Source organism: Ammospiza caudacuta, chromosome 10 (genome assembly GCF_027887145.1).
Source record: "Ammospiza caudacuta isolate bAmmCau1 chromosome 10, bAmmCau1.pri, whole genome shotgun sequence".
Classification (NCBI taxonomy): Eukaryota; Metazoa; Chordata; class Aves; order Passeriformes; family Passerellidae; genus Ammospiza; species Ammospiza caudacuta.
The window spans coordinates 26,650,550-26,720,201 of NC_080602.1; the positions used below are offsets into that span (position 1 = coordinate 26,650,550).

The window sequence follows — 69,652 nt, forward strand, 5'->3', positions numbered from 1 at the left end:
CCACATCCATATTGTAAGGAAGGGATGAACCTTGTGCTGGGGCATGTCTGAGACAGCCAATTTTGAATCTTTAGCTTAAAATCACTCCTCTGGGTGGAGGAGCAGAGGGCCCATCAGCAGGCCCGTCTGAGGGAGCTGGGCACCAGGTAGGCTGGAGACAAATGAACTCATTATTCCTCAGCTCCTCTCCCCGCCTTTGAACACCACAGAATCCCTCCTCCTTAGTCACTATTTATACAGTTGCACACAGACTGTTTCTTAAGCATTCACATATTTTGTGAAGTCAGAAAACACTTTTAAGATGCAAAAACCCCGATGGTTTTAATGAGTTTAACAATAAACAGGCAGAGAGCAAAGTGTGCACAGTGCTGGGGTCAAACCCACACTGAATTTCCACTGGCCTCAGCTCAGAGGAGCTTCAAGCCTGTGCTTTCACTTCCAAACCACGCTGGGCTGATGAAAACAGAGTTTTTACTCATGCTTCACACACAATTGGGGAATTTTGGAGCGCTGGGGGTCACTCAGAGCTCCTTGCAGGGTGCTGGGTGCTGCTTTGGCTGAGTTTTTGTAGAGGAACCCTTCAGTTTAGGGTGCTGCTGGCACCCAGCACTGATCTGGCAGCAGAAAACTTTCTTCACATGCCTTTACATTGAAGTGAGGCAGCTTAATTGTTACTCAATGAAAACCCAAATCTGCAGCAGAGGAGCTGGGATTAAAGAGCTGGCAGGGAGAGACCCTTATGCAAGGGCAGGAAGATCATTCAGAAATACCCATAAAACACCAGACAAATCTTTAAATATTTATTAAAAACAAAGTTTGACTGTTAATTCCCCCTCACACATGACCCGTGAAAGAGATTGTAGAGATGGGGAAATGAAACCACAAAGGCAGTGAGGGATTTGCCTGAGGCCTGGGCCATAAATCAGGCTCTCAACTGGAGAGCAGCTCTTCCTGCTGCCTCCTCACTCCATCTCCTCTCCCCGAAAACCACACAGGGACGAGGCTGTGGCCATGTCCCCACCTGGGAGTGATGCTCAGCGAGGTGGCAGAGCTCAGAGATGAGCCCTGCAGCTACAGGGAGCACCAGGGAGTGCCTGGGATCCCTGATTTCTCCAAACCTTATCCTGCCATGATGAACAACCAGCCTTCTCCAGCTGTGGTGAAACAACTGGGACTTGTTGTCTCCAGCCTGGGAGTGCTTTCCTGCCCTTATCAATGAAAACACACCTGAAATTTACCCAGTATTCTGTGTTGTTAGTGGGGGAAATTATTTGTGTTGGCAGTTTTTTGTTTAAAAAGAGCGCTTAAGTCTCTTTTTGGAGTCTTTCTGATTTTACCCAGCTGTTCTGTGATTTTTCCTTTGGCTGGCTCAATCCCTACGTGTACAACCTGTGGACTAGGATCTGCCAGAGACAAATCCATTTTTCTCCATCCTCTTCTGCAAGATGGCTGAGCCTTACCCCCAGCACCCATGAGCAGCTGGACTCCCCAAACCCAAACCCAAACCCCCTGATCTCCCCAAAGCCCCTGATGTCCCCAGACCCCCTGATGTCCCCAGACCCCCTGATGTCCCCAGACCCCCGGTGCTGTGGCAGTGTCCTGTCCCCGCCGTGTCACCGCACAGACGGAGCCTCCCCGGCCAGCGCCGCTTCCTCCCGTGGGACTCTCCAGATAAGTCACTTGTGTATTAGAAGTTGTTTACCCCGTGCTCAAAGCAGGATGCTTCCCTTATCTGCAGGCAGAGCCAATTCCCCCCGTGCCTCCGTCACTGCTGGCTCTGCCTTATCTCCAGCCAGCCCCTGCCCCAGCGGGCCGGGCTCGCAGTGCCCCTCCAGCCTCTTCAAAGGCTCCAAATTGCTCTGTAATTTGAATCTTTAACAACACGTGGAGAAATCTCCCGGAGCTGGAGCTGGCCTGTGTCATGTCTGCGAGTGGCTTCATAAATACCACGCTGAGGAATTTGGGAATTTGGGTTTTCTCCTGTATGCGTGTCCATGAGGGATGCTTGTGTTCTAAAAAATGCATTTTCTGCTTTCCCCTGGTAAAACTGCTACAGATCTACTGTGCAGCTCCTTTTCCTCACCCTTCCACCCCTGTCCCGTAGCTCTGGCTCTTGTACCCTCACCCAGGGCAGGGCTTAGCCCCCATCCCTAATTCCCAAGCCTGAGGGCTCCAGTGGCTCCTCCTGGGCCACCACCATGGTCAAACCTCCATCCTCATCCTCCTGAGAGGCAGAAGCCACATGCAGAAAGGATAGGGAAAAAAAAGCTCGATGGAATGTATTTATCTGAAAACAATAGTGTGTCTGGATGGAAAAGGCAGCGTTTTACACCAATCATGTGGTTGTTATTAGTGTTTTCCAAAACACCCAGAGGTACCTTGTGTGTGACCTGAGGGCGGCCTGGCCTGTTCTGCTCAAAAAGCAGAAAGTGCATCCCTGCACCTCGCACTGCTCTGGTGTTCCAGCCCTGCACTGAGGCTGCCAGAGGAATTTCCCATTCCCCAAATCTGCAGTCACGGGGCTTGAGCTCAGCCCAAGGTGCTGCAGCAAATATTCATGGCTGTGTTTCTGCTCCCTTTGCAGCCCCGTGCCAAAGCAGGAGAGTGTCCTGGGTGGGCCTGGCAGCCCTGCCTGGCTCTGCTGCCACCGGGGCTTGGGATGCCCTTCCAGTGCCCAGCCAGGTGCTCTGGGATGACCCTGCCTGAGCAGGGATGCTGAGCCGATGTCCCCAGCCCTGTCCCTTCCAGGCTGAGCCGTTCTGTGGCTCTGGGCTCTGCGGGGACCCCGTGGGGACAATGCTGGTGGGCAACAGGGCACTGCCATGGCTCCACTCCATCCTTGAGCCAGGCACAGGGCTGCTGCAAGGAGGGATCGTTTGAAGCTGCTCCAGCCAGCCTGAGGGTTCATTTCCTCGGCTGAGGCAGCCCCAGAAACCCAAGATCCACTGATAGCCATTGAGCGAGGATTTCCATTTTTGGTGCGGGCTCAGACTTAAAATAGACAGTCTTGAGCGAGGAAGAAACTCTGTTGACAGAACATAGGGAACATTCCTCCAGTGTACTTTTGCAAAGGACTATCTCTGTCTTTAATCTCCGCGGCGTTTCCTGCAGGTCTCCCGGGCCCAGCTTCCCTCTCATTGTTCCTGGCGCTTTTGGAAATGACCTCAGGCGGTTTGCAGTGACTGGCGACCCACGGTCAGAATGACTAACCCAGTCTGTCTCCATCCCTTGGACATGTCCCATTGACTAAATAAATGACAGGCACTGACATGTGAATAGAAACAAAAACAGCCTGACAAGTGAAATCTTAACTCTTTGGAGCAAAGAGACGTCTGGACGGGCTCATCCTGCCCAGGGAATGGCTGCGAAAAGCCCTGACTGAGATAAAAACCATGAAAATGCAGCAAGGCTCCCCAGCGCTCGGGACACAGGCAGGCTGGGGAGACAAACGCCTCCAATATTACTTTTAATTGTTCAAAATTGGTTTGTGTAGCTTTTATCTCGGCACATCTTTAATTAAAAGCGCAGCTCGGTGTTTATGCGGCCGTTTGGGTGTCTGGGCTCAGCATGAATAATTCCACTGGACATAGCAGGGGCACTGAGGATGGGGCTGTCTCAGATCCCAGCCCCAAATCAGACTGGGGCTGTCTCAGATCCCAGCCCCAAATCAGACTGGGGCTGTCACAGATCCCAGCCCCAAATCAGACTGGGGCTGTCTCAGATCCCAGCCCCAAATCAGACTGGGGCTGTCTCAGATCCCAGCCCCATACCAGACCCACACTGAGCACCGGGGAGCCTGGAGATGCTTCCTGCCATTCCCATTCCCTCTCATGTACAGAACCACCCTTTGGAGGGGTGATCCTGGCTCCCCAAGCCTGCCCAGACCTGCCTGCTCTGTTTTTAGGGAATATATGGATTTATGCCCCTGTAAAAGCCACCAGTGCTGCTGCTGTCAGGTTTCAGGGACAGAGTTCCTCATTTTGCCCAGCTGCCTCCATCCCCATCCCAGCTAAGCAACACCAGAGTTTGGGAATGTGCCCCACCATCCCAGCATGAGCCATTTTTTATGCTGTCTTTTTTGGTGCTGTTTGTGCACCAAACTTGCTGTCTTTGAAATCTAACAATAGTTTTACCAATAAGAATAGAATTCGTGTTAATAAGCTACATTTGTGGAATTTTTTTTTGTTGGAAAACTAGGCAAGTATTCTCTTTAATATCATCAATTAAACACTGTAATTACAATAATTAATAATGCTGTTTAGCAGTTATTAGCACTGGGTGCCTTGTTAGGATGTCTGTGTTAGCTCAGGTTTAATAATGAGCTTCATATAAATCCAAAAAGAAGAAAATAATGATATGGGGAGTGGTTGCAGCACTGTGGTCTGAGGGCTTCTTGCTTTAATGTAAGCAACAAATAATTCCCTCTGGCTCTCAGCATTTGTGGATAAGGCCATAAAAAAGGAGAAAAAAAAAGAAAAAGAAGAAAGGAGGAAACCTCAGCTAATAAAAATGCCACCGTGGCTTTATGGCTGCACGAGGAGCGTTTGTTGCCTGGCTAATGATGATGGGAACAGCTCCTGTTGGGATGGCCAGTGTCCCTCTGTCCTCCTGCACCTGTTTGGAGAGCCCAGGGACAGGGTGGCACTGGGAGCTGGGTCACTGGCACTGCCATGGGCGCTGCCCTCTCTGGAGGTGGCTTTGGGAGGGGTTGGCAGCACTTGCAGCCAAAAACTTTGTCCTAACCTGGCTTTGGGAATTTATTAATTTATTTCCCTTGTCCTGAGCTGTGCTGACCAGCTGCTGTCCCTGCCACAGGGCTGGTGGAGCTCAGTGAAGAGAGGGAGGGTCCCATGAAAAGTGGGACAAGAGTTTCTGGGGTTTGGTTCCTGCAATCTCAGCTGAGCTCTCCACACTCCTGCTCTCTCATTGCTGGTCTCAGCTCACATCTGATCCCTGTTGAGTGTCAGAAATGCGTGTCCAGCTAGGCAAAACCCCAGTCCTGGCTCCAAGAGGATGGCAAGGGGTGTGCAGAGGGCACCCCAGGGTCCCTGTGCAGCAGGGGAGGTGCTGCTGGCACCGCTGGGGACGGAGCTGCTCTCCTGATCTCTGCCAGAGCCTGGGATGTCAGAGCCAGCTTTGCCTGGGCAGACTGGGGCTCTCAGCAGAACAGAAGGGCCCAGGGTGCCAGCTCAGAGAGGGGTTTTCTCATTCCATGGTGTGGCAATGGAATGGAGAGGATCCCCTGCAGACCTGGCTGGATCCAAGCCCGTGTGCCCTCCCAGCAAAGCCTGCTCCTGTGCTGGGTGTGGGAGCTGGGTGTTTGCTGCACAGACTGAGTCCTGGCGTCTGTTTAGGGGTGATTTGCTCTCAGCAGCACCCAGCGGTGCCAATGACTCCGGGGTGACCTCCTTTCCTCCCCAGTCCTGCTCTCTGTTGGAAAAGCAGCCCTGGAGGCCCTGCAGCCAGCTGCCAGCAGGGACACTCGCAACGCAGTTTCAGCACAAAAGGAGCTGGAGCTGTGGTACTTCAGCAATGAGTGCCTCTGGCTACCTTTGGTCTGGACTCACAACAGGGAAGCCAATATTCTCTTTTTCCCGTGATGATTTTCATGTCCCCATTTGGAGGTTGTGAGAAATCTGGGGAAGCATCAGCCCAGCGTGTGCTGATCCCACAGCCGTGTCCCAGCTTCAGAACCCTGCCTTTTTCAATTTTCCCTTGCTGCCTCTCCAGCCAGTGACTCAGTCCCTATTTCTATTCTCTTCCCACTTCTGTTCCTGCTCCTCCAAAGTTTTGGTCAGTGGCAGCAGCTTCTGCTGATGTCCTGTGGCCGCTGCTCTCGGAGTTATTATTGGAGATGCCTGTGCAATAACAGTGCTGCTCTGTGAGATGCTGCTGCAGCTCTGCAGAAAATATTTACAGAGCTGTGCTAAGCAGCTCTGTGCTGGAGTGACTGGCGTCTGCTCTGAGGCTGCCCAGACGCCACTCACTCCAGCAAAGAGCTGCTGCAACAGAACAAATTGCCCAGGGCAGCAGATCTTGGGCAGGGAGAAAAGCCAGCAGCCCAGTCTGTCTGTCTTTGTGTTTTCTAAGGGAGAAAAATTATCTTTTTACAAGCCTGCCCTAGTTGGCTCTGGCCAGCTCTTCCCAGAAAATGCCATCATAAATAGGAGAGCAAACTACTGCAGAAACGGACAGGTTGCCATTTAGGGCTGACCTTTCTCAGATCTGCTTTGGTGTCCTCCTCAACCTTCTTCTCCTCCAGCCCTGCTGTTTTTTTAGCTCCTGCTGCTAGCAGAGCACCACTGTTCACAACAAACCTCAATTAAGACCCATTTTGGACATAAACATATACATTTATATATACTCCCTTTGCTTTCTGGACCAGCTCCAAATAGAATAATCCTTTTTTTAATCCTATCCCCCTGGGGAACTTCCAGTTTTGTGTTTGCAAATTGTATGGGTAAACATGGAGAGGGGTAGATTTATTTTTTTTAAGGACACTGGGCTTGGCATGTTGCACAGTTTGTTGCTGGATCAGCGTGGTGGCAGCACACAGAGCTGTTTTTCTTACTCAAATAGTCCCTTTCCAGCTCAAAAATGACAATTCACCACAGCCAAGCCAACAAGAACGTCAAGGGCAGTTTCAGAACTGGGTGTTATCTGCCTGGAAAGGGCTCCAGAAAGGCAGACTGTCTCCACAAGCTGCTGAATAAGAGCTGATAGAAGGACAAACTGCTGGTGTTTGTTAGGGGGTGTGATTTCTGGATGTCCTCTGCTTGTAATTCCCTTCCCCTCTGAGCAGAGCAGCTGGTTCATGTGACAGAGCTGGGCTCCCGCAGCCAGGGCAGGACAGGAGGGGTTTGGGGGCTGCTGGTCCTTCCAAGGCTGGGGAGGGAAGGATTGAGGCTGGGGCAGATGGGCCAAACTCCCAAAGAGCCCTGCAGGCAGGGGCTGCACTCAGCATGGGCCTCTCTGGCCCCCTCAGCAGCATTTTCAGAGGTGCTCAAGGTGACTTTTCCTCCCCATCCCCTTCTCCATCTGACAGAACCCCAGAATGGTTTGTGTTGGAAGGGACCTTAAATCTCATCTTGTCTGGGCAGGGACACTTCCCCTATCCCAGGCTGCTCCCAGCCCCATCCAGCCTGGCCTTGGGCACTGCCAGGGATCCAGGGGCAGCCCCAGCTGCTCTGAGCACCTGTGCCAGGGCCTTACACCCTCACAGGGAGGAACTTCCTCCTAATATCCAACCCAACACTTCTCTCCAGCAGTTTTAATCAGTTCCCTGCTGTCCTGTCACTCCAGGCCCTGGTGAAAATGCCCTCTCCCTCTGTCCTGGGGGCTCCCTTCCGTCCTGGCAGGACCTGGCACTGTCCCCTCCTCGTGCTCCCACCCCTGTGGGACCCACTGCAGCCCCCCTTGCTCCCCCAGGTGGGAAGAGCTCCTGGATGAAGCCCAGATGGGCTCAGCAATCGATGCCTTCACCCTCTCCCACCTGTGCCTCCTTTTCTCAGCTCACCAGTGCAAAGGCCAGGGGGGATCCCAGTCAGTGGCAGCAGAGGGCACAGATGGCAGCCCTGTGCTCACAGGGCACCTTCCCCTGGCACTGCCAAAGGGAAGCCTGGGCACACTGAGGAGCCCCTCACCCTTCTCTGCTCTGCTGGGCTGACTCTGCATTTTCTGAAGGCATCCAAGGCTGCCCAGAGAGGATTGCACTTCCCAGAGGGGATTTTCAGCACCTCTGGGAATGACAGGAGATGCTTCTCCTGCTTTGTGTTTCACCCTGTGACTGACCAAGAGCCACGGGGTGCCTCTGGCTCCTTCTGCCATGGGAAAAATGAAATGAATGTTTTATTCAGCAGAAAAGCCCCAATTTTCTGTCTGTGGAGGCTGGCATTGTGCTTGGATGGAGGCACTCCTACTGTGCTACAGCACCGGAGACACCAATGCTTTCCTTGGACTGCAGCAGGGCTTTTCTGGGATGCCTCGAGTTTGTTTTCCTAAAAATGAAAGCAGCAGCACAGGGGATAATCCTGTACTCGTGGCACTGGCCTGACTTGTGGTTCAGTCCTTGTTTGTCATAAGCCAAGCCAGGGAACTGAACCCAACACTCCCTATCTCAGATCAGGGCTCTCATCTCCAGTGCTAAAGTCAGACTCTGTCTCCCTCAGTAACTGCTTAATCAGTTTGTACAATTTGGCCCAGCTCCACCTAGAAGGGATTTAAAGAATCCACATCCCTGCTCCAAGCAAGGGACGTTTCTTGGAATGGGCACCACCATGGATGGATGCCATCACCCACCCCAAGGACCTCTGGGGAGATGATTTTACCTCTGTGGCTTTGATTAGAAATCCAGGCTTGCTCCCAGAAAACCCTTCCAAGCAGCATTTCGTGGAAACTCGTACTTTGCTACCAAAAAGGAAAAAAAATTTCTGGTTTTGCCAAAGTGACATTTTCTGACCCAAGAAAACATTTTGTCAAAAAGCTTCCCAACCACTCTGCTGGGAATGTGCTCTTTGCCATCAGTCCCCAAGGCTGGAGCGCCGGGGTGTTGAAATGTTACTGCAGCCCTGGAAACTGTGAGTCAGCTTGTCCCCACCCACAGCAGATACTCGTGGGAAGGGCCTTGGAAAGCCTGGAAACTCAGCAGCTCCTGCCTGGTGCAGCTCCCATTAACCCATCACATGGATCCCTGCTGAAACGCAGCCTTTGGCCAAGTCCTCATGGATTTTGCCTCTTTTTTCTCCTTCCTGAAGGTGAGGAATTTTGGAGGATATATAGTTTTAGTCCATCCCTAAGAAATTTGGCTGATTTGGCCCCAATGGATGATGGATGGATGGATGGATGGATGGATGGATGGATGATGGATGATGGATGGATGGATGGATGGATGGATGGATGGATGATGGATGGATGGATGGATGGATGGATGGATGAGGGATGGATGGATGATGGATGGATAGATGGATGGATGAGGGATGGATGATGGATGGATGGATGGATGGATGGATGGATGGATGGATGGATGATGGAGGGATGGATGGATGGATGGATGGATGGATGGATGGATGGATGATGGATGGATGGATGGATGATGGATGGATGGATGAGGGATGGATGGATGGATGGATGGATGGATGGATGGATGGATGATGGATGGATGGATGATGGATGGATGGATGATGGATGGATGGATGGATGGATGATGGATGGATGGATGATGGATGGATGGATGGATGGATGGATGGATGGATGGATGGATGATGGATGGATGATGGAGGGATGGATGGATGGATGGATGGATGGATGGATGATGGATGGATGATGGAGGGATGGATGGATGGATGGATGATGGATGGATGGATGGATGGATGGATGATGGATGGATGATGGATGGATGGATGGATGGATGGATGGATGGATGGATGGATGGATGATGGAGGGATGGATGGATGGATGGATGGATGAATGGATGGATGGATGGATGGATGATGGATGGATGGATGGATGGATGGATGGATGGATGGATGGGCTGGGATGTCAGTGCACCCACCTGGGCATTCCCTGGTCTGACAGAGGCTCCAGTGATGTCCCCACACATCAGGACAGGGCTGAGGGTGATGCTCCAGAGCCAGGCTGGGAGAGCTGGGAATGCTCACCTGGAGAGCAGCAGCTCCAGGGAAATCTTACAGCCCCTTCCAGGGCCTGAAGGAGTTCCAGGAGAGCTGCAGAGGGACTGGGGACAAGGGATGGAGGGACAGGACACAGGGAATGGCTCCCAGTGCCAGAGGGCAGGGGTGAATGGGATATTGGGAATTAGGAATTGTTCCCTGGCAGGGTGGGCAGGCCCTGGCACAGAAGCTGCCCCAGGATCCCTGGCAGTGCCCAAGGTCAGGTTGGTCAGGGCTGGGAGCAGCCTGGGATTGCCATGGCAGGGGTGACACTGGATGGGCTTTAATGTCCCTTCCAAACCAAACCATTGCAGGATTTTATACCCCAGGAGAGCTGGGAAAGTGTGGTCACATCCCATGGGAAGGGTTTGCCAAGGCTGCAGCTCCTCCAGGATGGGGGCACCGCCTGAGCTGCTGAGGTGAGATCACCTCTCTGCACAAAGGTTTCAAGATGCCAAGGAGCTCTGGGAGTGTGGAGTCCAGCAGCTGGGAAATTCTCCATGGAGGAAAACTCTTCAAGCATAATTTTTTTTTTATACTTTGGATTTATCAAAATGTCTCATTCTGATTTTAGCTTTTTCCATTTTGAAGAGAGGCCAAGGTCCTATCACAGTGTGTTACCACACAGGGTATAACATTTGCAAGAGCAAAATGAAAAGTCAGTTTGAACTGGAAAATCATGGCAATGTCATGAAAACAAAGGAAATGGGACATTCTGATGTTGTCAAAACCTTTTTTCTCTGGTTCCTTTCAAAATCAGCTTCCAGCAAAACCAGCAGGATTTTATGAGGCATTTTAGTTTTTGGCAGAGCCCCTGGCTCTGGCGCAGCAGGTTTGTGGTGCTTTCTCTGCTCGGGCTCAGACACTCTGAGCTCCCATTCCTGGGGGAAAAGGGGGTGCAACGTGTCCCCCAGCCCTCCCCACCCCTTGGGGGGCCCCATCTGCCCCCCCTTTCCAAGGCATTAAAATAACCTACAAGTTGAGCTCCTACAACATCATTTAAGTGTCAATTCTACATTTTGTGTTTTAACCCTTGCATTCTTCTTTTTGATCAGGAATGTATCGAATACTGAGGGTTTTTTTTAAAGCAGAAATTGCTGATAATAATTTTCCTTACTGAACACCTGGACTGCCACAGTCAGGGTTTGGGCTCTCCTGATGCTTTTGATTGTGTTGGCAGAGGCAGGGCTGGTCCCTGTCCCCCTTTTTCCCCCATCCCAGCTGCAGTTTGGCTTTGGGAAGAGGTTGGTGCCCTCCTGGCCACCCACGGTCCTCTTGGACCCAGGAGGATTTGGCTTTGTGTCATACCTGGGAGATCCATGTCAGATAACTCTGGCAGGCTTTCAAAAGCTTCTCTCCAACTTCCCTGCCAAGACCTATAGGATGTGTTCCAGAGCATCTCCCAGGAATGTTTGTTATTATGACTTTAAAAAAAAGGCAGTGAAAGAGGACATTGCTGTTAATCAGCAGCAATCCTTTAATAAGCACTATTACTATAAATTGTACGTGCATTGTGGGGGCACAATCGAGGGCTCTGTTGTGGCTGCCCACGTTGGGCAGGAGCAGGAACAAGGTGAACAATGTGCTGTTGTTGCTGCAGGGGCTGGGATGGATGGCATTCCGGGTGCACTGGGGCTGCTCCTGCATACCTGGGCCCGTGGAGATGCTGGGCTGCTCCACAGCCCATGAAAGCCCCATTGTTCTTGCTGCCATATTGCACACTCCGTGATTACAGAGCCTTGGATGAGTCCTGCTTGCAATAATAACCTATTCTTGGCTCTAGCACTGCTATATTTAACATTTATATATATTTAAATGCTGGTAATTGCACATTTGGGACATATTGTAATTTGGGTGACAGCTTGGAAGGACAGTGGTGGGAAGAAAAGCATCAGCTGCGTTTAGGGAGGAGAATCCTGGGGTCACACAGGGCAGGGTGATCCGTGGGGATTTCACACAAGGGTTGGGACCTCTCTGGAGCAGCCCCAGGATGGGCAGGGATCCCACCAGGGCTGCAGATCCATCCCTGGAAGTGTCCAAGGCCAGGTTGGAGCAGCCTGGAACAGTGGAAGGTGTCCCTGCCATGGTAAGCGGTGAAGCCAAATGGGCTTTAAGGTCCCTTCCAACCCAAACCACGATTCCATGAGATCCAGGCAATCCCAGTTTCTACTTCCATGTCTGAAGCTGAATTATTCTTTTTTTACCCCTTTTGTGCCTTTTCACTGTGAAAAAAAAGGCATTTCCCTCCCACAGTGGGGTGTTGGGTGACTTCAGCCCAAGCCATGGTTCAGGTGTGAAACGTGCCTGCAGTCAGTGGCAGCAAGTCCCCCACAGGTTTTGTAGGATTCTTTATATCCTTAACCAGGCAAGCTGCACATTTCCTAAACCCCACCCCAAAATGGCAGGGGGAAAGGAGCTTTGCCCCCGGTCCTACAGGTCAGAATGGGCAGAAGTAACTCCAAAATAAAAATACCTATTTAAATTCTGTGTTTATGTTGGGGCGAACATTGGTGGCACACACCTATGGATTTTAAATGGAGTATTTGATGCTGCACTGATTAGGTTTGCTGTAAAAAAAAAAAAAAAAAATTGCAGTCTTCATCCAGTAGAAAAAAATTATGTTCTTGGGTGGATTAGGGCAGATTTGGGGAAATGTGGACAGAAATTTGGGCAGAAGCCTTCAGGTATGGAAAAAGCCACCCAAAAGATTCCAAGAGAAAAACTGCTAACATTCAGGTTGCCTAGGTTCTGTTGGTAGAAACAATTTGATTTCTTTGGTTTTGGGTGTTTTTCCCTTAACTGATCAACTGCTGGGGGATTAATTGCCCAGATTAATTTTTGCTCATTAGCGAAGCCTTCAGGCTGGCCCCAAGCCTTTCCTGCAGCAGGTTCCCACCGATCCATGCAGGTGGGGGAACTTCCCCGCATCCCTGGCATGGAGCGAGGATGGGCAAAGCCGTCCTGCTCCGAACCGGGGCTCGCCTCCCTGGGCGTGCGGGAATGGCTGTTTTACAGGGATTTATTTATTTATTCTGTATTCGGGGAAGGGTTACTGGGATGGCTCCCATCCCCGGGGCGCCGCTCCCCACGGGCACTGTGCCGCCGTGGGGCGGGACACGCGGCCGCGGCTCGCCCCGCTCCCGCAGGCGGTGCTGGTGGCCCGGGCCGGTCCGTGTGCCCCCGTTCGCTCCCCGTTCGCTCCCCGTTCGCTCCCGGTTCGCTGCCAGCCCGCGGTGCCGCCGCGGTCCCGGGGCCGCCGTTCATTCACGGCCGCGCCGGGCTGGGAGCGGGGCGGGGCCCGCGCCGCAAGCCGGCCAATGGGAGGCGGCGGCGGCGCGCGTCACGCGGCCGCGGGCCAATGGGAGCGCGCCGGGCCTGAACTTTTGCCACGGCGGACAAGTTGATACATCGCGGGGGTGTGTCCGGCGCGCGGCCCGCGGGGGGGCCGTTAACCCCCTCGCTGCCGTGACCCACTTTCACCGCGCCGCGCTGGCCCCCGCCCCCCCGCCCCGCGCCGCCGCTCCCCGCGGGGCGACCCCCCCTCACCCCGGCCCGCGGCAGCGCGGGGCCGCGCGGGGCCGGCGGCGGGCGGGCGCGGGGCGGCGCGGGGCGCGGGGCGCTTTAAGCGGTCGGAAACCCGAGCCGGTGTTTGCGCAAGGGCCGGTGCCGCGCGGAGCCGCCGGAGTGTCTAGACTGGCACATGATGGGCGGCAGCCAATGGCGGCGCCGCTCGCGAGGGGCCCCGCGCGCGCGCCCCGGCCACACAAAAGCCGGCGAGGGGCGGGCGGGCGCGAGCGGGCGGCGGCGGCGGCCCCGGGAGCCGCGCACGGAGCGCGGGGACCCGCCGGACCGGGGCCGCGCCCTGCGATGCGGACAAGGGACGCGCTGACAACCGGCCTGCGCTGCGGGCTCTGCTGCTTCTTCGCCTTTCTGATTTAATTTTTTTCCCCTTCTTTTTTTTTTTAATAATTATTTTTTTTCTTTTTTTCTGTTTTTTTTTTTTTTTTTTTTTTTTTTTTTACTATTTTTGGCTGAAGGGATCCGACGCCTCCGAGCGGCCCCCGGCGCCGGTTCCCCGCCGGGCGGCACCCCCGCGCCGAGCGCGCTTCCCCGCTCCTCCCCACCTTGTATGGTGGAGAGGCCGCGGGGCGCAGCCGAGCGCTGCCCCGGGCTCCCCCCGGCCCTCGCCCCCGCCGCTCCCCGCCCGGCCCCGCGTTGGCAGCCGATGTAGGGCACGGCGCGGCGCGCCCGAGCCCCAGCGCCGCCACGGGAGCGGCCCCCGCGGCGCCGTCTATGCCCGCGCCGCCCCGCCGCCCCCCCCATGGTGCGGCCCCGCCGCGGGCCGTCGGAGATCCGCTGGGCAGCAGCGCCGCGGGGAGTCCGGGCTGCTCCGGGGCTGCGATGAGATAGAGCCGGCGGCGGAGCGAGGAGCCCCGCGGAGGAGGGCGGGGGGCGGCGGAGAGCGACGCGACCCCCGGCCGCCCGCGGGTCGTATGTTCAGGTCCAAACGCTCAGGGCTGGTGCGGCGACTTTGGAGGAGCCGCGTCATTCCGGACAGGGACGGCGGAGATGGGAGCGCCAGGAGCGGCCACGACCTCGGAGCCACCGGCAGCTGCAAGATCGCGGAGAAAAGCCCCTCGGTGGAGCTCCGCGCGGTAGCGCGCAGCCTGCTGCTGCGGGAGCCGGAGGAGCGGCGCGGGGCGGCGGGCGAGGCGGCGGCGGCGCCGCGCGGGGACCCCATGGCGGAGCGGCGCGGGGCCCGGCTCCGCGCCCCCGGCTCCGCGCCGGAGAGCGACGGCCGGACCGTGACCTGCTGCCTCTTCTCGGAGCGGGAGCCGGGCGGCCCCCAACCTCCCCCCGCCGCCGCCCCCGGCCCCGACGGCGCGGCCGACGGCGGCTCCCCGGAGCGGCGGGGCCGGGAGGCGCGGGCGCGGCTGCTGCTGCTGGAGCAGGAGCTGAAGGCCGTCACCTACTCGCTGCTGAAGCGGCTGAAGGAGCGCTCGCTGGACAGCCTGCTGGAGGCGGTGGAGTCCCGCGGGGGGATGCCCGGCGGCTGCGTCCTGGTGGCCCGCACCGAGGTGCGCCTGGGGGGCCTGGCGGCGCCCCCGCACCTCCTCCTGGGCAAATTGTTCCGCTGGCCCGACCTGCAGCACCCCGCCGAGCTGAAGCCCCTCTGCGAGTGCCAGAGCTTCGGCGTCGCCGACGGACCCACGGTCTGCTGCAACCCCTACCACTTCAGCCGCCTCTGTGGGCCAGGTGAGCAGCGGCGAGTTGGGTCGTCCTTCCCCCCCGGTACAAACACGCACGGATTTGGGGGTTCGGGGTTTCTGACCTCTCACGGGGTTTATCGGAACCCTGGTGGGCAGCGCTGCCCCGGCCCCGCGGTCTTGCGGGGATGCCCGGGGGGACGCGCCCGCTCCGGGCTCCCCGCCGGGCACCCCCCCTCTCTAGAACCAGCGCTTCCAGTTGTGCGTAAAAAGCCCTTTCCCTTTATTGGTTTCTTCCCCTTTCCGCGGAGTTTCCCCGCTCTCCGGGAGCCGGACGGGCGATAATCGGCGGCTCCATCCCGCTGGCGCCAGCCTGGCTCGCTCCTATCGGAGCCGGGCGGTCACCGCCGCCGGCTTAAAGCCGCAGGCGCTTCGGGGGGGCCGCGGGGATGTCCCCGCCGCGGGGATCTCCGCACCCGCGGGGACTGCGGGGGTCCTGCAAGTCTCAAGTCTCCAGCGTTTCTCTTTTTTTTCTTTTTTGTTTTTTTACCGTGGGCAGAGATAAGCGTTTTCCAGGCGTGGGTTTGGGCTCGTTGAGGGTTTTTTGTTTTTTTCAGCAACGCTCGATTGTGTGTCCATGTCAGCAGGGAATGGTTAGATGGAGCAGAGACATGTTGGAGTTTGAGGTGCAGAAATGGAAATAATATTTAATAGGCTGTACAAAAACTGTAATGAGACTGGACAGCTGGATTCCCATTGCCAGAGGGCAGGGTTAGATGGGATATTGGGAAGGAATTGTTCCCTGGCAGGGTGGGCAGGCCCTGGCACAGGGTGCCCAGAGAAGCTGGGGCTGCCCCTGGATCCCTGGAAGTGTCCCAGGCCAGGTTGGATGGGGCTTGGAGCAGCCTGGGACAGCGGAAGATGTCCCTCCCATGGCAGGGGTGGAACGAGATGATTTTTTATGTCCTTTCCAACCCAAACCATCCTATGATTCTGTGCTGACTGTCCCTTTTTTTGGCAAGAACTTTGATTTTATTATTTCTGTTGCAATCTGGGCTCCTGCCTCGCTTTGCATCACTTCTTTCAAAGAAACTTCTCTTCTGGGCGTGCTTCTCCCGAAGGTCGCTAGAGGCTGGAGGCAGCTCTTTTGCTCCCGCTGGAGCTGAGCTGCGTTTTTAGGAACGGGGCATTTCTCGTAGAAACGGGAGAAGTTTCCCAGTGTCTGTCCTGCAGCCGGGGTGGTTTTCCCAGCGGTGAGCGGCTGCCAGCCCTGTGCTGGGAGTAGTAGAAAGCAGAGCTGTTATCGAGTGGCTCCTTATCACCTTGATAACGGGCGGCTGTGCCAGGACCCCACCCGCGCCGGCTGGGCGCTGGTAACAGGAGCCAGGAGAAGGCCTTGATGCCCTTTTTCCACAAGTGGCTCCCTGCAGGGATCATCCTGCTGCTGTTTCCCACCCATTGGGGTGTGAAAGTCCTGGGGGGCTTCCAACGAGTCCCTGGTGACAGCAGGATGGAGTGGCACCAGCACAGCCAGGTCTGCCTGGTACCTCCACATAGGGACACCAGCACCTTTATTTTTCTGTATTTTGGGATTTATAAGCACCCTGCGAGAAGAGCACCCTGCTCCCTTGGGGGGAATGGGGAAGCTTTTGTGAGAAGCAGTGGATGACCTGCCCAGAGCCGTCTCCCGGGGGATGCTGAGGTGCTTTTTGGGGAGCCCAGCAGGGTGAGCTGCGGGTGCTGCTGTCAGCTCCGGGTGGGGGCTGAGGGCACTGCCGTGTTCCCCTGCTCTGGGGTGGGTTTGGTGCCACTCAGGGACTTCACAGAGCGATTTCTCACCGGAGCCGGTGCCTGCTCAATGCTGGTACAGCCCAGCTGGCTGCACGCTCAGTTTTGGCAAGTTACAGTTCAAGAAACATCACTGCCATACTATGGAAGGGGGAAAGAAACCCCTGTGATCAGGGCCTGGACCCTTCCAAGAACAGCGAGAATGGTTGAATAACCGACCTGGTCTAGCAAAGCACCTCTGAGGATTTGCTGGGCTTGGAGCACATGGCTGCTCAGTGCTGCTGCCTAAAGCCGAGCTCAGGAGCTTTGTGGGATGGATTCAGGGTGAGGGTATCATGGTGGCCTCTGCTCCTGAGCCACTCTAGTGCCAAGGCCTTTTGGGATGGACTGAGGTTATGGGGTGGCTTGGTGGCCAACCAGCCCAGCTCTGGTGCCAGCCCTGTGTGCCAGGAGGAGCCTCCTCACCACCTAATCCTTCTTTTCAGTGCTTGGGAAGTGTTTGGCGAGCTCTTGTCGAGCCCTGTGTGTTGGCGTCACCCATGGAAGGTTGTCTCCCAGTGCAGATGATGGAATTGGGGTTCTTGGAGAGCAATTTGATGTTTTGTGTGACTCGATCTGTGGGTGTCCAGGCACAGATATGGGGCACAGGGGTGCAGCACTTTCAGTAGCAAAGCCCACTTTGAAAGTTCGAGGTGGGACTCCCATTGTTCAAAAATTAGGGAACCCATGGTCTCCAGTTGCTTCCAAGTGTTTTGTTTTCCACTGGGTGTTTATAACCTTGGAAGAGTTCCTACCCCCCCAAAAGAGAAAGCGAGAGGGTTTGTTGATAAACTGAGCACAGCACTAACCTGAAGTTTTGTTTTTCCAGAGTCTCCACCACCTCCCTACTCTCGGCTGTCTCCTAATGATGAGCAAAAGCCACTGGGTACGTGTTTTGTGTCTTTTGATCTTGGGGAACTCTTTCATGGCGCAGCCCCGGTGCTGGTTCTGAGACAGCCCTGCCTGGCACGCCAGGCAAAAGCCAACAAGTCAGGGTTTTATGGCTGCTCATTATTTCTGAGCAAGCATCAGCTGACAAGTTTTAAGAAGTAAATGGATGCCAGTTTATCCTACCAAATTACCGTGCAGACACATGCATATTTTCCAAAATAATATGAAGCTCTATTTTTAATGAAGGCGTAATGAAAGGTTACCAGACGTCATGTTTTGTCTGCGTGTGTAATCTGCGGGAGTGGGAGCTCCTGGTGCCATTTCCATAAAGGCCTGGCTGTGCTGCTCCATGCAGGAACCAGCTATTACCCTTCCTCTGCTCCTTACAAAGAGATGGAAACCCTTTGAAACTCAGCACTGTGTCATTTCTGAGCGGGGTGTCACTTCTCCTGGGGAATTATGGAAGGTTTTCCAGGCAGAGTTGGTGAGAGCAGCTTTGGGGTGGCCAGGCTGGGTGTGGAGTGCTGGGCTGGCAGCCCTGGATCCTGGTCCTGTGTGCTGCACGCTGGCCTGGAGATGTTTTGAGCTGCCATTGCTGCATCCTCACCATCCTTTCTCAGCCCTGCTTCTTGTGGAATTAAATGGAAAGCAAAACCTGGGAGCACGGGAGGGAAGGGAGGAATCCCACATCCCTCTTGGATTTCTTGCTGGGATCAGTGCAGCTTTTGGTCAGTGATTTCCCGGGGTTAATGCCCAGGGGAGCTGCTTTTGCTGCCATGGGGCAGGGACAGGGAGGAGACAGACAGGGTTTGGCAGGGTAGGAGGGGACAGCCCCGGGGGAAGGCACTGCTGCCCCTGCCCTGCCAGCCTGGGAGCAGCTCAGCCGCGTGTGCACCCCGTGCCCGGCGCCTCCATCGCCACAGGGCTGTGACCAGAGCAGCCTGCAAGGCCAACTTGGCTGCTGGTGGCTTTTTTTCCTTTTTTTTTTGTTAGGTGTGGAGGCAAAAAAAAAAGGAGTTGTCCCTCCCTGCGCTCCCCATTCCAAGTTAATTCCTTTTAGAAACTGCTTGTGCTGCTGGGAGAGATGATAGTGAGCGACACGTGACTTTATTAAAACAACAGCCAGGGGTTGAAATTTGCTTCACTGGCTTGTTTGATTGGAAAAATAATAGTTAATCTGTGAGCAAACAGTTGAGCACTTAATTAGAGGGGTGTAAGCAAGAGAGAATAACAAAGACTCTTAACTTGTTAAAACAAAGTTTCCTTCGCTTCAGCAAAGAGGAAGGAAGGAAGCAAGAATAAACAGCTTCAAGAATTTTAATGGTGATAATTAAGTATAGTAACTCTGACTTGTTTAGAGGCTTAATGTAACTTTATCCAGTAAGCACCAAGTTCCTACTTGTTTGATCAACTTAACTGGAGTTATTTTTGTGGTCGAGGCAATTCAAACTTTGCATTTGCGTGGTGGAGCTCCAAAGTTAATGGCTGCTCTCTGGCTCTGTGCAGAGTTTCTCTGCTGGGGAGGTGCTGGGAAGCCCAGCAGCCACGGGTGCTCACGTAGCACTGGCAAACGCAGCAGGACTAAAAGTGCTTTTTTTTCTTTTGTTTTCTCCCCCAGATCTATCAGATTCCACGTTGTCTTACACTGAAACAGAGGCTACAAACTCTCCCAACGTCACGCCCGGAGATTTCTCAGGTTGGTTGGCAGCTCTTGGTGCTTTCCCCCCTCCATGGGGGCTGGTGGTGAGGCAGGAGGGGATGGGGGTCCTGGTCCTGCTCTTGGTTTGTGCTCTGGGTGTGCAGAGAAGGACAAGGAGCAGTTGTTTGAGTTGGTTTTTCAAAGACATCCATGCTGTGCATGTTGTGTGATAAGATGCTGTTTGTGGGGTGAGCAGGGACGTTTGGAGGTGGCCACAGGGCCACTTGTGTCCTGTGTGGAGGCCACCAGGATGGGTCCCAGGCTGTGGGGCTGGGCCGTGTGCCCTCCCCATTTCCATGGCAGGGCTGTGGGGCTGGGCCGTGTGCCCTCCCCATTTCCATGGCAGGCACTGAGGCTGGGCCGTGGGCCCTCCCCATTTCCATGGCAGGGCTGTGGGGCTGGGCCGTGGGCCCTCCCCATTTCCATGGCAGGGCTGTGGGGCTGGGCCGTGGGCCCTCCCCATTTCCATGGCAGGGCCGTGGGCCCTCCCCATTTCCATGGCAGGGCTGTGGGGCTGGGCCGTGGGCCCTCCCCATTTCCATGGCAGGGCCGTGGGCCCTCCCCATTTCCGTGGCAGGCACTGGGGCCCTGCAGCGCTGCTGCTGTGGGGAGGTTCTGGTTCCTGCCGGGACCGTCGGGCTGGTGTTACCTGTTGGGCCCTGGCCCCGGGCTGCACTCCCTGCTTTCATGAGCAGGCTCCCAGCTACGGAGCCATTGAAGATCCCGAACAAAGCTTGGCTTAATTAGGTCCTGGTTTTTGCTCTGCCCCACCCTGCAACCTTTCATTCACTTAATGGGGCTCTGCAAGGCCTGGGGTGGTTTTCCCTGACAGCAGGGAGAGCTGGGGCTGGCCTTGGCTCAGCACATCCCACATCTCTGTCCTTGCTGGGGGCTCCTGTGTGACAGGAGGGGCCTGCCTGTAGGACCAGGCTTAATTCCTTTGCCTGGTTCAAGGTCTGAGAGCTGAGATGAAGGCAGACTAAGATGGATTTTGGTGGAGCTCCTTGTACCTCTTCAGCAGCTGGGGTGGGGCTGGGGCACCTCGGGGGCTCCTGGCTGGATTGCTGAGCACATGGATGGGATGTGCTGTTCCTTGGGGATGCTGTGGGTCAGGGAAGGGGCTGCAGGGGAACTTTGGGTACTGGTCCCTTGGCTGTGGCATTTCTCTTCATTTTCTTCCCTTGCAAGAGTTCATGGTCAGTCTGGTGAGAAGTTTGGTGAGGCTTGGGCATTCCTGGGGATGTTTAGGCTGATCCCAGCTCCAAAGGGAGTTCAGATAGCACAGGGTCTGTATCATGGCACAGTGGCTCATTTCCCTCTGGGGATTTTCCCTTCCCCTTGTCCTTTCAGGTGTCCCTGTGCTTGGGCCCACATTGCTGTGCTGCCAAGTGTCCAGAGCAGGGGAACAATTGATAGCAGGACTGGGATCATTGAGCCTCGTGCTCTAATAAATGTGTGTTTGCATTTCCTAACAAACATTCCTAGGGCTGCATGCACATCCCTAAAGCCCCCTGTGCCCGTGGCTTTTGTTGTAACTTGATAATTGGCATTATTTACAGCAGCCAAGTTGGAAAAGTGAGGTTCCTGAAGATGTAATGGTTTAGCTTCGCTCATGGCTCAGCCTTTATGGGACATCTGGTGGGTTTGCTGGAGAGAAGAGAGATTTTAACTTTTCCTTGAACAATATAATGATAACATGTGACCGAGATTGTGCTGAAACCAGATCCCTCCTCTCCCCCTGTGCTGTTTCCAATGGTGTAACTTTTAATAAGAGTCTGGGGCTGGGTGATTTATTTTTCCCCAGTGCTCAGGATTGCTGAAAGAGGATAAGAGCCCTGCTGAAGTTAACCCATACATGTCATCATGGGCAAGTACAAGGGAAAAACCCACTTAGGCTCCAGTCTACCTGCCTCGTTTCAGTTTGTTTATTCTCCATTTCAACTCATTTAATAGCTCTGCTTGAAGTGTATGTCTGTGGGAGGGATACACCAAGCACGTGGTCCTCCCTGCCTCCTCTTGTGTACTCAGTGTGCATTTAGCTTGTCTTCCAAAATAAGTACATTTTGGATCTAGCATCAAGCCACTGCTGTTTATTGGTCCAGCTTTGATAATCAAAAAGGCTTTTCCTACTAAAGCCACAAAATTCAATTTTGTGTAACAAAGAGAACCATTCTTCTCCTGTTTCTCCTTTACTTGATGAACTTCCAAACAGGAGGTTTTAGAGCAAAGGCAAAAGATGATCTCTGTCATGTGTGTTAATTTAAAAAAATAACAAACCCTTTTTTTTGAAGTAGGGCCTTCCATGGCTAAAATATTACCCTTAAAAGAGGGAAACAGTGAAGTGTCAGGCTCAGTGTGAAGTTCAGAGGAGCAGTCAGTGCCACAGGTGGGTGGCTGGATGTGACCTGGGCCCATGGATGATTCCCCAGAGCCCTCTTCATCTCCTGTTCAAACATTTGGGTCTTGGAGCAGAGTTGTTCGTGCAAGGGTCAGTGTCCAGCCACAGCTTCTGCCTTGGAATGGGGGTGCTGCTGTTTCCCCAGGAGGTGCAGTGGCCTGGGAAGGTCTGGGTTGGTGGCCAAAGGCGCTTGGGGGTGTCTGAGCCTGCAGTTTGCTCCTCCTGGGCTCAGGCAGTGCCACACTCAGCACAGAGAGAGCTCCATCCTTTCCTCCTGAGGTTCATTCCTGCCTGGGCAGCAGGGCTGAGCAGAACCTGCTGTTTGGGGTCGTGTTTGAAGCCCAGGTGGTTCCCTGGCCTGGGCTGAGCCTGTGTCCCCTGGGAGCAGCAGAGCCTTGGCCAGCCCTGGCGTCCCAGCAGGGCTGGGGAAATACCAGGGAAAGGGCAAAGCCCAGCGAGGCAGGAACAAAGCTCAGCCTCGTGACTCATAATCGGTGGAACATTTGTAGTAATTTTTTTTCCCTTCCCCTCAGACTTGGCTCCTCCAGCACTTGCCAAGAAGCTGCTGCACCCGTTGGACTTGCCAGGCATGGGGAGGGCTGAGCCTCTGCAGGGATGGGATGGGATGGGATGGAGCACTGCTATGGGCTCTGGGATTCCTGCTTTCCTCTGAGTCCCACAGGGCTCTCCCTCACTGGTCCTGGGAAGGATTTTTTTCTTAAAACCCATGGAATTGCCCCATTCCGGTTGGAAAAGCCCCACTGTGAACATTGGGCAAAGTTCTTGTTAGTGCTGACTTCAAATAGGGGAGGGCAGGTGGGAGAGCTAAAGGTGGCCTTGCATCTGTAGGTCTCTGTGCTGGCTTGACCATCCCCGGGGAAGATGCTGATTTATTTTTTCCAAAAATAGTTGTTTTGGGTGTTTTTAAACTTTGAAATAGCTTCCCATGTGCTAAAACTCTCCAAGAGTTTCAGCTCTGATGAATCCGAGCTGAAAATGTGCATCCTAAAGAAGAAATGTTGCGTTGGTGGTTTGTTGGAGGAGAGATGAATTCTGTCTGTGCTCCAAAGCAGCAGGAAGGTGTTTTCCACCCTGAAGTGGAAGCACAGGCATGAGTTTATTCCACCAGCTCTGCTGATGTCCAGAAGGTGCTGAGCTTCATGTGGAGATGAGCTGTGCTTGGTGACTGATGGTGGCGGAGGAAAGCTGAGAATTAATAGAGAGAAAAAAACAGAGACTGAATGGGCAGGAGCTTATTTAAATTATTTCTGATTTGATTGTTTTTTTTTCTTTTTAAGATGGGGCAGTTTTTGCAGGGCAGTGGTGGGGCTGGGGACATTGGATTATTGGATTAGGGGAGCAGGGTCCCTGTATCCCCAAAGGGAGAAGAAGGCAGGAGCATCCATCCCAGCGGGTGACTCAGCCCTGCTGAGGTGATGCCACAGCTCCAGGCAAGAGCCAGAGGGTTTTTTCTGCTTCCAGCAATATTTAGGATGAACTTAAGGAAGCATATTTTAAAACCCACTGAATGGAGAAAGTGAACGTCTCCCTTCCTCTCCCCCCCAGAAATAACAGGCTGCAGGATTTATGCTAACAAGGAAATTTATGAAGATCCTGTGTGTTAGGAGTAGGAAAAAAAAAAAAAAAGGAGCCCATTAAATGTGTCAGGCGGATGTGTGTGGCAACTGGGCAAACATTGCCCTTTCCGGGCTGGGGGAGAGGTTCTGGAATTACCTGTTCATAGAAAAAGGGTATTTCTGTTAGTGATGGGACAGCACTTTCTTCTGGGGGAAAATGTTGGGTTTTGAGGACAGACTCAGTGACAGCTCTGGGCTGGGGGCTGGGACTGGCCAGCACCACCCTGGAGCCTTTTCATCCCTTCTCCCCTCCCTTCCTGCAGGAACAAATCCTTTTAGAAAGACACAACCTATCTGTGCATCCAGTTTAATCACAGACAGATGTTTGTTTGGGCCAGTTTGGGTTTTGGTTTCTTTTTTTCTTTCACATTTAACTGTAGCTTTGCTGGCTTGCCTTCCCCTGTGCAGTCTAGAACAATCAGGGTTTGGCTGCAGCCTCTCCTGGTCGGAGGAACGAGCCCCTTGCCAAGAGCTACTTCTTTGATGCGAAAAAATACATCCTGGAGGTGCTTTGTCAGATGTTTTTATATTAAACAGCTTTCCTCCATAGTTTCACTTTGCCAACGGGAAATAAAGTGCATCTATTTTCCAGAGTGCTTCAGAGAGGAGTTCTCTGCTCGCTGTGGAGGCTTTTCCCACTTGGCTGGGGATGGCCGTGGGTGCTGGAGCCCCATGGGAGAGCCCCAGAGCCCAGCCTGCCCTCCCTGGGGCTTTGCTCAGGGGCTGGCACCAGAGGCAGCTTCTCCAGCTGTGGGTGAATCGTGGATTGTCCCTGAAGGGGAGGTGGGGAAGCTCTGGGAGCAGCTCCCTGGGCTCTCAGGGCTGTCCCTTTCACAGGGGTGCAGGTGTGCTCCTTTAGTTTATATGTGTGTCTGGGGTGGTGATAAACCCCTGGAGCCAGAGGATTTATGGAGGGCAGGGGGTTTTCCACATCCATTTGTGCTTACCATGGTGGGGGGCTCAGGTGGCAGCTCCTGGAGCTCTGCCATTCTTTTGGAGCAGAAGGTGAAGGGATCATTGACTCTGGGGCCAGCTGGGCTCCTCTTTGTGTCCAAATCCTGTTGAGAGCAGAGAGTATTCCACCTGGGAAAATCATGCACAGATGAAGTTGTTCAGGGCATTGAGCAAGCAGCAATTTAAGAAAAATTTTTTAAGAGTTCGATGACTTGCCAGTGGAATAGAATCACCCTAGATCAAGGCTGGAGGGAGATATTATCTGCATGTGGTTGTTTTTCTATTAAAACCCTGTGGGATAACTCAGGTTGGGCCACCAAACCAAGAGCTGGAGCACTGAGCTGTCCCTGAGCTGCTGGGTGCCCGTGCTTTGGTGGCCCTGCACCTTTGTGGTGCCACCTGTACCCTGTGCATCGTGTGGAGAGGTGCCCATGGCTCCATCCATGCAGAGCAGGGAGCTCTGGCAGTGCCTGTGCAGCTCCAGAGCTGTTCCTGAAGCCAGTGAAGCTGTTTGTGTAAGATACCCCGTGGGTAACGGGCTTGGGGTGCAGGGCTCAGCCAGGCAGTGATGTGGCTTGGGGAAATTCATTTCATACAGGCTGCAGGTGGGAAGGGGCGGTTTGTGCTGAAGGTCTCCTGAGGAGGGACATTGATGTTCCTCTGAGGTTTTGCTCCTGTGCACAAGGAGCAGCAGCTGACAGGAGGGCAGGAGGTGGGCAATGTCCCTTTGTTGCTAAACCCACCCAACAGCCTCCCTTTAGACATGAGGACAGTCAGAGCTGTCCCTAAAAAATCTGGGCAGCTGGAGCTGGGCCTTGTTCAGAAGAAGCAAGGGGAGAAGCCAAGTTGGCTGCCAGAGCCTGGCATCATCTGCCTGGAGAGGCACAGGCTGCACAGGGGTGGGAGGAGGTTGGTCTCACCAATATTGGTGAAACCCCGTGCCTGATGCAGAGATGAAAGCTGCCCTGCAGATGATGCCTCTGTATTTGTGTGTACACACAGCTCCAGAGCCCCAGAGGGGAATTTTCCATCAGGGATCCAGGCAGGATGATGCCCTGAAGGGAAAGTTCCATGGGCAGAATTTGGGTTCCCTTGAAGGCAGGACTCTGAAGTTCTCAGTATATTCCAGAAGAGGAGGAGAAAGTTGCTTTTTCCCCCTCTGTCACCTAGAACTGGGATGGGTTTTCACAGCTAGCCTGGGTGTTTTCAACCTAGAAGTTCTTGGAGAAAGCACAAGACGCAGATAAAATATGTTTTTGTCTGTGCTTCATTGAGTAGTTATGATGTTTGGCCTTGAATCGCAGAATAATCACATCCCTCACTTCTCCAAGCAGCTAGGCATCACTCTTTATAAAAAGAAACATCAGGAAGTAAGCAAGTTACTTAAAAGTAAATTAGTTTAATCTTTGTAGCCTAAATGTTACATTCTTGCACCCTATTAGGGGCTGGATACGACTTTCTAGGTAGTAAAAGTTCCTTTGATGTAGCTCTGGTTGTGTCCTTTAAGCAGCATGGATCCGTGGATCCAGCTTTGTTTGAACTTTCCTTTTTCCCTGGGCCTGTGTTTTGCTTTTTAAAGGGATTTGCTGAATACTGGACACAGTGTATTTATGACCTTTGAAAACGGGGAATGTTTTGAAGGAGGAATTTTGGCTTCTTATAGGGGACCTGTAGAGAGAGGCTTGTGTTCACAGTCCCAGTAATAGATTTTTTTGTGGCACTTTGATGAGTGAGAGGTGTTTATAGGCTTGATTCATAACTGAGTTACCAAGGTTTTCCACGGAAATAACTTATTAAATGTGTGGCGCTCACCGGAGCCATTGAAGTCTGGAGATTTGCTCTTCATCAAAGGCACCTCCTTCCCCAGCTCCAAGGTCTAACTCAGCATTTTACCTCTGCAGGATGCTCAGACCCAGAAGGGCTGTGTGTTGTGGGAGCTCGAGCTGGCTTTTAGTAAGAAATTTTAAAAAAAGGCAAACTGGAAGAAGGAGGAAAAAAAAACCTCAGGAAAAACATCCCCCCTGTCGCTGGGAGCTGCTGATGGTTAAACCTGCTTTTCTGGAACACTGCTTGTTTGTGTGGATTTTCTCTGCTCCACAGCTGAAAAGTCCATCCCTTCAGTGCTGCTGAGGGCTTTGAAGTGTCCCCAGCCCCTGAAGCCCAGGTTCAGTTTGCTGGCAAAGGAGACTCAGCTCTTTGTGCTTCCCCAGAGCCTGGGGCTGTCATTCCCAGCCCTGCCCTGGGCTCCTGCTGCTGCAGGGGGGACATTGCCTCACTGAGGTCCCTCCTGGCTCCTGGGGTTGGGGTTTGTCCCAGCTCTTGCTCTGCCCCTGCTCTGTGCCTTTCACTTGGCTGATTCATCAAATCCTGGTTTGGGCTGGGAGGGAGCTTAGAGCTCATCCTGCTGCCCCCTGCCATGGCAGGGACCCCTCCCACATCCAGGGGGCTCCAAACCCATCCAGCCTGGCCTGGGACACTGTGCCAACCTTGTCAAAACTCCTTCTGCAGGTTTCCTGTAGCCCAGGAAATGGGAGTTTAGCTGGGAAAGAGCATCAGCCGAGGGCAGGGCTGGGAGAATGGAGAGGGGAGGATGTGCAGCACTGGGGTCTGGGCTGGGGATGCTCAGCACTGTTGGATTCCTGTTTGGGTGTGCTTTTTGTGAAAGAACAAAACCATTTCACATGGAAATGCCTGTCTTGGCTGACCTCTGGCAGGGCTGCTGATGCTGACTGGAAATGGCCTTTGCAGCTCCTGGGGCTGGAGCAGGGATCAAACAGCTCTGGCATGGAAGTGCTGGGCTGTGCTGCTGTCCCAGAGAAGCTGCTCCTTCAGGGAGAAGCTGGTTCCTCATCCCAGGCTTTGGATGTGGGAAAATACGTGGGAAAACCCACCAGCATCAGAGGACATAAACAGAATTAAACCCAAAGCTCCTCTCCTGCCCCAGCACCTCCTTGATCAGCCCCACACCCCAGGTTTCCCCCTCTTTTTTTACTGTATTTTCCTAGTTTTATTCTTTAAATGGCAAAGAGTTGCCTCTGATTCCCAGGCCTGCAAACCCTCCCAAAATATAGCCTGGCTCCCCACAGGGATGCAGCCCTGCCGGGAGCAGGCTCAGCCTGGGATGCTGCTCCCTGCCCTCAGCATTTTGCCTTTCAGGTTATACAATCCCATGTCTGGAACCTGCCAAAAAGTCAAATCCCAGCAGTGCAGGGGAGAGGGATGTGTGGGGAGTTTGTTTTGCCCTTGACAGCAGTTCTGTGTTCTGGGGGATGCAGGGGGTCTCTGCTGAGGGTTCAAGGAGCCCACGTGCTCCTGTCCTGCAGCATCTCCACCTGCTCCATGGGCATTCCCAGAGCCAAAGCTGGACCAGAGCCATCCCTCCCTTCCCAGGGCAATTCATGGCAGTGCCCTGGTGCCACTTCTGCTGTCCCAGCTGGGCACTGCTGCTCTGCTGGCCCCACTGCAGCTTGGCCATGTCCCCTTCCTGCTCCTGTGGTTGGTTTATGGCTTTGGAGATGTTCCTCCTCCTAAGTGCTTGTGGCCCAAGGATCAGGCTGCCCATTCCTCCAGGCTGGAGAAGCTGGAGCCTTCAGGGGCATCTCTGGGTGCCAGGGATGCTTGGGCAGGATTTCTCACAGTGGCTCCACGGAAGGGCGGGAGACACAACTGTGTTGGTTTTATCTGTGTATTCCATGAGCAGGAGCAGAACCTGCCAGCAGCAAGGCTATTTTTCAGCTCTTTCCATTTATTAAGGTCTCATTTGCTAAGATTTTTCCATGAGAGAAGCCAAAGAATGTTAAAGACCTGAAAAAAAAAAGTGCCAGCTGCTTTGTGCTTTCACAGAGTGATGCAAAGCTGTCAGTTTAATCAGGGAAGAGGCACCTCAGGAGCTGGTGGGTGATGAGAGCTGGGCAAGGCCCTGGCACAGGCTGCCCAGGGAAACTGGGGCTGCCCCATCCCTGGCAGTGTTGGATGGGCTTGGAGCAGCCTGGTCTCGTGGAAGGAGGGATGGGATGGGATGGAATGGGATGGGATGGGCCCTCCCAAGCCAGCCCAGCCCGTTCTGTTTCTCTGCTGAGATCTTCAGATTTACCCCACCTGTCTGCAGAGGCTGCTGCTGGGATGGACACGCATCCCTTTGCTTCCCTTTGCTTCCCTTTGCTCTTTCTTTGCCCTCCTGGCTGCTCCAAGGCCTGGCCTGTGCAGTTCCTGAGCGTGGAGCTCACACAAGGCCCCGTTTGTGCGAGCCTGTGCTGGGAAAAGCCAAGTTTGTCCAGGGGGAAGAATGAGGCACTTGATTCTCCCCCCCCTGTGTGAGGCTGTGGGGTCTGGGAGCATCCCTGTCCTCCACAGGGAAGGCAAACATGGGCTCTGCTGGCTGGGAACTCCCAGGGTTCTGCTTTCCCTCAGTCCTGAATAAATGTTGCTCCTTTGGAAGCAATGCTGCATCTTCCCCTCAGCTCTGTGGCAAACACAGGCATTGTGTCCTGATTTTTGCCTGTTTATTTTTTGTTATTTGTTGCTCTTTAAACCCTACAGTGAGAGCTGTAGGTAAAAATGAACTATAGCTCAAAAAAGGTATCCAAGCTATAGGTAAAAAAAGCTGTAGGTTTTTTTTCCAGCATTCTTCTTGAAATCCAGAGGAGCAGTGACACAGCCCAACAGGAGCTCTGAGCCTGGAAGTGTTAAAGGCCAGGCTGGATGGAGCTCTGAGCAGCCTGGTGTGGTGGGAGGTGTCCCTGCCCATGGAGGGGATGGAACAGGATGATCTTAAAGGTCTCTTCCAACCCAAACCATTCCATGGTTCTGTGATCCAAAGCTTGGCCAAGTCTCACAGCAAACAGTCACTGGTGCTTATAAAAAGCTCAGGCTCCAAGGTTGGATCTGGTTGGGTTTGTGTGGCGCAGCAGCTGTGGAGATAAGGGGCAGATGTGAAAATGGGCAGTTGCATGTCTCAGACCCCATCCTGCCCTATAAATTGTGTGTCTGCAGCTGCCACTGAGGGCTCGGGCTGCTCTGGTCACTGTAACTCTGGGCCCAGCAGGTTTGGATTGTGGCTGTTCTGCAGAGCTCTTTCTGCTGAGGTTTTGTGAAGCCCTGGAGCAGGACAGTGTTTCCATGGGGGCTGTGGGTGCTGCCTGGTGCAGAGCAGCCCTTGGGCAAGGCCAGGGCTCAGCTTCCCTCAAGCATCGTGGAGTTGCTTTCTGAGATCTGCAAAAAAACCCCAACAGAACACAAAAAAACCCAACAAAACTTTATGAATCGACCAGGAAGCCAGTAAAAATTAGTAGCAACAAGCTGATTTCAATGGAAATGGGTTTGCTGCTCTGCTGGCTGCCAACCATTTATGAGACTGGCCGGGTGCCGGGTCCAGCGCCGCATCCCTCACCCTCCTGCTGCTGGAAATCATTTGTGGCTCCAAAAAAATAAATAACACTATTGTGGAGCTCTTTTTATGGCTGGGGCCTGAGCTGGGTGGCAGCTCTGCAGTTTGCAGCCCTGCCTGGGGGCTCCCTGCCCCATCTCAGGTGGGTTCCTGTGGGTTTGCAGGGTGCAGGTGAGGACATGGGATGGAGTTGTATCTGTGGGATGTTGGATTTGTTCCTGGATCTGATCTAGGGAAGAGCTGGGTCAGTGTGGCTGTGCCACTTCAGGGGTGTTGGATGCTGTTGGGTGTTGTGCCAGCTGAGGTTTAGGATGGATATTTGGGAAGATTTCATCCCCACAAGGGCTGTCCAGCCTGGCACAGCTGCTCAGGGCAGTTGTGGAGTCACCATGGCTGGAGGGGTGTAAAAGCCATGTGGCTGTGGCACACGGGGACAAGTGGAATGGTTGGAGCTGCTGATCTTAGAGGGCTTTTCCAGCCTTACCCATTGTGGGATTGCTCCTGTCTCTGGTGGGGACATCCCAGCCCCCCAAGCCCCAGGGTGGTGTCCCAGGAGTCAGGATCTGGCTTGTGTGGAGCAGCAGACCCCAGAACGGGCCCATTTCTGCTTTGGCTCATCTTTAAATGCCACAGGGGTTCCCAGCATGGGAATTCATCTGACTCTTCATTTGCACCAGGCCTGTGCAGTGCTTGCACAAAGGGATGTGTGTGACTGAGGGCACTTCCACCCCAGCAGAACAAGGAAATTCCCAGCAGAGTACAAACTGAGGTGAAGATCCTGTGAGCTCGGGGAGCTGCTCTTCCCCCATTGCTGGGTTATTTCAATGGAAGGGAAATGTCAGCAGAATTATGTTTTTAAAAAAAAAGTCACATTTCACAGGTTACAGACTAGGAGCACACTGGGCAGCTTCTTCATCACTGGAACAAGAAAATTGGAGTCATTCTTTATTCCCCAGTAATTACAGGCACATATTTTGAAATCTCCGTGTCTTTTCCATGCTGAATCGCCAGTGCAGACCTTCAGAGCAGGATTGAATTCAGCTGTGCTTGAAAGGGTCGGTCATTTGAGACTTCCAACATTAAAAGATCTTTGCAAATTAGTTTTGCTCTTGCCATGCTGAATTTGTTTGTGTAGAAAACCTCAGTAGATTTGGTATGTGCCTGTCTTTGAAGGGCTGTGCTTCAAAGGCTGCAGCTCTGGGTGTTTTATGTGCTGAGCTCTGCAGTCCCCCGAGCTCTGCAGCCTCGCTGGGAAGTGTCAGCTCGTGTTAAACCTGCAGGAAGGAAAAGCTGAGCCTGGCTTTTCAAAGCTTTCAAGGAAACTGGATGCCCAGGGCTTACTGCTGTAGGAAACGGGTGCTGGGGCTGCCTGTGCTGGTGTGTGTCACTGCTGCAGCCCCAGGAATGGTTCCATGGCCCTTCCCTGTGGGTGAGGGAAAACCCCTGTGTGTTTGGAGAATCGGGGAGAGCTGGTCCCAGGAAATTCAGCTGAGATCTTGGCAGTGACAACCAAACACAAGAGATTGGGTTGGACTAGAGCTGGTATTCAAACAAAGGTAAACAGTGAAAATAATATTGTGAAATCTCCTGATTCTTGGCTTCAAATCTGGTTGGTTGTTTTATTTTTTTTTTCCAAAGAAATTGAATTTTAGAAAGGAAAATGGGAGAGAACCTGTCTCACATCCCGGACTTGTGCATGTTTAGATCAGGTCTGTCACCAACCAGGTTTTGTTGGAGTGGGGCTGGAGCCCTTTCCCCTCCAGCCTGGTGTATCCATGCACATCCCAGCGGGCTGTACTGTGGAACTGATCACTTTACAGCACAAAAGAAAAAAAGCCCATAAAATGGAAGGTGTTAATGGAAGGGCTGAAGGGCTGTCACCTCCCAGAGCCTTGGGCTGTCCCACAGAGGGGCTGTCTGTGCCCAGACAAGCCGTGGAAGGTTTCTGTGAGTGCCTTGTCCCCTGTGGGAGCCTTGGGCTGCAGGAAGGAGCTGCCCTGGCTGGGTGCATGCAGCAGGACCAATGCAGGTTTAGCTGAGGACAAACCAGGCAGCACCAGGACATTGCTGGGAGCCAGCAGATAATCCCAGCTCAGCCCCGGGCCGCATCGCTGGCGCTGCTTCCCCTGCTCTTCCCCCTTTGCTCCCTCTCATTGAGATTTCGACACAATATTATTTTAATCCCCATCCTGTGGCCCCTCCTCCTCCTCGCCGTGCCCTTCCCTGCAGGCTCAGGGCTCTCAATGAGAAGCAGCTGCCTCCCAGAGCTCTCTCCCCTGGCACGGGGGGGCCGTGGCTGCCTGGCTCTCCCCCAGCCCACTGAGCCTTCCCTGCTGCCCCTGTCCTCCCTCAGGGGTGTTGGTACTCTGGCATCTGGGCTGGGTTTGGAGCCGTCCCACCCTGGAGCATCCTGGGGTGGGCACAGGGAGTACCTGGGTTTGGGATGTGCCATGGCCCTGCCACCTCCAGCCATCACAGCACAGCCCTGCTTGGGTTAGAGGTTGTTAAATTTTGCCTTTATTAGTTTCTCTCTTGTTTCTGTGGGTCAGGCTGCCTCGGTGCACATCCCTGGGGCTGAGTGTTTGGTGTGTCTTGAGCACAGGAAGCATTCCCTGGGGTTTGGAGTCATGTTTTCCACCCTGTTCAAACCCCCAGGAAGGTTTTAGGGATTCAGGGGGTGCTGCCAAGGCAGGCAAGTGACTGAAAGTGGTTCAGTCATTAGCAACTCACATGTGCCAGCTGCAGTAAGTACCAAGCTCCTCACATCAGCCTTCAGTGGCTCAGGGCAGTGGTGAGGGTGGGCACAGGCTGGTTTAACAGGGAAGGAGCATTTCTGCAGTGCCTGGGTGAGTGCAGCCACCTGAGGGAAACAGCACAGGCCTATCTTGGAGCTTCTGATCCTCATTTCTCCTTTGAAGTTGTGCTTAATGCTTGTGCCACGTGAATGACCTGAAGCAGTGTGTAGGGTGTATGAGGAGCAGGCAGCAGAAATGTTTCTCCAAAGTGCTGTGTCTTTATCCTGGGTTAGTGGTGGCACAGGGGTGAGACCCTGGCTCCTGCTGTGAGTGGTGCAGTTGCACACACTGGAGGTTTGGTGGTCTCCAAACTACAAAGGCAACAATGAGTGTTGAATGAAGATGCACTCCCAGCCTGGGAGCATCAGCTTGGATACCTTGGATTCATTCCCTGAGCTGTGATGCAGAAAGAAATTCTCACCAATTCAGCATTTCACAGCTTGCAGAGCAGAGTTTTTCTGACTAACTCAACCCAGCAGGTCTGTGAGAAAGGGGGGATGAGCAAACACTTCCCTACACGTGCCAGAATTGCAGCGTGGCCCCTGGAGAGCTGTGGCCATGGCTGCCTTCCCCAGGTGCCCCCCAGGCTGGTGGCGCTCCCAGAGCAGGAGCAGGAGGATCCAGGCTGGCTCTGTGCAAATGCAGCGGCTGCAGCGCTCCCAGAGCAGGAGGATCCAGGCTGGCTCTGTGGAAATGCAGCGGCTGCAGCGCTCCCAGAGCAGGAGCAGGAGGATCCAGGCTGGCTCTGTGCAAATGCAGCGGCTGCAGCGCTCCCAGAGCAGGAGGATCCAGGCTGGCTCTGTGGAAATGCAGCGGCTGCAGCGCTCCCAGAGCAGGAGCAGGAGGATCCAGGCTGGCTCTGTGCAAATGCAGCGGCTGCAGCGCTCCCAGAGCAGGGGGATCCAGGCTGGCTCTGTGGCAATGCAGCGGCTGCAGCACTCCCAGAGCAGGGGATCCAGGCTGGCTCTGTGCAAATGCAGCGGCTGCAGCACTCCCAGAGCAGGGGATCCAGGCTGGCTCTGTGGAAATGCAGCGGCTGCAGCACTCCCAGAGCAGGGGATCCAGGCTGGCTCTGTGGAAATGCAGCAGCTGCAGCACTCCCAGAGCAGGGGATCCAGGCTGGCTCTGTGCAAATGCAGCGGCTGCAGCGCTCCCAGAGCAGGAGCAGGGGGATCCAGGCTGGCTCTGTGCAAATGCAGCGGCTGCAGTGCTCCCAGAGCAGGAGCAGGGGGATCCAGGCTGGCTCTGTGCAAATGCAGCGGCTGCAGCGCTCCCAGAGCAGGAGCAGGGGGATCCAGGCTGGCTCTGTGCAAATGCAGCGGCTGCAGCACTCCCAGAGCAGGGGGATCCAGGCTGGCTCTGTGGCAATGCAGCGGCTGCAGCGCTCCCAGAGCAGGAGGATCCAGGCTGGCTCTGTGGAAATGCAGCGGCTGCAGCGCTCCCAGAGCAGGAGGATCCAGGCTGGCTCTGTGGAAATGCAGCGGCTGCAGCGCTCCCAGAGCAGGAGCAGGAGGATCCAGGCTGGCTCTGTGGAAATGCAGCGGCTGCAGCGCTCCCAGAGCAGGAGGATCCAGGCTGGCTCTGTGGAAATGCAGCGGCTGCAGCGCTCCCAGAGCAGGAGGATCCAGGCTGGCTCTGTGGAAATGCAGCGGCTGCAGCGCTCCCAGAGCGGTGCCTCTCTGCTGGAGTGAGGGCCTGGGTGTTTATTTGAGGGAAGAGCAGCTCAGCCAAACATCCTGCTTTCAGACTCAGAAAGATGCCTGCAGCTCTGTTTGTGTGCAGCCTCCAAGCGCTGGGCTCTGGGCATGGATGGGATTTGCAGGGAGGGCTTAGGGACAGCCTCCCAGGTTTTGGGGTTTCTGCTGCAGGGATTTCCTCATCATGGCACTGGAGAGCTGCAGCACAGTTCCATCAGGATATCCAGTGTCAGGCAGGAAGCTGCATGTCCTGCAGGGCTCTGAAAATCCCCCTCCCCAAGTGGGGTGTTGGAGCTCTGAGTTTTGAGTCAAAATAAAAACCAGTGGGAAGTGCCAAGTTAGGGGGGAGTCTTGGTTTTGGGTCAAAACCGCTGTGGTTTTGTTCCCCCCCTTGTTTCAATCCCAAGCACAGCCCTGCCAGAAACTTGGCTCAGCCTCCCCAGCAGAATTAGGGATGTATTTATGTTTCGGGGTTTGTCAGGAAACCTGAAACCAGGTGAGTTTGGCCAAGGCCAGGCTCTGGCTGGGACAGGGCTGCGAGGAGCGGGACAGGGATGTGCCTCAGGGAGGGCACAACCAGGACTTATTTTTGTAGACATTTCATAGCAACAGGGCTAAAATAGAGTTGTTGCTCTGCCTTCTCCATTGCATTGAAAGGAGAACCTTTTTCTGCTGAGCAGAGCCTCTGTGGTGGCTGGGATGGGGCTCTGGGTTGGTCCTTCAAGCTTCAGAAGTTTGTGGCAGCTCTTAGTTTTAAGCATTGATTCTGAAATAATGGGCTCATGATAAGAGTTTTAACTTCACCCTGCCCTGCACAGCATTGTGCTTTTCCAGCCCCTGACATCCTTCAGTCATGTAGGTGTAGCTTAATGCCACCACTTATACATCAATTCTGTGTCTGCAGGTAGAGCACACCGATGTATTTATTGTCACAATCCATTTCCAGCTCCATTTCCTATCCAGAGTCATCCAGGCAATGACACATTGCCCATAAGATTTGAATTCCCTTAGTGAGATGTTGCTTTTGCATGTGATTAAAGAGCTAATAATGTTTTGGACCATTTTGATGGTGTTTGGGTAGCAATTCTTGCACTTAATCTCAGAATAATACAGATGTCCATGTCTGAGATGGTTTTTTTAGATACTTAACTGCAGCCAACCGGGAGGAAGAGCCAGCTGAGGGGCACAGGTCATCTTCTCTCTACAGAACAGGGCAGATGAGTTGTGTCCCCATCATTTCATGCTTGTTCACATGGATTTGGGGTGCTGTGATTTATCCTCAGATCAGCTGAGTCAGCAGAGGGGATTTGGTGGTTGTGAGGCGCTGCAAAAGACAAGAAAAATCACTATTTTAAAAAGAGGGAACTGTAGGATGTTGGCCACTGGAACAACCAGCAAACTGCTCCATGACTTCCCCCAGCACCATCTCCGCCGCTTCGGGGCAGGTTGGGAGCGTGATGTCATGGGCAGAAAATAGCCCCTGTTGTTATCAGAGTAAAAGTTGAATTTCTTGTAATCTCTGCCTGGGCTGCTGGCCCTGCCAGCCCTCCCTCAGCAGGAACCTGTGAGCACACCCCCAGCCCCTTCCTGATTGTTTTTCCAGCCCCATTACACAACAGCGCGTTTGTTTGGATTTGCAAATTGGTCCCGAGCAGTGTCAATAGCTGGAGATACACACAGAGGGGAACGGACTTTATTTGGGTTTTAGGGCCTTGGGAGCGGAGGGAGCCAAGATAAATAGGGAGTTTTATCCTGGGCCGTGTCAGCCAAACAGCCCTGGAGCTCCTGGGGAGAGGTTCAGTGCAGAGCAGCAGGGACGGAACCATCAGGGATGGAGCCCGGAGCGCCGGGCAGGACCCGCGGCTCATCAACGTCCCCTTGAGCCTGGGCTGGTGTTTTTATTCCTTAATGATGGATTTACAAGGAAACAAGGACATCAGCAGCGTGCTGGGTGACTGAGCCCAGTTATCTTCTGGCTTTGGAAACCACGTTTTGTTTGTTGAGCTCTGTCGTAGGAGAAAGTCAGATTTTCGTTCCTCTGCTACTGCTGTGTTGTCCTGCAGGAAAAACCTTGCCAGCATTTCCACTTTTAATTGGCTGGTGGCAGGTTTATCCCCATTTCTCCTGGATCTCTCTGCAGTTCCTCGAAGCTTTGTGGCAGAGCTGGGAGAGGCCAGGTTGGAGCTTCCTTGCAGTGCTGGGCTGCAGCCTTGGGCTTGGTGGTTTCATGAGTGGTACCTTCTTAAAAAGCTCGAGGACTTCAGGTTTTCCTCTTCCTGGGGCTGTTTGAGGCACTGGTGTGGAGCCTTGCTCCGTGTCCCCATGGGCAATTCTGATTCCATCACTGACAGCAGCCTGGAACAGCCTGAGGGCGGCTAAAAAAAACAATTTGAACACCCAGGCCAATTTCTGTTGATTTTCAGCTAAGTATGGTGAAGTCAGTGGAATTGCTTTGAATTTCTGGTCAATATTTGGAGCAGAACCTGGCTGTGCCCATGTGCAGCATGGGAGGATTTATTTGTAAAACAAAAGAGGAAAATATGACTGGGGTTGGAGAATAAATGGGGGGTGGAGAATAAGGCTCAGGCTCCCTTGTTCTTCCTGACTTTTTACCATGCGGAAAGAACTTTCCCTTTGGAAGGCAGGTTGCCTCAAGTGGCCCTGGTGGCTTGCTGAGGGCACTGGGTTATGACAATAAATAAAAGCCAACAGCACTTCTAGAAATGTGAGGAATGTAAAAATGTTTAAATGATTTAGTACCAGAAAACTTTATTTAAACATTTAATCGCAGAACACGCTTTCATCTTTAAAACATCAGTGTTTGAACTCCCATCCAAGTTTTTTCCAGACTTTCTATGTACTTCATCATATACAACAGCAAGCTGTGCTTTGCAGAGAGAATAAACTTCCATTTCCCTGGTTCCATTTGTGGCTGTTGCCTCAGACGCACCTAAATTACAGTAGAGAGGCTGTTCTGGGGAAAAATCCTAAACATGTTATTTCCTATGTTAAATAAGGTCTCTTTCTTTGAAGAATTGGAGCTGCTGGTGAGTGCTGTGTCCAAGCAAATCCCACAAAGCTGCAGTTTCCCTGTGGAAGCCAGCCTGGATACAGATGTGTCCGTCAGCACACGGGGGATTTTTCCCAGTGCAAGGGAATATTCACCTCTGGGAAGTTCATCTCCCCACAAAGCACCAGGAGAGAGGCTGCCATGTGTGGGTGGCACTGGTGTGGACTGGTGAGGGATGCAGCAGTGGGCTCTGACGAGTTGGGCTTGACCTCAAACCTTCCACAGGCAGCGAAAAAAAAAATCATTTCATTCTTAAAACGGATGAGCATCAGTGGATTGTTTGTCAATTACATAATTCTGGAGTGTAAGAGCCGTGCTTTGAAGAGGAAAAACCTCAGGGCTCCCTGCACACCACCACCCAGCAGCCATCAATCCCTGGCTGTTGTCAGGGGCAGCCAGGCTGGAGTCACCCACAATGACTCAGTGCACGTAAGCAGCTCCTTTTGGGGTGAGCCCAGGGGATCAGCTCAGTAATGATTTTCCTGGGATTGTGACCTCAGGGCCCCTTGGGTGCAGCATTAGCATTGGAAATGTCCCTGTTTGTGTTCCTGAGCATGCACGGCCGGGCCCTGCCGTGCTCTGCTGGGGAGATTTATGCTTCCTAAGTACATTGTAAAAGTTTTATAAAGTAGCTTAAATATTTACACAATAAGCATTTAAGGAAACAGTTATGCCTCTAAAGGAGCTGCTGATCCTTTGGGTCCATCAGACCATGGACATAAGGGTTTTTTAACTGTCTGACCTCCAGGAATTGCTTTTTTTTTCCACCTAACTGGTTTTAAGCAGGCAAACAAATGGAAACTCATACACAGGAACCTATAAATAATGTTAATGACCTGGCTTGTATCCTCAAAAGCCAGGAAATTTAGGAATGCCGGCAAGCTGGCCCTTTGCTCACTGAAGGGTGGAAGGTGTAGCTGAGAGGATTCCTCCCCAATCTCCCATCCATCCCTGCCCTCTGGCAGTGGGAGCCATTCCCTGTGTCCTGTCCCTCCATCCTTGTCCCCAGTCCCTCTCCAGCTCTCCTGGAGCCCCTTCAGGCCCTGCAAGGACTCTGAGCTCTCCCTGGAGCCTTCCCTTCCCCAGGGGAACATTCCCAGCTCTCCCAGCCTGGCTCCAGAGAGACTCCAGCCCTGGAGCAGCTCCATGGCCTCCTCTGGAATTGCTGCAGCAGCTCCAGGTCCTTCTTTGCCTTGCACTTCCCCCAGCACAACCACCTTGCTTCTGCTCCCAAATTTCCTCTTGCAAGGCTCCAGCGATGCTGCATCTCCAGGGAGCTCCAAGGGGCCCGTGCAGCCCCTTTTGCTTCTGGCTTCATCCAGCACCAGGCTGTGACATTGCCCGGGATTCCCCCCTCAGGAGCTGCCCCATCCCACTGTAGGGGTGGAATCCTGCACCGGTTTGGGTGGGAAGGGACCTGTGAGGATCATCCAGTGCAGCCCCCGTGGATGTGTTGAGGGAGGTGGGAGGGCCCAGAGCTGGAGCTTTGCTTGCTCTGCTCCAAGCAGAGCATCCCAGAGCCCTTGGGTGACCTTTCCCTCTGGTTTCAGGCCCGCAGGGAGTGGGTGGGACCCCCTTGGCTGGGTGGGTGCTGAGCCCCCTCCCCACAGCACCCACCTCCCCTTCCCCTGAGCTTCCTGAGCCTCTCGGGGCTGGGTTTTTCCTCCCGCTCGCACGGCAAACGGATGTTTAGATCCGAAAGGAAATGGGATTGCTGTTTGCTCGGCTCCTCCTGGAGCAAACAGCCCTTCAAAATAACTCCAGTGGCGTAAGTGCCAGGAAAAACAGCGAAGCCAAAACCTTGTAAGCAAATAATTGGCCTTTTTGTGAGAGGGCTCCTCTTGAGCTCCAAGTTTGCAGATCAGAGCTGCTCTTTTCACGTTTTGTTTTGAGGTTTTGCAATTCTTCTCAAAGCAAACAGATCCAGTATGTGCCAGATGGGTTTTACTGATCCCAGAGCGCTGCTTCCAGGTGATTCCCCTGGGACAGGCAGAGCTTTTGGGTGGGAAATTGGAGTTTCTGGAGCTAAAATGCGCTGGGTGTTGGCCTGGAGGAGGTGGCCCTGCACGGTGCCCTCAGGGTGTCCTGTCCTTGTCCCTGCTCCTGCAGGGATGGCTCCTGCAGGGCCTTGGCCGGGGCTGTGGGAAGAGCTCGGCTTCCCCACGCAGCCCAGCCCAGCCTGCCTGAGTCACCCCGGGCAGGGAAAGGCTCAGCAGCTTGGGAAAACCAGCTGGAAACTCCCTGCCCGCCCCAGGGCTCAGCTTTGCCCCACAGCTGCAAAACGGGGCCAGGACCACCCTAAAGCAGCGACCCCAGAGGAGAGCCCAGGGAGCTCCCCAGGTGAGCGCTTCAGGGGTTGCTCTGGGTTCCTGCCACTCCTGTGGCACCCCAGGCTCGTGCAGGGGAGCAGGATGTGTTCGAAACACAGCAAGTGATGAAGCGTCACCCAGACTGAGCTGTTTGACAGCTCTGCAGCCTCTCATCCCGGGTTTCAGCTGCTCAGCTAACAGGGAAAGGGGTGGAAGGGGGGCTGCTCCTCCCTGGGGTGTCCCTGAGCTCTCTGGGCTCTGAGGGATTTTCAGACACCAGCACCCACCAGCATCCAGGTGCTGCTGTGCTGGAAAACGCTGAGGTTTTCAGGGCTGTAGGTCTGACACAGAGGATGCAGAGGTGGCAGCGTGTCCTGCTCCCTCTTCATCTCCCTGTGGAAAAACTCATTTGAGTGACGACTGCAGACACTGAGGTGAGGTACAGGGGGAACAGGTACTTTTTTTAAACTTCATTTTATTTTTTCCTTTGGAAATGCAGCCTCTCACAGCCATGCTGTCACAGTTAAAATAAGGTTTAAATTACAGGGCTGGCTGTGGCTTTTTCCCTTTCTTTCAGAATTTTTGCCAACTTGCAATTTACTTAATGAAATCCTGCTATTTCGTTTAACGGGGATATTTTTTGCAGATGTTGATTTAACCCAGCTTTATAAAATATGTGAACTGTGCAGTTTCTTTCCTATTTTTAACAATTTAAAAATTCTAGTGTAGGACTTGACAGAGTTTATAACACCAATATCTGTTTGTACCATGTAGGAGCGGGGTTGGACCATGAGGCTTCCACATCATCCACAGCCCCATCAGAAACAGTGTGAAATGCTGCAGTAATGGGCAAAAATTACCCAAAGTGGGAATTTGTGTGAGCTTTGTGAATGTATTTCTGGAAAAGTATCCAACCCTGGTTTTACACCCAGTTATTCTTCAGGGTTTTTGCAGGGGGATTCTCTACATCCATGTGGATTCTTTATATGTGTGATATATATGGAATGAGGCAAAAAAAGGGGTCTGGTTCAGGCTGGTGACAAGCTGCCTTTTGAATGTGTAATGCCTGGTGTTTCCCCCAGTTTTCCTCACTTTATTTTTTAGAACGGATTTCCCCAGAGGCAGGGGAGGAATCTGCTGTTTCTCCTGCAGTGCTGAGCTGAGGGAATGCAGTGTTGGATTCATTATCCCTAAGGATGCCTTCACGTGCTCCCTTAATCTCCCTGGCCTTGATGTACAAAGAGCCCGACCTGCTCCCCTTCCTCTCCTTCCTTTCCCTCTCCATGGGAAGGTCATTTCTGTCATTTCTTTGCTGCTTCTTCTGCAGTTTCTGAGTTCAGCCTTTGCTTTCAGCCCCAAAGCAGCTCGTGGAGGAGTTGCAGCCACAAGCCCTGCACAGAGCAATCCTGAAAATGTTATTTTTTCAGCTTGAAAATGCAGGTGCACTGGCTGTGTCCTTGCTATAACTCACAGCATGGAGGGACAGGACACAGGGAATGGCTTCCCACTGCCAGAGGGCAGGGATGGATGGCATACTGGGGAGAAATTCTTCCCTGGCAGGGTGGGCAGGCCCTGGCACAGATTTTCCAGAGCAGCTGGGGCTGCCCCTGGATCCCTGGAAGTGTCCAAGGCCAGGCTGGATGGGGCTTGCAGCAGCCTGGGATGGTGGAAGCTGTCCCTGCCCATGGGATAAGCTTAAAGCTCCTTTCCAACCCAAACCATTCTGTGATAACTCATTAATCCTTTTCTCCTAGAATATCCCAAGCAAAGCTGGAGTTGTCTGGGATTCATATTAGTGCAGCAGGACAGGATGTATTCCATGGAGTTCTCTGTGTATTTTGGCATTTTCCTATTTCCCCCCCTCTCTTTTTTTTTTTAAGAAACTGTGGTTTGTAGAAATGAAAACAAGTCCTTCTTGGCCAGGGAGGGTAATTGGTGTGAGTCACCTCCAGTCTCCGGGCAAGTACAGGGTGAGGAATTTGGGAGATGACACTGGGACATGGGCACTTGCAGAGGTCTGGGCTGCAGTCCTGCTCTTCAGTGGTGTGGGTTTCATGCAAATACATTGATTTTCATCCCCCACCAGTTTTCTTGCTGTTTATCTGCACTTTAACAGGTTTTCCAGCACCGTTCCAGGGAGTATAAAAATGTGACAATGGGACTCAATGATTTTAGAGTTACAGCTGTGACAATTCTACAATTCTGAGAAAAGATTTGTTTGATCTTCAGGGATGGTCTTGTCCCAGGTTAGCAGAAATGGGTGCTCTGGGCATGTGTCTCTGGGCTGCTGGTTTGTGGATTTTGCAGGAGAAGGGCCCCTCCATGCACACAGATGGCACAGGGGCTGCAGATCCTCCTGGAGACGCCAGCCCAGCATCCTCCCTGCTCCTCTGTGCACGTCAGGGACCGACCCGGGGGCCTAAATCCCGACTTGCTGAAGTCATTGTTTAGTCTTTGCTTGAAGTGGCACTCGGGGCCCGTGGGTGCTGGCCACGAGCAGTGGTGAGTGGCCCAGCTGCCTGCTTGGAGCGGGGCTGGGGCGGCCCCAGCAGATGTTTACACACAATCCATGGAGCAGCTATCGGAAAATCTGGCCCGTGGGGGTGCCCACGCAGCCCTGGGCACGTTGCAGGAGGGCAGGAACCATCCCTGTGGTGAGATTCCTGCACCAGCCCCTTCTCATCCCTGCTCACCCCAATCCCACCCCAGCCCTTTCAGTCCCTCCATCAGGCAGGAGCCCGAGACCTCCCCGTACACGTTCAGCCTTTCAGCATGACCAGGTTGGCCAGCACACCAGAGGGATTTGTTTCCTTGCAGAGGCCAGGCTGGCACCCAAAATCCTTTAATTCCCTGTAAAAGCCCAGCAAATCCTCCGCGAGCGGGGACTTGCAGGAGCCGTGGGCGTTGTGACACGGTGGCAGCCCCGCAGCCCTGGCTCCCTCTGAGGTGCCTGCGCAGACAGGGAGGCTGGGAGAGCTTTATCAGGAGCAGGATCTTGGCTTCTGGCCAGGCAGAGCAAAGCCTGAATTCCCATTCCTCTCACAGCCCCTGTCTGCTTCCCATATATGTGAGGGCACTGATACCAGGCTGGGGAAAAGTGCCTTTTTTTGGGGTTGCTGGGCATGAATTATCAGATGTGGGAAGGCTTCAGCTGGAGCCCTTTTGGAGAGGGGTTTGGGTTGGAATAGAGGACCCAGAGCCTCTCTGGGGTCTGGGATGAGCCCTCTGGCGCAGGGCTGGGTTGAAAGGCAGAGTTCCCAAACTGAGGTGTCTGCCCAGCCCAGACTCTACAGCCACCTGGCCAAGGAGGAGCAAAGCAGCTCATTCCCAGCTTGTATGGAGAAAAGTGTTTGTTGGGCTGCTGTTTGTGCCCCCTCAGGGAGCCTCCTTGTCACAGGTTGTTTTCCAGGTCGGGGATGGTTTCCTAAAACTCTCAGTCCTTGATACTCCTGTGGAGCCAACACTCGGGCTGCCCTTGAAGGTGCCACTGTGGCTGCTGAGAAATCAGGGTGGCCTTGGGTTTTTTCAACCCATTTGCTGCTCCTCACATAACCTCTGGAAATCATTGTTCTCAGGAGTAAATCCCACAGAGGTGTGAGAGCAGGGAGAGGCTCTTGCTCCAAAGGGAATGGCTGGGGCTGGAGCAGTGCAGGCTCTCAAATTCCATCTGGTGGTGGAGTTTTGTTTGGTATTGCTTTGGTTTTCCTCCCAGCTCCACTCATTTCTGGTTAGGACACTAAAAATCTGCTGCAGCCACAGCCTGCTCAGGGTCCTGTGTCCTGTCCAAGCTGCAAAGCCCAAAGTTCCCATTTCCATGGTGTTTTGGGAAGTGGATTTTCTGTGATCAGCTGGGTCATCTGAAGGAGGCCTCATGAAGGGGAAGCTGAGCATTCTCCTCTGGAAATGGCAAATTTGGGTTGTTCCTGGAGGGAGCTGAGCTGTAATTTGGGGTTGGGCTGTGCAAGGAGGTGGTGATGGGCTGCCTGGCCTTTGCAGGACAGCCTTCCTGGTTTGGAGAGCTCAGTGCCCATGGATTATCCAACAACTGGACATAAAAAGCAGCCAGTGCTGGGTCAGTGGTCCCGCTGCTGCTGCTGGGACACCCTGATGTTCTTGGCAAGTGTGGGAAATGAGGAGGCTCAAGCAGCACCACTGCAGCCTCCTCATGACATCTTCACCAACTCAGCCTCTGCCTTCAAAACCAGCTCCAGCACTCAGAGCCCTCCACCCTGGGAGAAACCCCTTCCTTGGAGGTCTTTGCCATCATTAAGGATTGAGGATTAGTGCTGGTGTGGAGCAGCAGGGCTTGCTTTGGTGCAGCACAGCCTCTGCCCGTGCCCTGTGCTGAGGAGGTTCCCAGGCTGGGCTCCAGCGCCCAACGTGCTCAGTGCGAGCGGCGCGATGGAGGCGGGAGGAAGGGGTGTTATTCCTGTTTCTCTGCTGAGGGACCTACTAATTAGTTTCTGCTTTTAAAAGGCTTTGAAGCGCTCAGCCGAAACTTCTCTGGGAGCGAAAACCATGATTATTTATATTTATCCATTTCCCAGCGCCCCGGCCCCGCCGCGCTCCGGCCGCTGGGAGGATTATCCCGCTGCCCCAGGGGAGGCTGGCAGCACCCACAGCTGCTGTGCCAAGCCAGAACGGCTCCCAAAGGCAGGGAGAGCCCAGGAGATGCCACTGGGCCATCCCAGGCTGTGCCCATCCCACGGGATGTGGCCGGGATTGCAGCCCCCGGATTGATGAGCAGCGGGAGCGGCGTGGGGAGAGGAGCCTTGGACATCACAGCTGTGGCTGGAAGGGAGTTCTGCCATCCCCTGATTTATCGGGTGATTTCTCCCAGATTCTCAGCGATTTTCAGGCTCTGGGGGAACAAAAAAGGGACTGCACACATGGATGGGTGGAGGACCAGAAAATGTGCGAGTTCTCAAAGTGGGAAAAAAGGGGGGTTACCCCTCATTTTTTTCCTGGCTTCCCTCACCCTGCTGCAGAGGGCACTTTTGGGAATGAACCTTCTCCCCTGTGAGTGGAGCTGGTGCCTTGCCAGGAGCAGGCAGAAGAAAAAGCCAATCCCAACCAGATGAGACACAGAAGATTTTGATCAAACCTCTGGATTTTACAGAAAATCAAACAGTGGGGACCTTCCCTCACCCAACCTTTCCCCTGTGGTTTTCACCAGCTCATTTTCCTCCCCGTTTTCCAGCTGGTTGGGGCACAGGGGTGGATGCTTACGGAGATGCCAAGCACGACCCCAGGATTTTGCTGGGTTTGGGTTTATCCAGGGCTGGTTTCCAAGAGGGCAGAAGTGCCAGGCAGGCTGTGGTTGATGACAGCTCTGGAGCTCTCAGAAGTGGCAGCCAGCGTGGGCGGTGACGTTCGGGGCTCCTTTTGAAGCTCTATTTACATTGTTGTGCTCCCTGGATGTGCCAGGTGTAACGCAGGTACCTGGAGCTGGAAAAGCCATGGATGTGCCTCAAAGCTCCGAGCAAGACAGGCTGAGGTTAATGGAGACTGTTGGACTCAAAAACATTTTAAAAATATCACCTAAATCTCTGAAAACTTTGGCCTTTAGAAGGAACACATAAAAATGTCAGGGAAAAATACCCAAGTTGGGTTTTTCCAGTTTTCACCCTTGGCTGAAAAGCCCTTTCTAAAACAGGGGAGCTGGGGAGAAAAACAGTGCTAAAATACCTTAAAATCATGTTCTGGACGGTGGATTTAATGGCCAGGGAAGGTCCATTAGAAGCAAACTCCTTGAGTTTAGCTTAAAAATAAGCTAACTGATGATGACTTCCAAATTTCCGGGCAGAACTAAACATGGCATGTGTTTTGCTTTGAAGGATATAAAAAAAAAATTAGCATGAGCTGATGATTTTGCAGAGTGGTTTCTTTTATGCAGAGAAAATTGTTTTCATCCTCATTCTTGGCATTGGCTCCTTGTCCTGTGTTGCTTTTGTTTCTTGGGCTGCCATGGAAATGTCCCCCTTTCCCCCCAGGCCTCTCCACACACCTCTTGCACTGGCTCTGGTGCTCGTCAGACCCTTGTTTTTGAACTAATTTAATTAATTAACCCAGCGCAAGTGTTCCTCGGAGTTAATCATCTCCTGGGTTAACAAATTAAATCTGCTGGAGGAGGAGGCTGGGGAGCAGCAGAGCTCTGCTCCAAGGCAAGGCCTGGAGGAGGAGGATGGTGGACATGGTGGTGGGGAAGGCTCTTCCCAGCTGTCTTCCCACGGTTTTTTGGGATAAATGAGCTGAACTGGAGTCCATGGCTGCCCAACAGCCACATCCAGCACGAGGAAGGTGCCTTGTGGGGGTGGAGGGGTTGAGACCCATAAAATCACATCCTTGTTTTGCAGTTGAGATGGGAGCTGGGCTGAATCCTTACATTCAGTGAAGTAAACCAGAAACCAACACCAATATCTGTTTGCACCATGTAGGAGTGGGGTTGGACCATGAGGTTCCATATCATCCACAGTCCCGTCAAAAACAGTGTGAAATGCTGCAATAATGGGCAAAAATTACCCAAAGTGGGAATTGGTGTGAGCTTTGTGAATGTATTTCTGGAAAAGTATCCAACCCTGGTTTTACACCCAGTTATTCTTCAGGGTTTTTGCAGGGGGATTCTCTAAATGCTGCAGTAATGGGCAAAAATTTCCCACCTGCTTTTCCCCTCAGGAGTCCCTTGTCCTGCTGTAGCAGGAGCTTCCCTGGAGAAACCAAGGAGCACTTAGGGAAGGGGCCTGAAGCGTCCTGTCCTCACCAGGATTTTCACCTGGAGAAGCTCCTGCCCAGCCTCCTGTGTCTGTGCCCTGCTGGGGTTAGGATGTTGCCCTGAATGCACACAGTGTGCCCAACACCGGGGCGCTCCCATGGTGGCACCGAGACAGGGTCCCCAGCCCCTCCGAGGTGCCCTCAGGGTGCCACTCACAGCTCCCCTGAGCATGGGCAGCCAGCAGGGGTTGCTGTGTGTCCCCTGAGGGGCCCCCGTGCTGGGGACAGCTCCAGCCCCTCCCCAGCCCAAGGGGCCGTGCTGGGGTTGGTGCTGGTGGCAGGGGGGCTCTGGGGGGCACAGTGACGCATTCCAGCTGAAACTTGTAAGGCAGAGGTATTTTAATGTATTGGCTTAAAGAAAATGGTTGTGAGCTTTGCTGGGGCAGATTGGCAATTAATTTCTTTTTTTCTCTTTTTTTTCTTTCTTTTTTTTTTTTTTTTTCTTTGCAGGGCCATAAAAATTCCATTTCTGCTGTGGAAAGTTTTAACCCCTTCCTTACCCTGGTGCTTGTTTCTAGGTATTAATGGGGAATTATTTTAACTGATGGCTCCCCAGTGAACTGTTAATAGATTTTGGGGAAATGTGTGTGTTCTTTGTGCTGGGCTTTTATCTGGACCTTGTTCACAGTGACCTGTGTATGGCTGTAACCTTCCTGCTTCCCTGCTCCTGTGTGTTGGGCAGTGTAAATACAGATCTGTGCTGTGGCAGAGAGGAGGAAAAAGACTGAGCATGGGCCTGATAGTCCAAAAGTGGAGTAAAAGTGAATGGAGAGGTGTTGAGACAGGGTGTACCTGAGCTCCATGGCCAGTAGAGTGTGAGGCTGCCCTGTGACACAGGAGTACAGGAAGGAGGGACATGGAAATGGGGAGTGGGCTCTGTGGTGGGAGGACTTTTGAATATCCCGCTTCATTTCCAGGTTGCCCAGATGTGCATTAAGTCCCTGTCACATCTGGAGAGTGCAGTGATTTATTTTTCATGTGCGTGGTCTTCCCTATGGGCACCTCTTCAGTGTGTTTTGAGAAGCTCTTTCTTGCAGCCATGTATTGAGGGGGCCATTTGACCTGCTGGGAGGAGGTTTGGTGGCTGTGGAAAAGCCAAGGAATGAATCAGAGCAGTTTGTTTCATGTGCTTCGTGATCTGCCCATGTTTTCCATCCTGCTTTCAAGTGCAACATCAAGCAGTGGGACTGTGCAATGTTTTGTTTTGGAAAAAAGCATCTTTCTTTTCTCTTTTAAAGCACTCCTTTGAACTTTACTGGCATAAAACCCTGTCAAATCACAAATAGTCTCAAACCTCAAGTTATTTTCTTTACCTCCACACTCTGCAGGGAGTGACAGCAGCAGTGCTGCTAACGCCGGGAGGATTTACAGTGTTTGCTCTCTGCATTTATTCCCAGAGCCAGATTCCTTTTGCCTGAGCCATGCAGGAGCCATTTCCCTTTAAATTCTAGGCTGGATTTTCCTATCTTGTTTCTTTATCTCTAATTGTTTGAATTCACTTTGGGATGTGCTGGGAGGCGGCGCTGGGATGCATGGAGGAGCAGTGGTGGAGGAAGGAGTAAACATGAGGCAGAGTTTCAGCCCCTCCATCTGATGGATGAAGGTGGCTTTGATGGAGGAGATCGCCCTGACGCCAGCCCCTCTGGAGCTGCTACAAGTTGTAGCTGCCTACAATGATAGTTGTTAAAAACCCCTCCTGTACCACGGCGGGACTCAAATATTTTCCTTTCTTCAAAAAGAACGCTAACAAGCCCGCCTCTGTTCCAGCAGAAGTGGGAGGGGGGAAAAAACAGAACAAAAAGTGGATTTTCTTGTCTGTGCATAAAGGGCAGCATGGAAAAAAAGAGGAGGGAAAAGTGGAATATTTATTTAAAAGGCAGAGGAGGAGGCGGTGGTGTGCCGGCCGCCCCTGCTCTCTGCAGAGTGGTAGTGGCTAATAGCTGGAGGCGAAACTAATACTTGGCAGGGGATGAGACACAGCACAGGCCCCCCTGATTTGGGGGCTTGCTGAAGTGCTTGTTTTATGTCAGGGCTGCGGGATGAGTTCATCTTTGCAGGAATTGGTTGAGTGCACTGGGAGATAAAAGGAGGGAGAGGAACCCACTGCAGCTCGGGAGCGCTGGGAGAGGGACCCTGCGGGCAGGGGCTGCTCAGATGAGCCCTGAGCCGTCCCCTGCCAGGGGTCACTTCCCTGTGGGCTGCTGGTTTTGGATTTTGAAGACTTTCCTGTCCCTTGGCCAGAAGAAGTGGGTTGAAAGGAAACTTCTCCTTTCTTGAGGCGCAGTTACCTGAAACTCACGCCTGTTTGAAGGAGCACGGGAGTTCTCTAGGAGTGCTGTGAGCTGGCAGAGCTGGCACTGCCAGGCAGGGGTGTGGGATGACAGAGATGAGGAGCTCACTGGCAGGGGGCTGCATTCAGGCATGGATGGAGGGAAGTTCCTGCCTTAAGTTGCATGGAAATGCTTTTAATAAAGGTATTTCAAATGCATGTGAACATCATCCATGTTTTATGGCTGCTTTTGCTTAGATATTTCTCAGTTCCTGGAAAGCAGAGATGGCACCAGGGCTGTTGGCACCTCCATCAAAATATTTTTGTAGGATAGGCACTGTTTTCCTCCAGCTTTACTTTCCCCCCCCTTGTATATTAATTTGCACTAAACCATGAGAAACTCCTATTTAAATGTTTATTGCTGACTGTTCCCTTGATTAATGAAGCTGCTGGGGACACTGGAGGTTTGAAGTTGTCCCATCCTTAATCTGTAAGGGAAATGCAGGGGTTGAGCAGTAGTTTCTCAAAAATGTAATAACAAAACCAACATAGCTAATGGGCATAGAGGGCTTTGAGGAGGTTGGGAGGTTAAACAGATGCAGAGCTCAGTAATTGCTACCAGCCTCCAGCCCCGGCACATGAAAGGCTCTGAGCTGGTGTGTAGCCCCCAGATCACTTGAGTGGAACAGCAGCAAAGTTCAGTGTTTGGGGAGAGCTTTGGGAAAGCACTGAGAGCATCTGTAGGATGTCCCAGAGGAAAAATGACTGTGGAAACTGGATGCTGTGGAAGATGGGTGGAGGTCTTAGCACCTCGGTTTAGTGCAAGTTGTCCCAGTTGATGACAGAGGGATGGACTGAGATGGTGTCCCCAGAAATGTGACCTGTGGTGGGAGAAGGGGCTGCTTCAGGCTGATGAGCACTGCCCACAGCAAAGGGCATCCTACTGCCTGCCCCGTCACCCCCTCCCCCACAGCCCTCCCCTTAAATTTGTATTGTTACAACTCCAGTTAAACTCCAACAAAGCCGCTTAATTCAAAGCTGGTTAATGGGGAGGGGAGCCTGCTCTCCTCCGGGGTAATTTGAGCCTGAAAAGAAGCGGGGCTGGAGGGCTGGGCCTGAAATCCGGTGTGTCAATGGGGGCTCTGGAGCAAAATAATGGCATCACCCCGCGGGCGAGTTAATGGGACATGATGGCACGGAGGCACCGGGGTCAGCAGGCCGCGGGCACGTGAGGGATTGTCAGGGAGCTTAATGCCGGCCACGGAGCACGGCCAGCCAGAGCACAGCTCCTGGCTGGAAATTCCACGGCAGTTTTCCCTTAACCGGTGCGGCAGGAGCAGGAATGATGTTCAGCAAGTGGTTAATTCGCCCTCTTTGGGGCTCCTTCTTTTCCTGTCTTCCTTCTGGAGACATCATAAATTCTGGAGGCATCATAGATTAAACAGATTTCTGGCAGCCTGCGTCCCTCCCGTCTTCCCTGAGTGTAATTCCTAGAAAGAAGAGACATCTCTCATTGTCTGGAGAGAGTTCCAGTGGGTTTTTAGAAGGACATGTATAGTTCATAACAGCTACTCCCCCTTGGCATGAAACACTTCCTCAGATTTCATGTTCCCCGTGGGAACATCAGCATGGCTGTCAGAGAGTATTACACTGAGGAGACACCCGGCGGGTCACTCACCCACGCACATCCTGGACATCCCGGGGCTCAGCTCGGCACAAGTTGGCCTTGGAAGGTGGGGTTGCAGGGGTGCTGGGGAGCCACCAGGCTCAGGATACCGGGACACTGTTGGAACCAGATCCATTGGGAGGAATGCAAATATCCTGAGGGCACTCAGGCCCAGCTGTGGATGCAGGGTTGGACATTAAATGGAGAGAGAGATGTGCTAAGCTCGTGGGAGATGGTGGGCATCCTCTGAGGTCTCCAGCCTGGGCTTGAGCCACCAGTCTTGGTGGCATTTGATGTAATTGGAAACAGGATTTGGGTTGAGCACAAGCTTTGGGTTGAAGATGGACTTTGGGTTGAGCACACATTTTTGGGTTGAGCACAAGCTTTGGGTTAAACAGAACTTTTGAGGTGAAAGCAAATTTTGGGTTAAATACAAGTTTGGGTTGAACGCAAATACAGGGTTGAACATGAAGTTTGTGCTGAACACAAGTTTTGGATTGAGCACCATCTTTGGGTTGAACACAGATTTGGGAATAGCACAAAATTTATGTTGAACACAGGTTTTGGGCTGAGCACAAACTTCGGGTTAAATACAAGTTTGGGTTGAGTATGGAGTTTGTGTTGAACACAAGTTTTAGCTTGAGCATGAACTTCAAGTTAAATTCCAACTTTGGCTTGAACACAAGTTTTGAGTTGAGTGTGAAATTTGTGTTGAACACAAGTTTTGGGTTGAGAACCATCTTTGGGTTGAACGTGAGATTTGTGTTGAACGCAAGGGCTGGGTTGAGCACAAGTTCAAGTTTTCACTGAGCAGAGCTGATGGGTGTGAGGAGCTGTTTCCCAGGCTCCATCCCTGTGGATCCCCATGTGATCCCAGCACTCCTGACTCCCTCTCTGTCCCCACAGACGCCAGCACGTCGCCCGATGCCGTGAAGAGGAGCCATTGGTGCAACGTGGCCTACTGGGAGCACCGGACGCGCGTGGGCCGCCTCTACACAGTGTACGAACAGTCTGTCAGTATCTTCTACGACCTACCTCAAGGAAACGGCTTCTGCCTCGGACAGCTAAACCTGGACAACAGGAGCGAGACTGTGAGAAGGACTCGAAGTAAAATTGGCTACGGGATTTTACTGAGCAAGGAACCGGACGGGGTGTGGGCCTACAACCGCAGCGAGCATCCCATCTTCGTCAACTCCCCGACACTGGACATCCCCAGCTGCAGGACTCTGATCGTGCGCAAGGTGATGCCGGGCTACTCCATCAAGGTGTTTGACTACGAGAAGTCCTGCCTGCTGCAGCACACGGCCGAGCTGGATTATGCAGACGGGCCCTACGACCCCAACAGCGTCCGGATCAGCTTCGCCAAGGGCTGGGGGCCCTGTTATTCCAGACAGTTCATCACGTCGTGTCCGTGTTGGCTGGAGATCTTACTCAGCAACAACCGGTAACCCTCCGAGGAAAGGAAAACATCGACGGCAACAAAACACACACACACTCAAAAAGAAAAAAAAAAAAAAAAAAGACAAAAAAAAAAAAAGACACAGACTATCCCAAATATCATCTACCTAGATTTAATATAAAGTTTTATATATTATATGAAAATATATATTATACTTGTAATTATGGAGTCATTTTTACAATGTAATTATTTATGTATGGTGCAATGTGTATATGGACAAAAAACAGAAAATGCACTTTGGCTTATATAATTCTTTCAATACAGATTTTTAAAAAAAAGAAAAAAAAAACAACAAAAATTATACAGCAAAAATAGGAGAAAGCCCTAATTTTGATGTATGGTTTTTTGAAATATTATTAATACCCAGACAAAAAGCTAATACCAGTCACTCATTGATAATAAAGTATTCGCATTATGGGGGGGGATTTGTCTTTTTTCTTCCCCCCCCAGCTGAAGTTGGCAGCAGTCAGGGGGGTTCCAGGGGGCAGCTGCTGTCTCCCATCTCAGCCAGGACCCTGGAAAAGCAGTAAATGAGTTGGAAGGCTGCAGCTGGCTTCAAGAGGAGGGTGAGTGAGGCCAGTTGGAGAGCCAGGGAGCACTGGGAGGAGGTGAGAGGCAGATCTGTAGCTCTTCTCACCCAGGGCTGTCTGACCTCTCTGATAACACAGAACATGGTGAGAATGAGGGTGCACATCCGTGCTGTGCAGATTAATCTTCATCAGTGATAATCAGTAGGTCTTGGAGAAAAGCAGAATATTGCACGGCCACAAAGCTGCCCAGCAGGACCAGTTTGGATTTCTGGCCTTACCCAGGGGTTGTCTGTGAGCCCTACACGTCCCAGACGTGTTTGATGGTTGAGAAACAAACAGAGGTTTTGGACAACTCATGGTTGGGTGGATCCTCCACTGGAGCATGGCCTGGATTTTGGGAATGTCTCCAGTGCCTCGGAGGAGCCATGAGCAGCTTTGTCCCGTAGATCTCCCAGTCTGTCATCCAGGCAATAAATGATCCAGGAGTGTTTGGGAAGAATATATTTACTCTGAGGAGCAGCTGCAGCCAAAAAAATGTCCTGGTCAGATGTGCCTGTCTCAGCTGATTTACTCTGCCTGGAAATCCTGGATAAAATCAGCTCCTTTGCTCTGACTTGTGCTGGGCCTGGCAGGGGCAGGTTGGACATGGGCTTTGCTTGGTCAGGGAAGTTATTTATTGCCAGGGAGGAGCTCTGCCAAGTCCTGGAGTTCTGCTACAATTCCAGTCTGTGCCTTTGATTTCCATAAAATCCCAGCCTCTGGAGCCCAGTGACTGGGAAGCTTTCAAGGTTGCAGAGGATATTTTTGTCACCTTCATATTCACAGAGAAAAAGATTCAATGAGACCTTAAAGAGTTAAATATGGCCTAAATTTATCACTCAGAAGCCTCCTGGTGCATGTCAGGGTCCTGCACTTTGGCACCTGGCCCTGATGTTCCTGCCACAGCTCGAGTGAGGATGGGGAATGACAGAATTGTGGAATCCTGGAATGGTTTGGGTTGGAGGAGACCTGAAATGTCACCTTGTTGCACACCTTCCACCATCCCAGGGTGCTCCAAGCCCCATCCAGCCTGGCCCTGGACACTTCCAGGGATGGAGAAAGGTGGGGGCTGCATCCCACAGGGAAACAGGAACCTGGGTGGATGCTGGAGAGATCTGAGCAGAGAATGTTGCAATGACATTCCCGCAGTCATTTTTCAAATTATAACCATATTTGATGTTTAATTGGGACCACATTGGTTGAATTCCTGCAGCATCAGTATTAATACTTGACATCATTAATTTTTGTTTGTGTTACAGCCATTCTTAGGGAACGGTGTCAAAACATGTCACTCTCATTTAAAGCAGCTTTCAAGAGCTTTGCAGGGGTTTTTTTATCCCTTTGGCTTAAGTTTGGTGGGCCCTGCCAAACCACCCACCTCCTTTGCTGTATCGCTTTCACACAGTCTATCAAGAGGCCATTTTTATGTTTTGGGGGCTTTTAAAAGAGATTTTTCTCAATACTGTCCTCATTTTACCTGGGGAGCACCAGCAAACATTGCTTTTTTTGTTTCCTTTTCTTTTCCCCAGCATTTCCCACACCACATTGACACCTTTGTTCCCTGTTCTCCTTGTGGAGCAGTGCCACCATTTTCCACTTTCTACCCACTTCATAATTGTGGACAAAACAGCACCAAAGGACGGATTTGAGGGTTAACTGGCTTTCCCTTGTGCAATCCACTGATGGTGCTTAATTCTCTTTTTTTTCATTACTCATGCACTTCCCCAGGAATAAATCTGGAGTTTTATTTCAGTTGACAGCAGGGCTTTAAAGGGAATAAAAAAGGATTTTATGGTGAGGCAACAAAATATGACATCAAGTATCCTTTTCTGTGTCATTTTGCCCCTTTAATACCTTATAATCATTGAAACTTAGAACTCTTTACAGGAGCTTTAGGACTTCAAAGCTATAGATCTCCACACTGGACCCTCTGAGAGCTCAGCTGGAGCCTTCCCCGCAGTGGGGATGGACCTGGGGCTGGGAATTGTCACCTGGAGCAGCCCTGGGGTGACTGTGGGTGGAGGGCACTGCCGTGGGGAAGGAGGAGTGAATTCCCTGCCAGGTTTGCAGGAGCAGCTGGGCACAGTTGGGGCCGATTAGGGAGCTGATGGGATCCGGCTGTGCAGCACCCTCAGCTGCTGCCAATTGCCCCAGCCCTATAAAAGCAGGATGGCCACAGCACTGCTCCTTTCTGAGCTGCCTCCTGAGTGTCTCCATGTGGGATTTTCCTCCTTTCTGCAGGAATTGTGCTCTCCCCGTACCTGAGGTAAGTGGAATGTTCCCTGTTGTTGGGTCTGTGTAGTGTTTAGAGCATTTTAAGGGTAGAAATTGAAGAGCTCCCTCACAGGCGGGTGCTGGCCTGTGCTTGGCCTGATCTGTGGGGTCTTTGTGGCTCCTTTTGGGCTGGCGCTGGCTCAGCTTTGTCCTGAGGAGGCTTTTGGGTCACCCGTGTGTTTACAAATCACCAGGGGCTTGTTTTGGGCAGTGCAGTGGGGAAATGAGGGTTTTTTTCCCTGTAGCAGTGCTGGAACACCCAGGGTTCACACTGAGCTCAGGGAGTTCTGAGCCTCTGCTGTTGTGGTGCTAAGGCCGAGAGTATGCAGCAGCCCTCGGGGCCAGGGCAGGGATCCCTGAGTAGCCCTCGGGGTCAGGGCAGGGATCCCTCAGAGCCTTCGGGGCCCAGGGCTGGGATCCCTGAGTAGCCCTCGAGCCCGGGGCAGGGATCCCTCAAAGCCTTCGGGGCCCGGGGCAGGGATCCCTCAGGGCCAGGATCCCTCAGAGCCTTCGGGGCCCGGGGCAGGGATCCCTCAGAGCCCTTGGGCCCGGGGCAGGGATCCCTCAGCAAACAGAGCTCTGTCCTGGTGCTGAGGGCCCAGCTGGGCACTGACCCGGAGCTGCTCTGCTGTATGGGTGAGAGGGGATGGTTTCATTGCAGGCCAGGGCTGTTGGGTGGGTTTGTGACTGTCACCCCTCCCAGGCAGTGACTCCTCAGGTGGAGCTGCCCCACGGCACGGCCTTGGCAGGAGCAGGCAGCTCTCTCGGTGCTGCAGCAAAACCTGGGGTGGGTGGAGTGGCTCACCTGGCTCCCCATGGGTCACCTGAGGGGTGGTGGGACAGAGAGATCTTCTGAGCTGGTGTTTGAGCACTGAAACTCATTGGCATTTCTGTGAGTGCCAAGGCTTGGCTGGAGGCAGCAGCTGGGTTCTCCTGGTGTGTTGTGGGTGTACCCCAAGTCCACTCCAGTGGAAGTCCTGAATTAGTAATTCTCCAATTGGACCTGAGTCCTTGCAGGCTTTGGTGTGTGGGCTGTGTTTATTTGATAGGATCCTCTTAATTTAGCAATAATGGGGTTTAAGTCTGTGCACTGGGCTGGGGAGGAGCAGCCAGTTGCTGCTGGTGGGTCCCAGAGGCTGCTGCTCCCCCTGTGAGCAGACATTCATCATCCCAGTCCTTGACTTCATTGCTGCTATGACTGAGAAATGCTTTTCAGCAGCCAGAATGGAAAAGAAATTATTGCTAAATTCATCTACTCTCAGCTCTTCTTAAAAAGAAAGGCTGAGAGCCCTTTGTGGCACAGGTCTGGCCACAGTTTTATGGGGGCTGCCAGTCTTTGGGCCATAATCCTCCTTCTCAGGGCTTTATCTCCACAGTGGAAGGGCTTGTTCAATATATAATTCAGAGCTGGAATTCAAATTCAGGGCTCTATGTGGGCTACCAAGGCAGAGGACAAAAATCCCTGTTGGGGTAGAAAAGGGAGCTGAGGTTTGGTTTGGGGTGTGATGCTGCTTGGCTTCGCGGGCTGTGAGCGGTGGAAGGTCTCCAGCTCTTTGGGATGTGTGTTAATGCTTCTAGCAGAGCTGCTCACACACCAGCCTGTGCTTCCCAAAGCCCTGGGTGCTCCGGGCTGGGGCTCTGCCTGTTCTGGGGTGGGACTGAGGTGGAGGAGGAGCATTAACAGTGCCCAGGGTGGTGCTGCCTCAGAGGATGGAGCTGCTGGTGCCTCTCAGGGGTGTGGGATGAGCCTCAGGAGCTGGGGGGGGTTGTGGGGTTTTCCCTGACAAACACCACGACAAAATAATCAAATGTCTCTCTCATCCATCCCAATGCCTTGTGGAGAGAGCTGGTGGGGGCGCAGGGCTGTGGGGAACTGGTGCAGGGCATGGCTGGGGGCTTGGGGAGGTGAATCCGCTGCTCCCTGGCTCATTTAAGCTCAGCTTTGGAGGAAATGGGAGCTGGGTGCTGCAGAGCTGTGCTGGGGAGGGGAGAGCCTGTACCGTCCCCTCAGTGTGTCCTGAGCTGTTTGGGAGCAGGAGCTGCCTGGTGGGAGAGCAGGACTCTTGTGAGTGTCCAGGAGGGACCGCGACCTTCCTAGAAAGCAAAAATAAGGATTCACCTCCATCTCCCCTCCCCTGGGGCGGGCTGGGGGCTCTGCAAGGGGCCCATGGCATCACTGGCTGCTGGGTGACACCTGGGGCTGCTCCAGCACCCCAAAACTGCATCCAGGAGCCTGGCTGAGTGCAGAGCATCCCGAGCTATTTCCTGTGAATGACTCCTTTTGCTCCCCTCAAAGGCCTTATTTTCTGTCTGGGGCGTGATGAAGCATTACTTGCTGCTTTGTGGATAATCCTTCCTATATTCCTGATTTATGGATGTGCTGGTGTGATGCACAAAGTGGCATCTGTGCTCTGCACACTGTGGGAACAACCCAAAATTGCTCTGAAACTCAACTGGCTTACAATTATATTGGATTCTATTAAATTAAAACACATAGCACATATATTACACAATAAACCACAGCTATTTCATGGATCAAATTAAGTTTTATTTGGGCAAATTACAACCTTTCTTACAGTTGGGCCTTTGTGAAACCATTCCTTTTTAATAAAAATAAGCATTTTTGGCAAATGCTCTTAAAGTGTGCATTCCCAATAATTGCATATACTGTTGCTATTCTTTCTGGAATATATGTGGCTAATTATCTTCTGCTTAGGATAGGTTTAAATGAGTGGGATCTTCCCTTTGCTCCTCCCCCATACCTCCCTTCTGCTGGAATTTCTTAGTGCTTTCCATTTTTATTAGCTTGGCTATGGAAGAGAGCAGAGGAAAGAAAAAAAAGCCTTCTCATTAAAAGCAGGAGTGCTTTTCCCGGAATTTCTTGGGGAAATGTGACTCTCCCAGCCTTCCTCCAGCCCTGCCACGGGGCTGAGGGGGACAAAGCTGCAAATGGGGCTCTGGGAGGGTGGTGGGATGTGCACCCCACTTGTGGGGGCTGGGGGAAAGGCAGAGCTTTGGAGAAAATAAAGGATTTTGTTGAGGAGGGGCTTGGGGGGCTCCAGCTGCCGTGGAATTGCCTCTGGGGGTTGGATTTTCCTGCTGGCCTGAGAGGATGCAGCTCTGGTTGTGGCTTTGAGGCTGGGACATCTCTGGTGGCTCCTCACTGAAGCAGGGTTTTGGTGCTGCTTCCCTGCAGGGACAGGAGGGGCTGTGGGGTGGCATTCAGACCCCAAGGAAGGGCTTTGGCAGGGGCTCATCCTCACACAGTTTTGGTTAAAAGCAAGTCAGTGGTTCAGGGATTGAGGGGATGGGCTGGCAGGGTGGCTCATTCCTGTGTTTCCTTAGGAAATTGTTAAAAATTACCCCCTCAGGTCCCCTCTGGGTTTGGGAAGTGCTGCTCCTCTGCTTTTCCTCCCTCTCACTTTCTGCTCACTGCCAGGCTTGGAGATCCCAAATTTCTCCCTGGGAATAATTTTTCCCACAGTATTTTCAGCCTGGACAGGGAAGCAGAGGAAGTGTCCCAAGTGCTGCTTTCCTCGGGTGATGCCAGAGTGGTTTCCAGACCCCAGGGTGGAGATGAAGGGTGGGACAGCCTCCAGGCTCCCCAGTTCCTGAATCCAGCCACTGTCAGGTTTGTGTTTCCTGCCCCAGCAGCACCTGGGGACGTGGGAAGGGGACATGGAGCAGTTGCTGTGGATGTCCAAAGCACATCACATAAAACTTCAAAGCGTTCTGTCAGCTTTCCAAGTCCTTCTGGGCACCATTGTCAGGAGATCAAGAAGGTTTGTGGAGCCTCCCAAAGCACATCTGGATGCTGTTTATGGGATTGTGCTTGCTATGATCACATCTGTGGGAGGGGTTGGCACTGGGAGCTGCTCTGGGAGGGCCAGGGCATGGGCTGGTGGCATCTCCCTGTGCTGTGGTCAGGAGGAACCCCAGAGCTCAGGGTTTCCCTGCTGCTCCCAAACTGCTGCCAGCAGTTTCCTCAGAGGCTGGTGCTTCCCAGCTCCTTCCCTGGCAGTGCTGGGAGCCTCAGCCTGGGTGACAAGCTGGTGGCCTTGTGCCAGGCGTGGTGGGACTGTCTGGGGACTCCACTGTGCTGACAGAGAGTGGGCACTAACCTGTGCCACAGGGAAGTGGAAAGGAGATTGTTCTCTCCTATGAAACACTCACAGAAGCTTCTTTATTGATTAATTTTAATTTTTTTTAATAATAAAGTGTCTGTCTTCCCAGCATGGGTTTTCCATTGCCATGGAATGTGTGATAGTGGGGCAGGAGACAGTGGCTCTTGCTGGGTCCCCCAGTGTCTCTGCACCCCAAGGTGGGGCAGGAACCAAATGAAGTGGCCACAAAACATTTTTGATCACCTGCCTGTGTGATTCAGTCACAGTGGCAGCGTGTCACAGCCTGGCTCTGTCCCCAGGGCGTGCCCTCCAGCCTGGCATCCCAGGGACAAGCATGGGCAGTGGGGGAGAACGGGGATGGGAGCAAAGGGAAGGGTCCCCAGGGCTTCCCTGACAGGTTTTGGAGGGAGAAGATTCTGTTTGGTCCTTGCTGGTCTTGTCCATCCCTGATGGTCCCGGCACTGGGCAAGTCGGGTTGTGGGTGGCATTTGGGACACCAACCCCTGCAGGAAGGGAACTGAGTCACCACCACCCCCTGAGGCTGTGTGTGGAGCAGGGCTGGGCCTCCTCTTTCCCTGGCAGCAGGGATCTGTGTTCTCTTTGGGATGCAGGATGGAAACCACAGCCCATTGCTGGGGAAGCTCCGTGGTGGGCGTGAAGCGCCTTCTCCCAAAGGATGCCTGGGGGAAGGGTGAGAAGAGAACCCCCACACATCTCTGGAAATTGCTTTCCTTCCTCTCCTCCTTCCAAAACAGTGTAATTAACAGAAATAAACTCCTCGGTGCTGTTAATTTGGAAGGCCTGTGTGCCAAGCTGGAGCAGTGCTGGGAACAGTTAATTATTACCCAAACGGGGTCTGAGTGGGGCTGAGAGCGTTGAGGAATTATGAAACTGGAACGAGGGAGGCCCATTCTTGGCAAACACTTCTGTGATTCAAATGCTGGGGAATTCAGCATGTTTTTCTCTTTCTTCTGAGGACTCTGAGCCAGCCCTTGGTGCAGCTCTCATGGTGGGGATGGATGGGACCATCAGCCCAGGGAAGCTGGTGCTGGAGCAGCTTCTGCAGCTCTTCTGTCACAGCAGCAGTTTAAAATAGCTTTGGCAAGTCCATAATTAACCCATTATTGCTTCTTGGAACTGCCCAAGGGGTGGATTTCTGGGTGTGAGGATCTGAAGGTGCAGCTACATGAGGATGGTCACAGAGGCTGTTCTGCTTTTCTGAGCCTCCCACAGGAAAGTCCCTGCTGAGATGTGTTTCTGCTGCATGAGATCCCCTCTGCTTGTGGGCAAATCCTCCCCTCCTCCAGCTGGTTGTGTTGGCAGAGAAATCCCTGGTAGGATCCAAGCTCTGCTCTCCAGAAAGGCTGGAGGGAACATCTGACATCGCCCTCCATCTGTGGCAATGTGATGGCAGAACTTTGTTCCTCTCCCCTTCCCAGATTTATCAATCCCTGAAATTGGAGCCATTTAACTGGGGTTAAATGAGCAGGAGTTTTGCTGCTGTTGGGATCAGTAACCTGTGGGATTGCAGTGCAGCTGTAGGAACTCGGGCAGGAGCCTCCCAGCACCTGAGGTGGCTTCATGTGAGGTGGGATGGGAACTGAGCTCAGCTTTGCTTTTCCCTTAAAAAACCCTTGATAGCCTTGAATTCCTGCTTAGGAAACCTCTCACAGAAATGTGCACGTGAGCTGGGATCCAGCAAGATGAAAGGGGGTTTGTGGTGATTTTTGGAGTTACCAACGTAGTTGGAGCTTTTCAGCCTGAAATTAGACAAGCTGAGATGAGATTTCCAGAAGGCTTTTGATAGCAGCTTAATGGTCATAAACTTTGGTTTATTAAATGTAACAGAATTTTTTAATGTGATGTTGTGAAATGTTTCCTCCAAGATCAGTAAGTGTGGTGTGTGGAGGGAGGGTGGGAGGTCAGAGCTGCTCCTTGAGTAAGACTTGGGCAATCATTCCTGTCTCACCAGCCTACAGCCCCCCTCAGAGACCCCTCCTGTGCCTTTGGCTGCCCTGGTGCCACACGCCTGAGGAGGGGAGACCAAGCCAAGGCTCGTGAGCCTCTGGGCATCACCTCTTGGAGCAGCAGCCCGTGAGTCAGGGGCAAATCAGAAAACAGCCCTGAATCCTCCATGTGGGCAGGAAAATGCAGCAGATGGGCTTGGGAAGCTCAGCCTACTTCTTATGTGGTCATGAATGAGCTTCAGCAGCAACACTGGACATGTTCTTTATTTATTTTAGAAACACTTCTGGGGCTGTTGTTTGGAGAAGGGCTGGGAAATGCTCTGTGCACCCCCAGGGTGGGTTGGAAGGGACCTTGAAGGTTCTGTAGTTTCCATCCCTCCTTTAGACCTGCTTTTGCTATCAGGAGAAGGAAGGATTTGGGGCTGGACTTTATTTAGGGCTCTGAGGCTTTGTGTGTGCACAGGTTCAGTGCAACACCAGCCCTGTGGTGGGATGTGGGTTTGGACTGAGCTTTGGGGTGTTATTACTGACCCTTCTCACTTGGCTGTGCAGCCTCACCTTGCCCATCCTGCCTGGGTGATGTCCCCAGGCACGGTGGGGGTGACACCACTGCACTGGGAGCACCCTGAGCTTGCCATGGGGCTGTGACCCCACTGTTCCTGTGTGGCACCACCCTGGCCCCACAGGGGACGTTCCCGAGCCCTGGGAAAGCTGCTGGGGCTGAGCCCCTCCCTGCCTGGCCCCAGCCTCCCCCTGGCTGGGCAGGGCAGCTCCAAGGTCAGCATCCCCCCCCCCCGGCTCTCCCACTCCCCAGAGGTCACTCGTGCCGAAGCAGAAAAACAGTGCAGCAAAGCAGAATTGCTGCTTGAGTTGCTTTTTTTCATTAAACAAGGAGGCAGGGAGAAACATCAAAATCAACCCCCTGCCCCCACAAATCCTTCCCTTGTCTCGGAGTATTAAAAACATCCTGGAGCTGGGGCCATGCCTGTGTTCCTCAGCGCTGGAGGAGGATTTCTGCCAAGACACTGACCCCTTGTGGATTTTGCAAATGTCTTTGAATCTCTTTTCCTCTTCGAAAGGCGAGGGGAAAAAAAAAAAAAAAAAAAAAAAAAAAGACAAACAAAAAACCCCAAACCCTTTCAAACCTTTGCTTGGTCCTTTGCAAGGCAGAGCCATCAGAAGATTTATTCTTAAACGGAGGCTGCGGGGTGATTTATGGAATTACAGCTGAGCCGCATTGTGTGCTGGTTACAAATTGCACAGATATTCCATGGGACGTGAGCTCCAACGAGCACGGGATATATTACACTGCAGGGAAAAGGGGAGCTCAGAACCAGCTGGCCGACTGTAACAACTACAGCCACTTCTCTTTGAAGAGGAGATGATCTCCATCTGGCTTTAATACAAACCATGATGGACTGACACCAGCCCTCGGAATATCTTATACAAACGGGATCATTGCTGCTTGCTTTTTTCCAGAGCTGTCACACCGCTTCATTCTGGGTTTTATTCCTTTTTCCTCCCCCCTGCTCTGTTGTTTCTTCGTGTTGGCCACTCCTTGTCGATCTTTAGGAGCTGCTGGGGGTTGTTTCTCAGCAGAGGAAAGGTTTTCTCTGAGTGGGGAGGGCGATGCTGCGGTGCCATGTGTAGAACCACGGAGCTAAATTGGCTACCTAGAAATACAGCCCAGATGTGAACAGGGAAAAGGAAGCTGGAACACATTATCAGGAAGGATGTGTCTCCTTTGGAGTAAATCCCTCCCAAGGAGCCCCTCCTGGGGCTGTTGGTGGCTCCAGGAGCAGCCAGCTGTGAGCCCTGCTGTGGTGGGTGTGCTCTGGGGCTGATGTGGGCTGGGGACACCCCTGGAACCTTCCAGGCAGCACCAAGTCCTGGTGAACCAGGCTCTGTGGGGCTCTCCAACATCTGGTGTAAAATCTTCATCTCTCCCTCCACAAAGGAATGTCCTGGCCAGGTTTGGTAGCCCATGAGTGGGAGAAATTGGTGAATGGGTGAGATTCCTTTTCAGCACTTGTTGTCCTCCAGGATCAAAGGTTTCTGTGTGAGCGGTCTCATATTTTGGCTTGTTAGGAAGTCACGGTGGTTTTATTTAACTCCCTTGGCTGGATAATGGATCATTCAGCACTGATTTTGTTCCCTGGCCTGGTTGTGCTCTTAGGACTGACTTCTGTTGTGGATATCTGATGGCAAGTCTGGGATTTTTGGTGTGAATTGGCTGTTATGAATGAATATTCCTGACACACCCAGTGCCAGGAAACAGCCCTTAAAATCCAGCTTCAGCCTTCCCTGAGCTTTCCAGGCAGTGTCCACATTTCCCTGCCTCAGAGCTCCTGGGAAGCACCCATAAATACCCATTGGGGTGAGAAATCCTGAGTTTTGGTGGTTGACAGTTGATATTTGCATCCCCTGAGAGAGCTGCTGGCCCTGGGGTTTGGGATGGGGAGGGGGTTGTATCCTTCCCGCTCCATCTCAGTCTCCTGCCCTTGAAGGATCTCTGCCTGGGGTGATGCAACTTCCAAAGCTGAGCTCCTCAAATTTGAGATTAAATGGATAAAATGTGGGGAGCTGCAGGCTGCAGTCACATCTTTTATGGGCCATCTTTGGATGGTGAGGTCCTTATCCCTCCTGCCTGGTCCAATCCAGCATGTTCCCAGTGCTGGCTGCAGGCCAGGGAGCTCCAGCCTCCAGACATTCCAATTTTGGTCACCCTTTGAGGATGTTTTGGGCCAGAGAGGGCTGTGATGTCTGGCAGTTTGGTCCCTGGCACACTCCATGGTCTGGCCTGTGAGAAGTGCTGGGAGGACAGAGCAAAAACTCTGAATTTCTGCAACCCCAGGCAGCCCTGGCCGAGCCTCCCAGCTCTGGTGGGGTTACACAACTCCAACATGGCTTTCTCTGAGATACTAATTAGGGATGGACAAACCAGAGGGAAGAAAATAAGAAATCCCTTTGCACTCGTTGTGGGGTTAAACTAAGTTCAGCTGACTTTCTTCCTCCCCCCCTGTTATTTTTCCCTTCAGTGCAAGCTCTGCTCATTCAGGTTCCAGCAGGACTGGGATGCATGGCTGCCTGAGTGCTGCAGGATTTCCAGACAAGTCTAAATCCCTAAATCTGGGAGTCTGTGGCACTTAGAGCAATCCTGATATGCTCCTGGCCCTCCAAACAGGATAATTTGGTGTGCTGTGTATCCTGCAAAGTCTGGGTGTTGCTCTGGATAGCAGATCTTTATTCCTCCTTTTTCAGGTGGGGCTGGAGGCAGCAGCCCTTGGGACCCCCATCCCAGCTTGGCTGGCTCCTCCTGCAGCCAGGCTGCTTTGGGTAGTGTTTGTTAATGGTTGGACTTGACCTTAGGGGCCTTTTCCAGCCTAAAGGATTCCATAATTCCATAAATCCTCCACTCAGAAATGCTCTCTGTGCTGCTGCTGGCCTCTCTCTGAATTCATCTCGGTGAACACGAACCCCTGAGCTTTCTAAACAAATCAGGAGGATCAGGGAGTGAGTTTACACGGCCCGGTGGCCCTGGCTGGGCTCTGCTCCTCTCCTTCCATCAGGAGCCTCCTCCCGCAGACCTCCCTGCCACCACAATGGGCCTGTCTCTGGCTAATGAAGCTCTGCATCCCACTGCAGCATTCCTCTGATGCATTAGGAAATAGTAATCATTCTTCTCTGGCACTGGCTTTGATAAGCAATTGCCTTTGGCCAAAAGCCGTGCCAAGATTTTGCTGCTTGTTATGGAGCTAAAGATGTGACATTGCAGCGCTCGTAATTGGGATCATTTAACACCCCGTTAGCAGGGAGCTGGAGTGGCTCTGTCTCTTACCTACGTTTGGGACGGTCTTTAAGGAATCCAGCCATCATTTGGGAGAATCATTTTTTAAATGGAAATATGAATGCATTATTCATTACATTAATTCATTTTCAAGTGTGGAGGAGAAGCTTTTGGCAGCACAGAATGGGGGGAGCTGCTGCGATAGGAAATCTGCAGTGAGCCACGTCCCAGTTTGCTAAACTGGGAAACAATGGACTATGGTCCAAATCCTAAATCTGGTTTCAGGCACGTCCCTTGTTTTCAAGGAGTTGTAAAATGAAGGTGATATTTAGAATTTCAGGGTCCTTGCAGGGTGGTGCCATTAGTGGTCATTCCCCTGATTAATCAGCACTCTTTGGGCTTGATGAGCAAGGAGGAAGTTGGGAGTTCTGTTTTGTAGGGCCTCCTGCAGTGCCCACAGCCCCTCTTGCCCCTGGTGTGGTGGATCCCAGGATGTGGCTCCTGGAACATCCCACCCTTGAGAGGGTCCTGGGTCTTCCTCCTGTGGGTTCTGTCCCAGCCTGGAGCCTGTCAGAGAGCTCCTGTCCCCCTGGGGAGCCGGTGCCAGCTGTGCCCTTGCCATGAGCAGCTCTGGAAGGAGCTGAGCTCATCCAGAGCAGCTCCAACTCCTCCTGTCCTCCTCAGGAGCATCCCACCATGCCAGGAGCCCTCTGCAGCTCCTTTGAGCTTCAGGGCTGCTCTGCCTCCTCAGCTCCTCCCTGCTCAGGACCACAGGCTCTCCTGATCCACACCCCAGCCAAGGTTTCCTCTCCCTGCTGTGGAAAACCTTTCCAGCAGCTCCCGAGGTCTCTGAGGGCTTCTCCTCTCCTCCAGGCTGCATTGCCTGTTGGTTTTGGAGGCTGTGTTCCCCTGGCAGCCTTCCAGGTGTATATTTAGAAAGGGAGATCATACCTTCCATCTCAGGAATAACCAATGATGACTTAATTTAGAGCATGAAAATTAAAAACTCCCTCTCTGACTGAGGAGCATTCAGGCCCTGCAGCCTCCTCCTTGTCAGCTCTGCTTTCCCCTCTTGGCTGGGGTTCCTCTTGCTCAGCTCTGGCCATCCTGGGCTTATCTGGGAGCAGGAATGTGTGGAAGGAGCCGTGGGGACCAGAGTCTCCTCTGCTGCTGGTGTCCAGCTGTGTCACTGGGCATCAGTGCTGGAGCTGAATTCCATGGGAGACTCTTGGCCATTTTTAGCAGACAGATGGTTCTAAAAAAAATTACTTTTAAAATCTCTTTGGATCATTAATACAACTCTACACTTCCTGGAGGCTTTCCTGGGTCACCTTCAGAGAGCTCTGTGGGTACATTGCAAACAAATGGGCTGGAAAGTTGGGTGTGCCTCCATCCTGGCAGGGAAAACCCATTTCTGGTGTCTGGAGTTTGGTGCCTTGCTCACACAAAGGGTTGTGTCTCCTTTGGCAGTTTCTGCTCCCGTGGAATAGGAGAACTGTGGGCTGTGCTGGGGACAGGATCCCTGATTCCCCCTCTCCTCACTGCCAGCTGAGAGCCCAGGCTGGCCAGGAGCAGCTGGGCAGTGGGAGGTGTCCCTGCCATGGCAGGGAGTGCAAGGAGCTGATTCCTGAGGTGCTCTCCCCCCAAACCAGGCTGTGATTCTGGGACTCTGGGCAAGCCTAGCACAGCTCCTTTACACCCAGCTTTATTGGTAAATCTGGGATTAGCACCAACACTGGGTTCCTGAGTCCCTTTCCTGCAGCTCGGGGCTCATCTCTTGTATTCAATAACAGTGTGGAGGGGTTGGAAAAGGGTTAGAGATTGATAAAGCCCTGGAGACCTGCAGGACAAAAAATTCTGTGTGCTGCCAGGAGAAAGGCTTTCATTCTGCTCCTGGAAGCTCAGCTTTCCCCGCTGCTGCTGATCAGACCACTTTTTTCACCTCGTCTATCAGCTGTGTTATCTGAAGGGTGCTCTGAGGGAGTGCAATGTTGAAAGGCCCCAGAGTTAATTGGCATTAAGGATGGTGTAGTATTATTAGGTGCGCCTTAATGTAACAATCTCCATTTTGGTCTATTTACTCTGTACTACTGAGTAAATGTGGGGATAAAAGAAGGTGGAATTAGCACTTCTCTTGCTTGCACTAAAGCCAAGCTGCATTATTTTCTTTTCACTGGGTTTAGGCCTAAAAGTAGCTCAGGTATGTGCAAGTTTAAACAAGAAGAACCAGGGCGCCATTAAAAATTACTCTCTCCTGGATAATATTCAACACAGGATTAATAGTAAAGAGGCTGATGTCATCCCAGAGCTCCCGTGACCCTTTGCACTTCTTAGCACACTGCTGAAAGAAAATGTTCCTGCCACACAGGGCTTGTCCTGCTGGAAAATCTGATGCTGCCTTTTTCCCAAGAGCAGAGGGAGAGGTGTTCTGAGCAGTGCAAGAAAAATTAATTGGGAGTGAGGAACTTCACCTGAGCAACCACCTTCCCCTCAAAATCACCTGGCTGCTGTGTCCATCCCAGGGTGTCCATCCCATGTTCCCAGAGCATGGAGAACGTTGGGAGCCCACCTGTGATGCTCCTGTGCAGGACCCTGCTCACGGCCCTCCCCCCTTGGCAGCTGCAGCAGATGCCAGGCCGGGATGGGCCCTGTCCCCGCTGGGACCCTCGGGAGCTGCTCCAGGCTCTGCTGGAACAGCTGGGGTTGGAGCTGGGCAGGTTCTCCAGGGATGCCAGGGCAGACACCACAATGGAATTGCTGCCAGTCCCACCAGGCTGGGGACAAAAGGGCTGTGCAGGGGTTTGGTGGCTTTAGATGGGATCAGTGGTCCCAGTGCTCTTCATGGAGAGCATACATTGCATTTTGAATCTGGTTTTACCTTCCTGCCTAGGCTGGCCTCTAAAACCCTGATTTGTTCTTCAAGGGCTTGGCTTGGAGAAGAAATGTTCTGTACTGCACCAGGCTGGGCACTCCCAAACTGGGCTGGAAAAGGGCTGGATGAAAGCAGAGCAGTGTTCTGGGCTGTGGGGTTATGAGCAGGTCCCTTGATAAGGAACTGGGTGTGCTGTGAAATAATTAGGGACTCTCATCTCAGACTCATCACAAACATTAATTAGCAGATTTCATAAGATCAGTCACCTCCTTTTCCCTGTGCCTGTAGGGACAGGTAAATGTTCCAGCTCTGTCCTGGTGTGCAGCCTGTGGCACTGGAGGGGCAAAGTGCCCTTTTTTAGACCCATCCCTGCCAGGAGGGAGGCTACACCCAACTTTCCAGCCCATTTGTTTGCAATGTACCCACAGAGCTCTCTGAAGGTGCCCCAGAAAAGCCTCCAGGAAGTGTAGAGTTGTATTAATGATCCAAAGAGATTTTAAAAGGATTTTTCTTTTTAGAACCATCTGTCTGCTAAAAATGGCAGAGTCTCCCATGGAATTCAGCTCCAGCACTGATGGAGCTTTATCATGAGAATTAATCCACTGAGATGCTCTTGCCCCTCCAGGGATGCTGAAGGTCCCCCTTGGAGATAAGGTTTGTACTTGGAGGCCAGGAATGTCCTTGGTAACAATATCAATACAAAAAAAGATGAAATAATAACAATACAAAAAGACATTTCCTAGCATTCGAAAATATCAATTGTAAAATTGATAATACCAATTTGACAATATCATTTATTGTTATTGATACTATATATATTACTATACATAACAATATCATATATTGTTATTGATAGCAATAATATTTCCTAGCAATTGATAGCAACATCAATACAAAAAAAAAGATATTTCCCAGCATTTTTCTGCAGAAATCACTGTGAGAATCTATCTGCAAAGTCCCTGTGGAGCAAACAGCCTTGTGCTGCAAGGTGCTGCACCTGGGGTGGCCCTGCAGGGGGTTTAATCCGTTTAAATTTTCCCAAAAAAGCTCCTTTTGCATTTGTGATGTTTCACTACTTAAAGCACCACAAAGGCTCTTAGAGCAGCTGCTTGGGTGTGAATGGTTTTTTTTAATAATGCTGAGGGAACTGCTAATGATTAATCAGCACCAAAGCCTCTGTCTTAACCTCATCAGGTGTGTGAGCAGCAAATATGTTAACCCTTGAGTAGCAGGAGTGCCAGAAGGTGTTTGATTGCAGACTGGGTGTGGAATAAACAGGCAGGAGACTGATGTGGTTCAGGGCAGGGTTGGTGAAAAGCCCCGTGGTTATTGCCCATCACCCGTCAGCTCTGCTTTGATGGAGCTCTTGGGTGTGGGCAGGAGAGCTGGGATCACTCCTCCTGAGCTGTGGCAGTGCTGGGCTTGAAATCCTGATTTTTAATCTTTTTTTTCCTTTACAAACCTGTTTAGCTCAGTAGGTGAGCAGGGACAGCTTGGAAACTGGAAAATTTCTTACTTCTCACACTGAAACCAGCCAGAATAAATCTGGGGAGTTCTTGGCCTGTTTCACTTGTGGTCAGCACTGAAAAGCCTTTTGGAAATGAACTTGAGGAAACCCTGCTGTCTTTGGGGAGGCTTGGATCAAGGCATGGAGTGCACGAGAGGGACTCTGGCACAAGGACAGTGCTCCTGTGCTGGGGGCAGAGACATCCTGTGCTGAAGCACTGAGGGATGATGGAAGTGGCATTTGGGATGTGTCTGATGTGGCTTCCCCTGACAGAGTGGGCTCAGCTCCCCCAGGTTCTGGGTCCTGAACGTTTCCTCCTGCTGAGCAGCCTCAGCCAGCAGCTTCAAAGGCTGCTCAGCCCAAACCAGAAACCTCAAGAAAGAATTCAGCCACGGGGAAACCCAGAGGCCACGTGCCGTGCATATGTCTGATAAACCACTCCCAAATTCGTTCCTATCAAGCTTCAAAAAAAAGGCATCTCATGGTTTGCATTTCCCTTTTCCTGTCAGAAAGCCAAAAATGCCGTTATCAGGCCACGCCTCCCTGTGCAAGTTGCAATAACTTACTTAAATCAGTTTGGGCTGATGTCATCAGTTGTCCTTTAGGGCCTGGAGGGATTTGAGGCTGGGATTGGGTTTTGGGGATATCAGAAGGCAAAGCAGTGAGTGCCTGACGCTTCCAAACATCTCCCTGTGGAGGGGCAGAGCAAAGCCTGGCTGGGGGATGTGCAGAGGAGGGGCTGGGATGCCTTTTTGGTGGGAAAAGCTTTTCTGTGCAGTGACAGGCAGTGCAGGAAGCCTGGTGGGAAGTTCTGGTGATGGATCCAACACTCACATTGAGACCAGAAGC

General features: G+C 52.6%; 1 protein-coding gene across 1 annotated transcript; it reads left to right on the forward strand.

Annotated features, from left to right (window-relative positions):
• The first annotated feature begins 13,865 nt into the window (after positions 1-13,865).
• Positions 13,866-51,801, forward strand: SMAD6 (SMAD family member 6). Its single transcript, XM_058811356.1, has 4 exons — positions 13,866-14,924; positions 17,532-17,588; positions 19,212-19,289; positions 51,151-51,801. The coding sequence occupies exons 1-4, from the start codon at positions 14,162-14,164 to the stop codon at positions 51,690-51,692; spliced, it is 1,440 nt and encodes a 479-aa protein (XP_058667339.1). The 5' UTR covers positions 13,866-14,161; the 3' UTR covers positions 51,693-51,801.
• The last annotated feature ends 17,851 nt before the right edge of the window (positions 51,802-69,652 follow it).

Excerpts from the sequence above, each read along its gene's own strand:
- SMAD6 (XM_058811356.1), top strand. The coding sequence starts at position 14,162 with ATGTTCAGGTCCAAACGCTCAGGGCTGGTGCGGCGACTTTGGAGGAGC. Across the intron at positions 14,925-17,531 it reads CAGCCGCCTCTGTGGGCCAG|AGTCTCCACCACCTCCCTAC; the intron begins GTGAGCAGCGGC and ends TTGTTTTTCCAG. Across the intron at positions 17,589-19,211 it reads TGATGAGCAAAAGCCACTGG|ATCTATCAGATTCCACGTTG; the intron begins GTACGTGTTTTG and ends TTTCTCCCCCAG.